At 37.0% G+C, this 72,089-nt stretch overlaps 4 protein-coding genes and 1 long non-coding RNA gene across 22 annotated transcripts in view; 2 read left to right on the forward strand and 3 right to left on the reverse strand.

Moving 5' to 3' along the window:
* Window positions 1-1,271: 1,271 nt before the first annotated feature.
* On the reverse strand, window positions 1,272-33,625 carry LOC103706092 (squamous cell carcinoma antigen recognized by T-cells 3). 3 transcript variants are annotated; one of them, XM_008790091.4, is made up of 17 exons: window positions 33,116-33,625; window positions 32,340-32,473; window positions 28,445-28,502; window positions 28,136-28,351; window positions 27,742-28,014; window positions 23,600-23,734; window positions 23,394-23,519; window positions 22,614-22,658; window positions 18,829-18,936; window positions 18,592-18,734; window positions 18,338-18,461; window positions 17,792-17,866; window positions 10,855-11,247; window positions 10,687-10,779; window positions 7,247-7,406; window positions 2,410-2,659; window positions 1,272-1,555 (listed from the first exon to the last, which is right to left on the reverse strand). In XM_008790091.4, the coding sequence occupies exons 1-16, from the start codon at window positions 33,383-33,385 to the stop codon at window positions 2,430-2,432; spliced, it is 2,583 nt and encodes an 860-aa protein (XP_008788313.2). In that variant the 5' UTR covers window positions 33,386-33,625; the 3' UTR covers window positions 1,272-1,555; window positions 2,410-2,429. The 3 variants fall into 3 exon arrangements, with proteins under 3 accessions (XP_008788313.2, XP_008788315.2, XP_008788314.2); XM_008790093.3 differs by lacking the exon at window positions 33,116-33,625 and adding an exon at window positions 31,171-31,341 and having other exon boundaries at window positions 28,136-28,278; XM_008790092.3 differs by lacking the exon at window positions 33,116-33,625 and adding an exon at window positions 31,171-31,341.
* Window positions 33,626-36,617: 2,992 nt separating this feature from the next.
* On the reverse strand, window positions 36,618-49,237 carry LOC103706091 (PHD finger protein ALFIN-LIKE 5-like). 2 transcript variants are annotated; one of them, XM_008790088.4, is made up of 5 exons: window positions 48,771-49,237; window positions 48,609-48,641; window positions 47,595-47,823; window positions 37,290-37,425; window positions 36,618-37,178 (listed from the first exon to the last, which is right to left on the reverse strand). In XM_008790088.4, exons 1-5 carry the CDS (start codon window positions 48,868-48,870, stop codon window positions 36,906-36,908), a joined length of 771 nt encoding a protein of 256 aa, XP_008788310.1. In that variant the 5' UTR covers window positions 48,871-49,237; the 3' UTR covers window positions 36,618-36,905. The 2 variants fall into 2 exon arrangements, with proteins under 2 accessions (XP_008788310.1, XP_008788309.1); XM_008790087.4 differs by having other exon boundaries at window positions 36,618-37,181.
* A 4,288-nt stretch (window positions 49,238-53,525) lies between these two features.
* LOC103706090 (E3 ubiquitin-protein ligase CHIP-like) lies at window positions 53,526-61,272 on the forward strand. Its single transcript, XM_008790086.3, has 8 exons — window positions 53,526-53,858; window positions 54,184-54,251; window positions 54,348-54,411; window positions 58,188-58,259; window positions 60,155-60,288; window positions 60,411-60,558; window positions 60,646-60,756; window positions 60,847-61,272. Exons 1-8 carry the CDS (start codon window positions 53,733-53,735, stop codon window positions 60,970-60,972), a joined length of 849 nt encoding a protein of 282 aa, XP_008788308.2. The 5' UTR covers window positions 53,526-53,732; the 3' UTR covers window positions 60,973-61,272.
* A 2,115-nt stretch (window positions 61,273-63,387) lies between these two features.
* The window catches only part of LOC103706087 (uncharacterized protein YacP), a 17,523-nt gene continuing 8,821 nt past the window's right edge, over window positions 63,388-72,089 (forward strand). The window contains exons 1-7 of one of the 15 annotated variants that reach the window (XM_026804289.2): window positions 63,388-64,063; window positions 64,918-64,989; window positions 65,296-65,420; window positions 65,549-65,709; window positions 66,790-66,859; window positions 67,734-67,790; window positions 68,793-68,847. In XM_026804289.2, coding sequence (XP_026660090.2) covers window positions 63,971-64,063; window positions 64,918-64,989; window positions 65,296-65,420; window positions 65,549-65,709; window positions 66,790-66,859; window positions 67,734-67,790; window positions 68,793-68,847 — 633 coding nt within the window. In that variant the 5' untranslated portion in view covers window positions 63,388-63,970. The remainder of the gene's footprint in view (window positions 64,064-64,917; window positions 64,990-65,295; window positions 65,421-65,548; window positions 65,710-66,789; window positions 66,860-67,733; window positions 67,791-68,792; window positions 68,848-72,089) is intronic. The other 14 variants (XM_026804291.2, XR_001879387.3, XR_003385480.2 and 11 more) reach the window with 14 other exon arrangements.
* The window catches only part of LOC120113298, a 4,474-nt gene continuing 1,734 nt past the window's right edge, over window positions 69,350-72,089 (reverse strand). The window contains exons 1-2 of the long non-coding RNA XR_005515199.1: window positions 71,972-72,089; window positions 69,350-71,840 (exon numbers count right to left, since the gene is read on the reverse strand). The exon at window positions 71,972-72,089 is cut by the window's right edge and continues 1,734 nt beyond it. This is a non-coding gene — a long non-coding RNA (uncharacterized LOC120113298). The remainder of the gene's footprint in view (window positions 71,841-71,971) is intronic.

The raw sequence follows: 72,089 nt of genomic DNA on the forward strand, positions 1-72,089 counted from the left end.
CGAGACATCCTCTTAAATATATGATCGAGAGATGATTAAACGAAGCCACTACGCTACCCAGTCGACTCAATTAGGAAGGCCACAGCCAGACAGAGAGGCAAGAAGAATAAGAAGGCGGCTGCCCACCAGACCAAAAAAATAAAAATAAAAGGCACATGCAGCCCCAATGGAGAGTATCGAGGAGTCTTGGAGCAGCAGCGATAACATTTTTAATGGTCATGAATTTGCTGGCCACGGAGGAAGGACAAGAAAAAGGTGTAGGATGATTTTCGATACACCAGTGATTCCCAATTTATGCATGCAACAAAATAAAGACTATGGTGGACGATATGGTAGAGCCCGCAAGAATACGATTGCATATAAAAGACGAGCTCCTCAAAGTCCTTCAGGAGGACACGATGCAACTGCAAATGACCTCGTACGTGGAATAAAATCTATAAACATATCAGATTCTGAGTCGTATATTGAATCTTATTATTTATACCCACAGACAGCCTATGACCCATATGAATAAGCATATAGATAAAATGTATATAAGGCATCTTTCAGTAGCTACTACCTTATGCAGCCCGAAGCATCTCATGGGTCGAATTTTGCTGCCGAAATATTCGAATGGCCCCCTCCACCAACATATTATCAGCCAGAGGACACCATCTCAGAGCCAAAGCTCCAGAGAAAGTACTTATAATCCGGCGCGCGTTCTTTATTAACATACAAGACTACAACGCCGCTTGGCTAGAGGAGTGGATTGATATACCTCCTCATTATACTGATGATCCGGATATTTACGAGAGGCTACGCTACTCAACCCGATTTTAGATAAACTTTAAAAATATGTAATTAATTGTATCTTAATTTAAAAATATTATATATTATTCATTTTATGATTTGTATCATTTTAAAGCAATAAAATGCATCATATAGGATAAATCGAGATCATAGAAATATTAAAAAACATCAAAAAAATATCAGAAAAACATCATATTAGCCTTAAATTCATAGAAAAACTTTGTGAAAAAAAAAAGAGCTACCTTTGAGACACTAGTTTGATGCTTTGATTACAATGAGGGCCAATTTTGGCAGTTAGTGAATAATTCTTTCAAAAATAAAAGAACAAAAGTTCATCATGTCACCTTATACCAGTTGACCAGTAGAATTTGCCAGCATGTAAGAGATGTGGTTTAGAAGTAAACAAGATTAGCAATAACACATGCAAAATTCAAACTAATTTAGCATATGGAGGACCAAGGTTCTGATCAGTTGGCAATGGCTGAAACAAAATGGCACTTTAGGACAAAAATGTAGACATTCATTTCCAAAGTTCTAAATTATATATAAACTAATGATTGCAATTAAGATAAGTAATGCTAGGTTTCTCTTGATCTTTTACATACTGTGTTCCTTTCCCTTCTCTTGATGTATCATTTTCATCTTTGCTAATAACATATACCCAAACGAGGAAAACTAGCATATGCCAACATTATATAGACCTTGAAAGAGAGACGAAGAAGGTTGCAAAACTTTCGCAATCATAACATCATTCCTAGCACTCACCCTGGAAAAAACAGGAAACAATTAGAACAAATACAATATGTAGAACCTCCTTGAACAAGAATGTTACATCCAACAATGTGATAGAAATTCATTTATACACACTATAAAAAGAGTAAGTGATTTGATCATTACCAATTGGCGGTATCCAGAATGTAAGACACAGAATCGATATCAATTTAGCAAATGGTCAGGAAAGAGAAGCATGCTTCAACTATGAGTTCAAAGAATATAAATGATCAGCACATAAGTGTCCTGTTCTAAATGGCATTATTAGATATTACAATCACAGACAAAATACTTCGAAGTGGAAAGTTCAAGTCAGCCCAGAAAAGTTGCTAATGCACCAATTTTTCATCATTTCAGAATACTACATATGATAGAAAGCACCCAATGTCCAAGAATAATCACCCTTTCTTATCCTGCAACCTTTTTATTGATTAAAAATGATCAACTAAGATCTCAAGGAATCACTTACTACAGATATACAGATATGAAAGATGATTAAAGATGTCACCCAATGTCCGGTCATTCCAGATCACATACTACAGATATACAGATATGGATATTTGGGCCATGAAAAGACAATTCAACCAGGAAAACAAAATTTGATTAACTTTTGGACATATAAGTGTTATAAATAAATGAGTTTCAAACTAAAAGATGAAGACATAAACTAAACTTCCTCCAGGATTGCTTAGAAAGATGCCAAAGATGGAACTATGTTAAAAAACATGCTCAAATTTGGACATGATAGAACATTTGAGAAGGCGATAACCAACCAAAACCAAGATAATTAGTTGCTTCTCAAAAGTTCTATAACTACTCCGAATTTCAACAAGCAGCCGAAAAACTCACCATTTGCAGAAATGAAATGTTCATTTCTTGAGTAACATCTTTCTGAATTCATCATTTGATTTGGGAATTTCAGTTTCTCCATCAATCTTTGCTTCCTTTTTACTCCACCCAAGGGGTCTTGCAACAGCTCTGGGTGCTGCAAAAGTATTCTTTCCCATGAGTTTCACAGTACTTCCACGCCTCTCCTCAACTGTCCCCTCAGACGACTCCACCAAGCGGCTATGGTCACTTTTAAATTGGGCTTCTTGGCCTGCAGAACCAATAAGCAGTTGAACAGGCCAGTAAAGTCAACAAGCATACTTTGGAAAGTCAACTGGCCATTTATTTTAAATTAAATATTTAATGATACATAATACACAGGAATGAACCTTAGGCAAAAAAAATAAAACAAAAGAAGTATAACCGATAGAAGACGATCAATTTTCGTTGGAGAAAAAAGGTTGCAAATAGCTTATGAAACTTTCCCTTGAACCTGCATGTCAATTCTTAGTAAAATTGTTAAAGCACAAGGAAAATTTCAATGAATAATCACAAGGTTGAAATAGTAACCTTCCTACCATGAATAACCTTAAAAGTGTTTGAGTAGTTCAAAATGTTTAATTTACTTCTTTTTTGTATATTTTTGAACATATTAAGATATCACGAGCAATAAGAAATATATAATACCACATATATAATGACAAGTTGACAACCATAGTTATAATATGACCACAACATGTAGCAGCATGCCAGGCTAATGAATCAAAGGACCAGTTTAGTTCTCTATCATGCAAACGTTGAGGGATTTCATATTTTACTAATTAGCCATATGCAGTAATGTAAAGTTGCTACAAACCTAAGAGACTACAGGCTCAAATAACATCTAAAAAAGTTGAAAACTATATATGAATAATTGGGAATATTCAAACTCATCTCAACTTCATCCACAAATTGACTCAAATTTAACAAGGTTGGAAATATCATTAATTAGACAAGAACTTGACTCGAAAGAATATTCTTAAACCAACTCCTTCAAGTCATAAAACGTTGTCTAACACCAGCCAAAACATCTTTTTTCCTTTTTTGTTTCTTAAGCTAGCAAATAAATGAAATTTTGACTAGCCTAAAAAAATAACCTGGATCAATTAAGTCACAAGTTGATTCAGATTTCAAACCTTGGTATAAACAAAGAAGGCAGCAAATAGTATGGGAATGTTAGGGGCATTTTTTGTTTCCTTGGTTGGTCTCCACTTATTGTTGAAGCAAATTTAAATCGCTTCAACAGCTCAAAGTAGGATCATTTACCATTTCTTTTTACTGCAAAAATGGATCATCCTAGAGGCTCCACTAATTCTGAATGCAGGTATTTGCCCGACACCGATCGTACTTCACATGCAACCATTAGAGTTGGCCAAAATCTTATTCATGCTAAATCCAATCTCAATATACAGCTTTCATGGAAACTAACTGCAAACAATAACACAATAGTGAACCCTCCTTCAACTCAAGGATAACAATGGCATGCTTTTCAAATGGCGAGACCTATGCCCTCAATTGAAGGCCTAGAATAGGCGAGGTGCACTAGATGACAGGGATTTCCTCCAGGAGAGTTCCAACCTAACACCTAATCAGCAACTGAAGGCTATAACTAGCAATTAGAAACTCTCCCTAATTTTACTGAACTCATTTACATCTAGCTAAATCTGTCATGAAGAATAGCATTGCTGGTACATGCAAAATTCTAAGGACAATCTAAACTGATTAAAATAGGTCCACTTTGCAGCATTAGTTTAAACAAAAAAATATGAAGAAATTATCTTTAGGTTTCTGAGTAAGCACAGAATCTTTCCATCTTTTCCATAGCTCTCAGGAAACAAATATCTACATTTTAAAACAAAAGCTCCACAATTAAGTAGATCATCCAATGCCCTCAAGTGCTCCATTCCCTTAAGCAATTACAAAATTCACTCTCTATTTTAATGCCATAATGGGTTACAGCTCCATAAAGCAAGATATAGCACGCTTAGACACAAGTTTGATTGCAACCAAGTAAAATTTCGAGCAGATAAAGGAAAACATGAGCATGTTCAGTTTTATTTAAAAAAATTGCAATATCTATATTTGGAAAGGGCTAAGCATGTGGAATGAATTTGATTTTTATCAGGTCATTCAATGTTTTAGAAGACTGTAGGCAGTAGACAAGGAGCAAAGGGCTTCCTAGCACCTATCGTTGGATCAAGGATCAGTTAGTATCATAAGATTTAGATTTATATTAACCAACATAGAAACCCTTGGATCATAATTATCAAGCTTATCATGCTATTTACGTAAACATAAATCCATTTTACATAATTTATTAGCTATCTCTTTAGAATTACTTGCTCATCTCTAATAGATTCAAGCCTGTAAAATTGGCAAACTTGTTATAAGTTCTAACTTCCAAAAAGCAAAACTAAAAGACAATTTGGAATTCATGGAATTAAGATCAAAAGGCACTTTTCATATTTTACAACCATTTGTTGAAATCTGATTCTTTATTTTCTAAATATTCTACCTAAAAGTATATTTGAATTGATAGGTTATATAGAAAAATGCTAAATAATTAGACATGACACATGTTCCATCAGACATGCTATAAATGGATTTATGAAGATGGAAACTAGACTATTTATATATCAAAAAATTTAAGATCCATGATCTAATCCACGATTCAATCCGATCTAACCTCCTCTAAGATTGATGACTCAATCTCAATCTTAACAACATTGACAACAAGTATAAAATGGTGGCCTAGTTCGGGGCTCCCACTAGTGAAAGGTCCACGGAGGATTAGAAGTATGCAGCCTTACCCCGGCGTGCGGAGAGGTTGTTTCCATGAGTCAAATGCATGACATGGAGCAACCTTACTGTTGCACCAAGGCTCATCTTTCACAACAAGCATAAACTATAGAATATTAATTTGTAGTGATCATCAATTGAGATATTCCAAACAAAATGACGGCATACTATGATCTTCAAACACAACTAGAACACTAGCAAAGATTATGGCAAAATATTCAAGATCAATGTCATGACATGTTGTCAACTATTAAGTGAAATGACTTAATTCACGGACATAAAAACATTAAATCGTACAAATTTCTATGGTAAGTTATATTTCCATGGAACCTTTCTTGCACGTAGTTCATCTTCCACAAAACAAATCAAGGAAAAAAGTCTCTCAAAAGATGAAACCTTTTGTCATTAAGATTGGGTTTCATCAAAAACATATATCATATCTACATACAAGGTGTCTAATGCCAATAAAGTAGACTAAAGAATCAACAATTTTATAAGGAATTATACTTAAAAGAGTTTTATTGTCACCTCACCGCAAGAATTGAAACAGGACTCTCCAAAAATTCCTTGAACTCATCAATGAGGCTTTATAATGAAAAGGGTATTGAGGTACAACATATTTCCACAAGCCAAAGAGGATTTTCACGTCTTCCTATGATATTAAGTCAACTAAATCAAAATGTTGGTATGCCAAGATAAGCTATTGAGCATTAATCATTAGGATTTATGCATACTTGGTCAGCAGAATGCATGGTTTGTAGTGAGGCATTTCATATGTAGTCTACATCTAATACCCACATCTTCTGTTTCTTGTTTTCCAATTATCTTCTCTAGCATTTTTAAGTCTTTTAGAAAAATATTCAAGGCTTAACTTTAGCCTTTAGGCTCACATATCACCTTGCTAGAAGCTTATCGAGACCCAAGAACATGCCATAATCATCAAGGACCTGCAACTTAGGGATTTTAATAGATCTAATTTTAGTTATCATAATGCTACAGTAACTGTGAACGGTACCATGCCTTTGATTAGTTTTGGGATTTTGAAATAAAGTTGAGTTAGATTTTCATATTTATAACATCTTGACTGATCTATCAACATTATTTTTTTTGAATGAAAAGAGTTTTGCAAAAATTAATGGCTCATGAAGTTGATACCCCATGTGAGGCATAGATCTAGTCTGTGATTCGTAAGTCACCAGAACAAACCCAGTCCTATTCCTTCCTATCCCTTGAATCTTTCTTGCGATCATTCATGTTCTCTTCTTTGTTTTCTTTATTTTCGTACATCAGAAAAAAAATTTCCTTTCATTTTCTCGTAGAGTATCACATCTTTAATTCTATTTCTATTAATCCTCAACCAGTTAGCCACCAAGCTTTGATCTTTGTTGCACATATCTATTATATGACAGCTATTCAAATCCCTAATTGTGTTATTTTGGAAGTAGTTCATCTCTAAACCCTAAACCCTATAACTTCAGGATGGATTCTCTTTAACTGATTCCTCTTCCTTACAGAATTTTTTTCTCGATGGTCCACTTAACATGAAAAAGTCCAATCTGCTTTCAGGATGAACAGCAAGCCGTTAGATCTATTCCTGATAACCTCCAAATTCTTTCTTTCCCTAACTAAGCCCTAGTCTAATATATTTTTAGATTCATCTCAGCATCCACTATTTTAATCAGAATTTGGGTCAATTTTAATCAGAACTTAGGTCTAAAAAGAATTTACCAGCAACCTATAGGTTTCAGCATTGCTTCCCTAGACCATATACACTCCCAACATAGATTTTCCGATGTCAGAGCCTGATTAGCTTGCAGGACATTTGTGCCTCTTAAACATCAAAAGTTCAAATGAAAGTCTTAATTTAGTAGCATCTGTTATTATGCCACATGGGCACTTCCACGGATTGCCCAATTTATGTAGTTTGTTGTTATTTTAAACTTCACTACTTGAGTTACTATTTGTCACATATACATTCCTAAAGAACAAGACTTGATAAAATTATAGCTAATTAGCATACCACGCCCCTTTGATGAACTACCACCAGTAGTTGATCTCTTCTGGCTTTGCTTTGGATCTGAGCGTGCAATACTTAATTTCTTGCCTAGCAACTTCTGCCTGTTCTTTGCAATGGCTGTTGCAAGATGTCCCTCATCTGAAAAGTCCACATATGCCAATCCCTGCAAAAATCCAAGAAGGAAAAAGATGAATTTAAATGTTTGTGTGCAAGAATAGCATATTAACCATAAATATTTCTCATTAAAAAAAGAAATTAAACATTAATTATGTATATTCCTTCAGTTTCAAACAACATAACCAATATAAAACAAAAATAAAACTGAAAATATATTTTTCACTGGCTATACATGTGTGCCCTGAAGAGGGAGCACCAAGGCTTCCTCCCCCACTTACAAGAGAAACATAGCATGTAGGTGAGGGTATACGTGCATACGCATGAAAACTTGCCAGTTGCAAGGCACATGTACATTCATGACGGCTCAAGTGGATCAGATTGAACTGTCTTCACAACTGACCTGAAAATGACCCACTATCTGAAGTCCTATAGTTCAGACTAGAACTGAAAATCTTGACCTAATTTAGACACCGATCAGATGTCCATCATGTGAAATCTGATCCAACCTCAAACCAATCCAAAATTTACAAAGTAAACTTTCCCCCACCAATCCCAGACCTTCTCAAATTCAAGATACCAATATTCTGTAGTATTAATTTCAATGTAGATAAATCAACAGTTACTGTTGTTTATGATAATATGCATGCGGATGTCATCTAATTTATGTGGAATCATCTCTTTGGTAATGTCTACATGTTATAAATATTGATCACTTACATAATATGTTAAGGATACAACCTAGCAACCATCCTAAAAAACCATATAAATCTTAAACCTGGTAGGACCTGATCGAATTGGATGTCAGATAGGTTTGGATTCAAAACTTTGACCTAATTTGGATGCAAATGAGAATTGTGACATGCTATTGCAAAATTTAACCGATATGCTTAATGACCAACATATTACGCACACGAACAGCATCAAAATTACAAAGAAAATCTCGTGAACTGCTTTTTAATGTCCCTGTATCAAAGAATATGCACATGCAAGTTCTGAAATTTCTCTTAAACCAAAAGGTAGCCACCCTATGCTTTCTCGGGGTTTCAAGCAATTGAGAAATTTATATCAGTTTTGTATGAAACTTACTAAAATGTTCTAATCAGTTACAACTAGTTGTCTTTAAATATATTTTTAGACAATGAAAATTAGGAATCCAATAAATAAGGAGCTTATATTAATGTATGAGAGGCTTGACAGCTGCATCAGGTATTGGCAAATTTTGGAGCATATTCAAAGATTAAAATATTGCATCTTTCAGATAATTGTTTCTTTTCTTTATCATAATCATATAAAATGTTTTAAAAGTTTCAAACGGTAACAATTGATATTGGAGCCTAGGCCCAGAAAAAAAATATAATATTTTGGAACCATGATGTGTATACAAAGATATAAAAATTTGTCATATATATCCATCTTGGCACAGACATGCGTTACATATATTTATACATATGTGTGTGTGTAGGTATATAGAGGCTTGACAGCTGCATCTAGAATGGAGATGGACAAATGTTTGAGCACATTCAAAGATTAAAATACTGCATCTTTCAGTGAATTGTTTCTTTTCTTTATCATAATCATATAAAATGTCTTAAATGTTTCAAATGGTAACAATTGATATTGGAGGCTAGGCCCAAAACAAAAGATACAATATTTTGGAAACATGACGTGTATGTATGAGAGGCTTGACGGCTGCATCTAGAATGGGCAATTTTTTGAGCATATTCGAAGATCAAAATATTGCTAGGCCCAGATCAAAATATCTTTCAGTTAATTGTTTCATTTCTTTATCATAATCACATAAAATGTTTTAAATGTTTCAAATGGTAACAATTGATATTGGAAGCTAGGCTCAGAACAAAAGATACAATATTTTGGAACCATGACATGTGTAGAGATATAAAATTTGTCATAGGTATCCATCTTGGCATGTATGTGTAGAGAGAGAGAGACAAAAAGTTGTCATAGGTATCCATCTTGGCACATGCATAAGGATACATACGCACATATATGTGCATGTACGTACGTACATATGTATGTATGTAGAGTAGTGCTATGGTGTGCCTTCCCACAAAATAACAATTGTGAGGTTGGTCCTGACAGGACAACAGGGCCAGCACCGATGATCCAAGACCTTGGATACGATCCACTACCTTTAAATTATTTACATTATCTGATGTAGGGACTCTAGCTTGTGCATCAAGTGGTCAAAAATGAATAGTTTAAATGACATGAAACAATGAATGCTTTTGACCATTGGATGCATAGGCTAGGAATCTCTATATCACATGATTTTTTGCAATAAACAATTTAGAGTTAATAGATCACATCCATAGGTTGATCCAAGGTCGGCAGAACCGATACCGGACACCGTACTTATTTTCCAGCGGCATGAATTGGTACGAACCCGCACCGTGCCGGGCTGGGCCTGTACTGACAAAGAGGGCGATGCAAATCGTAGGAGAGAGAAAAAGAGAGAAGGAGGAGAGAGTAAGGAAGAGAGGACGCCGATGGATGGTGGCGGAGGCCAACGCCTGAGCGGGAGGCAAGATCGCGGCATGTTTCTCTGTTTCAAACGAAACAAGAGTCCGGTCGCGACCTCGCCTCCCACCCATACGTCGGCCTCCGACAACCTCCGCCGGCCTTCCGCCAACATCCACATTCCTCCACCGGCCTTCCTCCCTCTCCCTCTCCCTCCCTCCCCCATTTGCTCTCTCTTTTCCTCTTTTTCCTTATCCTTCTCTGCCTCTAGCAACGGTTTTCGTTTTCTTTGCTGGAACCGTACTGGTGACCCTATGGTACGGCTCGGAACCGCCGGAACCGCCTAGTTCAGGATGGTTCTACCGACCCTGGGTTGACCATTAGTGCTAGCCCCCAGACAATAGCTCTAATCAGACACATTCATATGCTTGTGTATGTATTGATGTATATATGCATGTGCATCATATCTGTCTATACTTATATAATGTTATATCATGTTCCACAGCAGCTTCTTGATGTGTTTAGACACTTACTTTTTCCGTTCATATAATTGTGCATGATATAGTAAAAGCCAAACTAGCATAAGCATACACCCCTACAGTATAGTTGGGGGTATTTGGACAGTGTATCAGAAGAGACATTTATTTTTTCATCATATGACACAAATGTTAAATTATCAGATCCCCATACATACAACATATGTTTGTCGGTTAAATGAAGGCATCTTATAAGGAATATAATAATTTTGAGGAATGCTAGTGCTCCATGAATCAGTATAAGCATTTGCAATAATGTGTATGTGGATTTTTTTTGAAGAGAGAGAGAGAGAGAGAGAAAGAGAGAGAGACCCTTGATTTGCCAGTGAATTTGTCCCTTAACAATCTTATAGCAGTCACTCCACCACAGTCGCTGAAGAATCTCTGCAGATGCTTCTCATTTGCCTACACAAAAAAGTTGCCTCAGATGTTATATGTTATTTTAAAATAGGAAGAGTCAACAATAAAAGAATAACTTGCCTCAAGGCTGATGTTTGAAATAAATGCTGTGCACTGATCATTGTAAAACTTGGGCTTGGATTCCATGGATTTGGAATTTCCTACGGCTTGCTCATTGGTGGCAGTAGAGTCAGCAGTCCTCAGTGAAGTTGCTACTTCACCTTTATCAAGTGTGGTATCATTGGCATTCCCAGTTGCTTTATTTTGATCTACATCGGATGCTTCCATACATTTAGGTGCAGTATCTTTCTTTCTCTTTGCAGGAGGCTGCTTATCACTAGACGTTTTAGCCATTTTCCTCTTTTGCGGGGTGTTTGTTGAAACAGAACCATCTTTTTTAGAGGACAGCATCATGTCCATTTTGGATTCTTGTTGAGCCTTGAATATCTTGAGCTCCTGAAGGCGCGGTGTCACCTATGATAACAAATGAAAAAACCCAAGACAAATATAACAGATAAAACTTTCACAATGGAGAAATAACAAAAAATATTGACAGAATCCATGCCATCATAACAATGGCAAGGTATGCTTACTGTAACTTTACATGCACAATGTATGATAGGTCTATTCTCTCCCAACTTAATATGTCGTGTACTTTCTATTAATTTTAAATGTAGTTAATCTATTGTTGTGGCTACTAGCGTTATATTAAGTTAATTGTTCCGGTTGCCTCCATTAAGTTTAGAGAAGCAATGAGAGAGCAGGGTTTTGGTTTTTTCTTTTTTGTTTTTTTTGTTTTATGCATGCACACGCAGGAGGGTGGGGATTGGTCTCTCTGCAATTACATATAAGAGGTGGGCTAGAAGTCACCCTCATAAAAAGATTTTTTTGAGGCTTATATCAGTAAAAATTCAAAACAAGAACACACACCTCCCTCAAAATCCCTTATTTCTGTCATTTTACCCTAGTTCAGCTAAACTAAAAATTAAATAAGCTTCTGAAGTTGACTATTTACCCACAATTACATAAAATGTTTTCCAAGTTACGGCAAATGTATGCAACCATGTGCAGAAATTTTTATTACTTTTTTACATGTTCATTCGTAAATTAAGTAATCTAACACATTTTGAAGAGTACCTGTAAAGATCCTTCAAGGAATAAAATGGTAATATAGTATGTGTATGCAATATTTCCGATTGTAAAGAGGTATATATGTAAGTCTCAGATCATAGACGAGCATATATGCATGTTTCAAGCAAATATATATATAAGTTTAACCTTTTGAAAGTTAAATAGGTAAACAAGCACTTTTTGAAGGGTATGCATGCATAACAACCAAAAAACAAAACTGTGATACTTACATGCTCACCCAAATTGATAGAAACTAATTTTTGGCTAAACAAAAAAAACCATACAGATTAGAAACTGATGTTGAGTATTGCAATGTTTTAGAAATATATCTAATATCAGAAGTCAGACTTATTTTTAAGGGGGGAACAACCTAACTCTGATGAAGCACAAAATTTGCCACTACTATATGCACCTATAGCTGTACTTGCATCTCTTCACAGCCGCTACTGCCAAGGCTAAAATCAGCAAACCTAGCACTTGCAAAACCTTGCATCTTTTGATTCAGATGGCATGGATATGAAGTGGGATGCAGCTGGGAGCTCATTATGTGAAAAATGTACTGGCTCTTTGGCTGCACAAGGGCATGGGAAAACCACTAATTTGAAATAAAAGCAAAATCATTCAAGGGTTTAAAGGAAATGGAGTTGACAGGGATGTTTCTTTCCTTATTCTTTCTATTTGTGTTGGCAGATTGGTTTTAAGTCCATTTAGAATCAATTCTTCAGGTACAGATCTGCTTACTACAACTTGATCAGAATAAGGTCATGTTTTGGTTGATAGTTTTTTGAACCAATTAGAGTCCTACCTAGCCCATTGCCACCTTTCAAGTTCTGCATAACTAATTTTGGCATGCCTAATCCACTCACAGAAGTCATCATATGCTCATTGTTCTACCAAAATAGATGATAATTGTTGCTTAATCATATATCAAACAAAAGTACTATAGTGAACTTCTAGCATGTTCATGAAATTATTATCCTTCAAGCATTCTTTTAAAAGCTTCATCACATTTCGACACATTTACTCAAGCTACAACCTATACTTATCTTCTCTCTCGATAGTCTGTAGCATCAGCATGTCTATACCATAATATATTTACTCATTAGTTCTATTGTGCAATTCTATTCACATACAAACAATAGTTATCTCTTCTAACACCAACTTAGTGGCATTATCTAATCACAATCTAATCTATTCTGCATCAAAAATTTTGCAACCATTCACTACCTCAGATACAATATCACTTTTCCCCAACCACTTGCAATGTTGTTAGAATCAGGATCAAGTCATGGATCATTAAGAGGGTAGCATCAGATCATATCATGGATAGAATTGGAGGCAGAATTCTTTCTTGTTTCTTTCAAAAATTTAAAAACATAAAAGCATTTGGGAGAGTCAAATGTGAAGTAGACAAAAGCCATACATATATGAAGTCTAGAATCTACCATCGTAAGCCCATATATAGCATGTCTAGTAAATCAATGTTATTTCCAATCATCAAACATATTTATATACTCTGCTAGGTAGAAATTTTAGGAAAATAATCAGAATTAACGAATGGTCATGAAAAATAAAGAATTTCCTCAAGCTTTTACCTTGTGAGCTCCAATATTTCTTTTTTTTTATCTTTAACCTTTTAGAAGTTATAAACCCTAATGGACTTGTTCTTATATTCTCAAATCTCAACACTTTTTCGGGTTCAAGAATAAATAACTCCAATAGTCAGATTATAGAAAATGGACTTCCATGTAGTTTAATATGTAAAAAACGTGATCAAGTTGGATCTTATTGTTGAAATCGGAAAATGAACTGTGAGTCATACAAATGGCTTAACATGATTCCTATGAGCTATGACAACATCATGGTTTTGCATTATGGTTATTCTAAGTAGTAGTAGCTTGAATGTATTTCTTAAAATGCCTGGGTACATTGAAGTGGTTAATATTGGATTTATAAGACAATTTTTTGGTTCCAAGATAACAAGTTATCAGGGAAATATTTATAATCCAAATATGTCCATAGACATCATTATATGATGAAAGGAGGTAGAACCATAGTTTTATTGTTTGGAAGAGCTATGGAGCATGTATAAGAGTGGAGTACTGGAGTGAATCCTTTCTTTGCGAGAGCTGGTATTCAAATAGGGTGAGTCCCCAATTAATGAGTTTGTATCTTTACCTACCATGTTTAATCAACAAAATTCCCTCTTTTTTAGATATTCCCTTTTATTTTCGCTTGTTTTTTCTCATAAGATCGAAGTGATTACATATATGACCCACCTGAGCGCAATCCAAGCATCAGGTCCACATTCTTTAGGGCTATATTGATGTGGATCACAAGATCCACAAAGTGGATCATAGTTTTTTTAATTTGAAAAAAAAAAAAAGTGACTTTGCTCCTTTGAATTTGAACTCTTGTATGAGTCCATTTTAACTTTTAATTACATGGTACAAACCAATAAATTTTCATAATAAAGTACCCACAAATTATAGTTAAATATCCTTAAGGGGCTACCTTTGTTTCTCGCCAACATCCCAGCGATGTGGAATATGCTTTGTGATGTCCATTATGAGCTAGCACTCAATTTTTTTAAGGACATTCCAGGTCCATCACTTTCAAGGACACCTCATCTCATCCATGCACCTATTTATAACATGATTGAGTTGAATTGTGATCTGTCTATCGTAAAGGATACCGTCGCCAACTTGTAACAATTTCATAATAAGTTACTATGGAAAGGCATTTTTTAGTGCTGCATAACAAAAGAACTTCAATAACATTTTGAAATAAGAAAGCATTTCTGGGAAAGAAGTGTCTGCTAACAGTCAATACGAAGTGCTTCTTGCAAAAGGTTAACTTAAAAAGCTGAACTTGTGCAAGCTACAAAAACTATCATTTTGCTTATATTTATGTAAAATAACGACTTTATTTCCTTAAAAAAAATATGTTCGCTCACCTCACAGTGTATACATTAGAGTTGCACATGATATATGTAAATTTAAATTTAGTTGACTCATCATTGACCCAACACATATGAACACATGATTTTGTGGGTCATCTTCAGGCTATTAATTTAAATTGAAATCTCTTGAAGCTAAGTCTAAACTCATCTCTGCTGAAACCAAACATATTAGGAAAAAAAAAGGTTCCATTTTGTGTAACAAAACACCAAACAAGTGAAGAAATGCTGCTTTTCAAAGTACTTTAAATAGATTGCTTCAAAAAAAGCTCTGTTGGGAAAGCAGTATGATGAAGTGGAAATGTGCTTATAGACATTTTAGGATCAACAGATGTTAGTGAAGTGGCCCAAAATTAGCATGGAGAGAGATTTCATACATATGCAGGAAACAAATAACATTGAGGCATTAATCATTCTTTAGAATATTAAGCACTGATGCACTAATATTAAGCATCTCATACCTTTTAGCAAAGAAAAAAGTGTATTATATGACATATTGTCACATAAAACATTGGCACTAAGAAACACACGTTCAGAGATATATCACAAAAAGTAAAGAGTGGTAATTCGGAATGTAAGTATGCAAATCCATGCCATTAGGGCTTAAACCTGAAAGATTATTTGTTGAGCAAACCCATAAAAGAGAGAATCATCAAAGTTAAGCATTGAAATTTAGCGCAAACCAGTTACGAGGGCAGCCCTTAGAAAGTATTTGAGCTTCACTTGGAGTTCTTTATTTTCAAAATCATAAGTTTACCCTTTGGCTTGATTCAACATTTTAAGTTTCAGCATTCATATTTTTAAGGGCATGATTAGTAGTTAAACAAAGAAATTCAAAAAGGAAAACTTGGAAAATTTTAATGATACAAGATATTTCAAATCCATAATTGCAAGGTTTTATATATTTCAGTGCACATCCAAACACCTAGTTATTTAAAATCGTGAATTCAACTTTCATAAATATGCAGAACTGACAAAATGTCCTGATCTTGTAAATACAATTGAAAATTAGGTCGAGCTTGCTCGGGTTTTCTCGTTGCTCAGGTCCAAATTGATAAATAAAAATCAGGCTTTGGACCAGGCATGGACCCAGAAAAACTTTTTTCAAGCTTCAGCCTAAACTCAAACCTACCTGCTCCGAAGCCCAAATGGGCCAGACTGGATTGAGCTTGACTGGACTGAAAGGCTAAGCCGAACCAAATCCCAAACTGCAATCTCCTCTTATGCAACAACAAAATAAAAAGGCCAAGCCATCGCTACCATTGCATCTTCCGATCTCCTTCCCTCTAGCTTGCGCAAAACAAAGGGGAGAGAGAGAGGGCAGTGGAGGGAGAGAGAGCATGATATGCCATACCAGCCCGAACCGGATGGAGCATACCATGCCGTACCGGTTCGGTACCGACACTCGGTACGCCAAAAAAATCTCGTACTATATCGTACCTATACTGTACTAGTGTGATACTGGTACGGTCCGGTACCAAGACAGCGACCTTGAGAGAAAGAAGGAGAGAGGAGAGGAGAGATGGACCGATCAGGAAAGAGAAGAAATCTAAGAGCGAGAGAAGAGATTGAGAAAGCGGGTGGGGAAGAAGAGAGATCAAAAGAGTCAAGAGAGGACATAAAGAGAGAGATCATGGACTAGAAATTGGTGCTTGAGGGGGGAGAGGGGAGAGAGAATAGTAGAGAGATCGAGATGGATGGGGGGAGAGAGAGGGGCGACGATTTGGGGCTTGTTAGGGATGGTGGATTAATAAGTTTGGGGGCAGGTTAGGGCCGAAGTTGGGCCTTGAGTCAAGCTTCAGGCCATGCCTGCTTTTACTTAGGCTCTATAACCCAAGCTCAAATACTCTCAATTCAGTCTCAGAATTCAACCTAAAGCCTATTTGGCTCAACGTACCTCGGGCCAGCTCGACCCATTTCCAACCCTACATGTAGTAAACAAATGTTGCTTTGGTTTCAATAAGCAAAATAGAATTAAATTCATAAAGTCAAGATGAAAATTGATTTTGACCAACTCATTATTTACAATGGAACTAGTTTAAGTTACAACATGAAAACAAATAAAATATTTTAAAATCAAAGAAAAAATGGATGAAAAAGACAAAAAATTTTGTTCAACAAAAAAATATATCTTGGCTATTATAATGCGAACTCTGGGGTTTCGACTCCACCCTAGAGTTCGACTCTATTTTTATTTATTTCCCATTTGAAGCAAGAGTCCCAGTACCAAAATTTTATCCCCTTTTCTCAAAGCATTTATCATTTGATAGAAGTCCGTCAAAAGCCATGAATACCTATCTTCTTTAGTCTCCAAAAGCCACATCCCTCCTCTCCTTCCATTACAGGGCTCCAGTTCATAGCATATTCACAATGCTAGTGTCTGTCCGTGCATGTGTATATAACTATAAAACATAAAAGATTCTTCGTTCAAACTCCAAAAGTTTTCTACTGCTCCCTGCATTCCTCGTGTCTTTATGTTGGGAAAGGAAGCACTGACTTCTTTACTATTACAACTATTACACCAACAGACTGCCCTTAGGTTGTTTGCAATCTATTTGGTCAAAGCCACAAAATTTTGGAGATAGTCCTGTCCATTTTTCTTTAAACAATATGAGTAATCTGACATGAATGTCATCTGCAAATGAAGAAATAAATTTGCTTATTTAGAGAAGAACCATTCGCCATAATGTCACCAAAAAAAAAAGGCTTCAACTACAACTATCCTAATGAAACAACTAAATCGCACCACCAAAAGCCCTTTTAAACAATCAAACAATATGATTCATGTTTAATGGAAAGTACTTAACAGAAGAATAAATGGATTATTTAACAAAAGTAGCTAGACTCTTAACTACAGAGATCACACATCTTCAAGATAACTTGCCATAAATCAATATAAATTACGCAAATTTCTAGAAAAAGGTATACCTTTTTAACTGCAAGATCAAGATCATCTAAAGTGCCATACTCCCTTTCAAATTGTAGCCAAGAACGGCATATATCCTGAATTATTCAGAGCTTCAGGAAATTAATATTCCAAAAAAACAAAATAAACTGACAGGAAAATGTAAGGTCAAGCAACATGAATCAGATGCTCCATTATAGATACAACCATGGTCTGCCATACCGGTCGGTACGGATCGGTACCGGCCGATACATACCGGTACCGGATCCTACCAGTACGGTACAGCTGCATATTTCGGTACCGAACTGTACCGACCCGTACCGGCCTGTACCGACCGGTACCGATGCGTACCGATCCGGTACCGGACCGAAGTCCGTACCGGCTCCAAATTTTTTGTTGGCTTTTAGCCCCATCGGTACAGTACCGGTTCGGCTCGGTTTGCTTCGGTACAGTCGGTACCGCATACCTTGGATACAACAAATTAGTAGCATTCAAACTGCAAAAGAAAATGCAGAAAAAGAAAATGCACATAATAGGTTTTTGCTAGAGCATAAAAGCAAAAAGTTTACCTCTGAACCTGTTCCAGGAAATCTCTTACTATAGCATCTCTTATAAATGAATCTTGCTTCATTTATGTGACCCATTTCAATTTCCATCGCTATGTAGGATTGCCAAACTTCCAACAGCGATCCACTAAGAAGGAATCACATTAGTCAAATAGGAAAGATCAAGAGAGTGAACAATATGCAATAGTTCTAATTTTGCAAGATGAAAAGCAGGAAAATAGTGGGAAAGAAGTTCACCGAACAAGGTAGAATCAAACCTTTTCTTTAACAAGCTTTCCCACACCCCACGAGCTGCAACCATGTCTTTTCCAAGATTAGCCTCTAAACGAGCCCAGTATTTGTGCAGATGCAGTAAATCATCACAGCTTACAAGTTGTGGAGACAAGTACTCAACAGCACGCTGCAATTATGACAAATCATGGTGCATATCAAGCAACTGATATTTGATACAAATATTGTGGAGAAATTATGCATTAACTAATAGAAAAGAAGACCTGAAATGTTTCCCTTATTAGAGCATAGTCTAGCCCATCCTCTTTTGCACCAACTATAGACATCCTCCTTCTTAAGCCATCAACTCGTGTGAGAAACAGATCCAAATACTACAATCACCAAACAAAATGCATGTTCAAGAACTTTCAATATTTATCAAATAAGCACAACAAAATAAAATGAATATAAGTTTTTCAAATGCAAACAAATCACTTTATTGAAGGAAAAATGACTCAATATGATGCTTCGCTAAAAATTCTCTATTTCTTTTGATAAAGGATTGCCATATTCTTGTTCGTATACCTCATCATTAGCCATATTTTTCACTTCTCAAGCACTATTCATAAACATGTAACCACGTATTCATTCGTGTAGTTTTGGATGTTTGATTATGCTCACATTTCTAGAGGTATAATTTGCAAATTTCATCCCAAAACAAGATGCAGCATCTTTCTTATTGTTAGTTATTTAGGGACCTCAAGTAGTGATTCTTGCTTCTGAAAAAGTGGATGTTCATCTTCTAACATATTACTTTCTTGATGCTTAGTTCTTCTATCAGTCACAGTTGTTCAACCTTGCCTACCCAAGTAAAATCCCATTAGTTAATTTTATGTCAACCCAAATTCTGAAATTCTCCACTTCATCTCAAATTAGCACTAATCTTGGTTCAGCTTCATGCTCAAATGAAATAGTTGTATAGACCTTATTATACAACCACTTCTTGACTTCCATCAATTTTAGTCTTCTCAAAGCCTAAGGCCCTATTTGGGAATGCTTTTGGAGCAACCAAAAGTGCTTGAAGCCCAAAAGGCACTTATGGGTGATGTATGGATGTTTGATAAAAAAACCTGAAACAGCTTTCTGGTCCTCCTAGATGCTTAAAAACCTCTACTTGGCAAAAGCTCCAATTTGGAGTATCTCCTCAAAAGCGCTTTCTAAAGCTTGTTGCAAAGCTATTTGTATAAAAAAAATACCCCTAAACTTTGTAGTTATTACATTATTTAAAAAATAATTACATTGTTTATACAATATTTTGATTAAAATAAAATATATAAATTATACATTAACAATACTTTATACTATGTTATATTAAATATGAAAATAAAATTATAATATAATAATAGTATAATATTATACTGGAATAAATAATATCACATTCATATATTTAACTAATACTATATTTATGTAATAATATATTAATATACAGAAATAATAATTATCACATATTACTATAACAATATGTTAATATGTAATAACAATAATTCTATGATATTATATTATTATATTACTATATTGGAATGTAGATTGTTATATTACAATATATTATTAATATATTATGCTAATATTATGACAATATAATATAATATATTATATTATATTATTATACTAAGATGACAATACTATGTTATTATTGTTTTTATATCATAACCATCATAGTATAATAGTACAACAATATTATGCTCTCAAAATGTTACATTATTATATTACAATTTTATATTATTCTAATATTATACTATTTAAAATAAAAAATTTATAAATTAATATTATTTTATAATAAGATAGTACAAAGAGTTAAAAAACTGAAATTACTATGCAATATCTTTTATTATCATTTCTTACACTACAAGCACGTTGTCAGTTTGGTTACCAAACAGATGTCAAAGTTAGTATTATCACATCTATCAGTCAACAACTACCAAAGCACCTCTATCAGTCAACATAATTCACATCTTGTTGCAAAATGACCAAGGCACAAGACACTGATTAGAATTTCAGCCCCAGATAATGTGATGGCTCGAAGTTAGTATTATCACAGCCCTGGGTGTGAGAACTGAACTCTATCACAGAAGAATAATTAATAAGCTTTGTCTGGCATATTATGAAGTTATCCTGAGACGACCACTCAAGCACCCCAAAATGACTCTGCCACACTTCTTTGATAGTTGAAACATGCCTTGCATAGGTGAAACAGAAAAGCAGAGCATGTTTAAGAGAAATTCATTCAATTATTTATTGCAAATGGTTATCAGCAAAGCAAGACTGATCATTCACAATGCTTCCGAGTTTTGATATTTACTAGTGTCTCTCTTTATCCTCCATTTTCACTTGACATCAACAGTACCATAAAGATGCAGCTGAATTAAACCATTGTCTGGCCACATCTTCCTACCATATTTAATAAAAAAAGATTCCTGTACTTAAATACTTGTTTCAACTGAATTTATTCAAACAGCTGACATGATCTTTCAGATAAATCAACGCACACTCAAGCTTCCAAGCCACTCAGCAGCCGTGTTCTCTAACAAAAAGTTAATAATGAGGACGATCTCAAAAAAGATACACATGACAGCAACATGAATGGTGGCATCTAAAACAACCAGATCTGACTATGTTTACATGGTCCACAAGCATCTCATCTTCATGCAAGGGGGAAAAATCATTCCTATATCCATCAACTTCATATTGATTGGTTTTGTGATCCAAGGCCCAGACGATAAGCAATTGACAATTGCATCTTCCTAGTAGATTATCAAACTTTACATTTAGGAAATGAAGTGTATTAATTTGAAGATTATCAAACTTCACATTTAGGAAATAAAGTGTCTAAGTTTGATCCAATTTGAAGCAAGGCATCACTGTCTGCAATCTCTGTTGGTATAAAATAGTTACTCCACCTCCCTAAGTTAACGCCACATGTACCACTCTAGTTAGCAAACAAATCATCTCAGGAAAAATGACAAATCAGTAATAGATATGACAGTCCTACATAAAACCAAATTTCTGAATAGAAATCAAAAAGCCAATGCTCATATATGGGGCAACTTCTTGATCATGATTATGGTTTCATTAGCAAAATATGGCATGTTCTTGGTTGTTATGGTTTCATTAGCTGATATCCGTTATAATTACAATAACTACTAGTATGGAATGCCAAACCGACCCGAACCAGGCTGTTTGGCCCATATTGAACCAAACTGACGCCGTCCCGGGATGGTTTGGCCATGCTGGTTGATTCAGCCTATAAACTATCCACCTCCCCCGACGACTTCTCTCGAAGACTCCATAAAGTTCACCATTCCTTCTCGCGCTCAGCCTCAGCTCGAAGAAAGACCAATTTTGCCCTATATCAGCCGCTCTCTCTCCCTTTCGATGTTGATCACTGCCGATGAAGATTCCACAGAATCCTTCATTCCTTCTCATGCTCAACCTCAGCTTGAAGACCGATCATGCCCTAGCTCCGCTACTCTCTTTTGACACCAATTGCCGCTAACTAGGTAAATCCCCCCCCCCAATCCTCTATCTCTCTCCTCCCTCCCCACCCACCCCCCCCCCCAAATCCCCTCTATCTCTCTCCTCCCTCCCCCCCCCCTCCTTTGGCAGTGATCGTTGACCCCCTTCTCCCTCCCTCCCTCCCTCCCTCCATCCCTCTTCATTCCTCATCCTTCTCTCTCTAGCCCTCGTCGTGGGCCCCTCTCACCCTCCTCCCTGTCCCTTGCGCCCTCTCCCTCTCCCTAGTCCAATACGTGTTGGATCAGCACAGTACAAGACCGTGTCGTACCGAACCAGTCGCTGGCTAGTATGCCCCGCGATATCGGTTAGGCAAACCCTGACTAATATAAAACATGACACACCGCAATATCCTTTTTACTTATCTACAATAAATGTGATGTCCTTGATACTGGCAGATAGTTTCTGGACAGATAAAGATTAATGTTTGATTTTGCATCCACAAGTTAGTATGTCAAAGTGCTATAAGAGAGAGCCAAAGCCTTCAATTTTACATTACCTCTTTGAAGCTTGGGAATGCATTTTGCAGAGACTGCTCAAAGACCTGAAATAAAAATAAATTGTAAAAATGCAACTTTTCTTGTTAAAGACAAACATGATAATTATAACTTCAAATCCAACAACATTTTGCACAATTTCCCAATGTAGCACTTTCATGGAATCGGAATTCACAAGCACAACCCTCTCTGTATTCCGTCAGATCATATTCTGTGGCTAAATACCATTGTTGGCTAAAATGGTCTTTCTAGTGGTAAGGATTATGCAATTACTTTTGCTCAAAAAACTAATTTCATTCAAACAGAGCACAACATGATTTGAAGTAGCTTAGCAGTCATGTGAATTCAACACCATTACTTGCTAACTATTAGAACAACCGCTAGATCCACTTTTAAAATCAATCATGCAATAAGCATAATGAAAAACCAAAAAATTATAGTACAAGTTTGTCCGTGTAGAAAAAGATTTTATGCCTCAATATTCAAGCCTCCCATAAAAACATGAGCTGATTCATCAGTTTTAACTGAACAAATCACTGCATTTAACTGATAAAATAGTATACTGATGATAGAGAAAGATGAGCAGCGAGTTCAAAAGATGAGCAATCACAATTGTAGGTAACAAAACTGCAAACTAATAAAATCTGTTCATCTATCGTTAGTAAAAGAACTCATCAATAAAAAGTGACTGCTTCTATCCTCAAGAAAATACTAAACCCAAATTTTCAATCAATCAACATATTCTAATAAAATGCAAAAAATTGCAAAAGAATGAAACTTACTGCACTGAGCTCTTCCTCAGAAGCATGAATACGTTCCAAAGAAAGCAAATAGCGGACCCAAAGTTCACCAACCCATGTGCAGTTTCTTGTGGCTCTAGAATAAACACTTTTGAGAACATTAGGAACCTGCAAGAAAAGATACTCTTTTGTTTCAATGTAAAATATACCAATATCTAATCTAACTCAAGGCAGGTTGATTAGAAAACCTTCAAGGTTCTGTCCAAATAGGTGGTATATGCCAGCCACAGATCACTTGATATAGGAAATTCTGCAACAGCACGTTCATAGAGAATTTGAACACGAGCAGGGTCACCAGAAGACTCCTCAAACTTTAGGTAGTTCTGTTCTAAAAATGATCACATGAATTCCAGCTTACAAACAACTAAGAAGGTACTAATAAAGCATTTCCATGCAGAGACTTAAAAAAAAGAAGAATGCTGCAAGATAGTTAAATTATATATCAACGAAACATCACTACATGCACAGAGATCATGTGCCAGCAACTCAGCAGATCACTGAATAGTTGAAAAAGAGGTGTAAGCTGAAATAACCGAATTCTTTGTGCCTTAAACATACGCTAGTGTCCCTCTTTTCACCAGCTCTAGCTATTTTTTAACATATCCATCTAAATGTGTACTCTAGGACCTTATATGACATCTTCTGGTTCAACCAATTTTCATCTATTAGTTCCTAATTTTACATCCAAACCAGAATCAGCATCTTTGCTGATCTTATCTTATGATCTTGCTTCCATGATGCATAAGAAAAGCTGGTTTAATTGCAACATTTATGTAACATTATCCCATTAAGTCTGTTATTATATATCAATTGCATAGCTGCCATTACGTGTCTTTTGCATGTTACCCGAATAGTATGAATTCCTCTGCTCCTTATAATAAAAAACACAAAGAACAAGAAGAAGAGTGATGTAACCTGATGCAGCATTAACCAACTTCTAACCTAATCAACTGAAACTGCATCATCAACATTAACAATGTAACATAGCATGCAGAACTTCCTCATAAGGACCTAATGTCAAACATAAGAATACGAGAGCTTAGGAAATCCTTCAAGCAACCCAACAGTTCATGAAAATTTCATTGTGCATGTCAAAAACATTAGCAAACTAGTTTGAAATCCAAATTATCCATTGTGGTCAACTGATTTTCAACCCCTTCTCAAAAGTTTAACTCTGCAGCATTAATCAACTCCTAAACTAATTAAGCGAAACTACATCATCTTCATTAACGATTTAACATACCACACAGGACTTCTTCATAAACAATTATTCTCAAACACAAGAATACAAGCTTAGGAAATCCATGATGCAACCCAAGAGTCCATGAAAAAACATCACGCATGTCGGAAAAACATTAGCAAACTAGTTTCAGTTTGAGATACATCCTTCTGTGAAGTAAACCGAACAACCTCTAAAAGTACTCTGTTGAGTCTTGACACTTTCTCTTGAAGTAATAATAAAGTATATATGTGTGTTTTATGTCCCCATATTTTTAATCTATATCTTCTCGCAAATAGCTTGAGCAAGAATTTTCCTCCAACAGCCCACCTACATAGAATGAAAACACATTGGTTTGCTGATAGGTTCCTCATCCTAGTTTACCATTATTTGCTTTGTAATTAGAACAACAGCACTTTTCTAGCCATGAATCTCCTTTTCTTCAAAATAGAAGCTTCCAAAATTTCAACACCAAGTCATGTTCTTATCAATAACTCGGGTAACAATCTCTTCATCCATCATATGAGCTTACCTAATAAAATCTTGCTTGCCTCATATTCCTAGTATATATATGTATCTCTTTCTCCCTCTTTATGCCTAGTCTACTATACCGATTGCCAAATAACATCCTACTTAGCTCCATCATACCTATATAGCCTCTTGTAACAACTTTATAACTCTCAAATTTTGGAATTTACCTTCTTAGAGTTTTTTAAAAGCATATTCATGTTTTCTCGAATATTTCTACACCTTGTCATTTCACCATCAAATTCCCTTAAGGGAACCACATGTTCTCATGCCAGCCAAGCACCAACCTAGAAACCCTTCTATTATAAATTGCCATCTGGTGCACATCTCACTTCTGCCATTTCTATGATCCATTGTTCTATTCTTTATTCGTCATTCTTCAAAAGAAAAATCTTCTATCGACTTTTGTATTCCACCATCAAATCCTAGGGCTTCTTTGGACCGTCACCTCTTTCATCTTACTCCAAATGCAAGAATGCTTAAATCCATGCTGTGTAGTTGATCTTTCCCAGTGAATAATTCCATGAAACATGCAAGTCCATCAGATTTTCTGAACAATTTGGTTTCCTCTATCAGCAAGTTTAAGGACTAACTAGATGAATATCTGAATGGTTTTCGAATGAACTAAAGGAAATGATATATGAATTATTATTGCATGTATCATTGGATAAAACAAAGTGGTTAGCATGCAGCACATGAACAAAGTTAAGCTCATCTTTTGAAGGATGTAAAAGTTCAGCAGAACGACAAATTAACTGCGCTATTCCTCCAGCAGAAATTGTTGTTGGATGTCTTTTCACATGCCTGTAAGTTGTTTTGTGATTATCGTTGCTTTTTGACCCATGCTAGTAACAAAGAAAACAGAAGATACAACGAGACTCATTCTGATAGTCAGGTTTCATTCAAGTAGACAAAAGTTAGCAGTCGACAGATACCAGTTAAAAATTTAAGTGAATATGACAATAACCATTACCATAACCAGCAAAACTTGGCCCTCCTATTTTGGACACCATAACAAAAACTGATTTGCCAATCATCTCACTTATGGGCTCCTCTCACATATTTATTAGGCTCTCTTAATTGATAGACACTATTACTGTAGAAAAAAGCACATAAAACAATATATAAAGACAAAGAAGAAAGGAAACACTAACTATAGCCTTAACGCAACCACTGATGAGGGAAATAATACAAATTCATACTTTCCAGTTGATACTTTGATCATGTATATAACCTGACTAGACATACATGTGGCAATGTTCAGACCAGGCTGCATTCAGATAGGGTCAAATTTGAAAAATAATTGCAACCAAAGCATTGGGTTGGGACTCCTCAACCCAAACCTTCCAAAGGTCAATATCCAGCATGACCTAACACTAACCACATCCTACTCTACTTCTTAACCCAACAGTCCCAACCCATGTTGACCTGAAGCACCAAACACAAATTACGATAGTTCAATGTTTCCAAGGAGAAATAACTGCTCGATAACAAGTGATGGAAACCAAAAGTAAAAGCTCTATAAATTCAGCTTGACCCAAATAACCCGCTCCAATCCAACCTCATGAACCAAACTGGCACAAGTGCTCCAACTTATCCCTTCCCATGTAAAATTAAAGTCAAATTGTCTGAACCTGACATAATCCAGAACCAAAAAACCCACTGACACAAATCCAAAGCAATAAGGGTCAGATCAGCTTTTGCCACCCCTTAGAGGATAAGAAGTTCAAGGTATTGCTCTGTCAGCATAGAATCAATTGGTGTTAGATAGCTTAGCCCTCATAGAAGGTATAAACACTGTAAAACTTCTGGCTTTCCTTTATTCTGCAGAGCCCAAAAAGAGTTTTACTTAATAAGAGATACACACATTTTTATGTACTTTGAGTTGGTAGAGACAACATTTTATGGTGAGCAAGTACCTTTATTTAAACTATTGCAGCCAAATCCCTAACTAACAGAAGAGCTGTGAAATCAGGAAATATAAGTCAAAAGATTCAGCACTTGATCCTACAATCAGTGTTAGAGGCCATGAAAATGGGAGAATCATAGAATTCTGCAGTAAGAAGAAAAAGCAGGGTCTGTTATGATGTAAGGCAGCTGACTATGGCTGGTTTGCACGACATTGAACTAATAGCAAAATTAAGAAAACTAGTTAAGGCATGAAGTTCAGCAGGAACCTTTTGTAGATTGCATTAATTCCTTGGCAGAGAGAGCTGTATTTGACCTGTTTATTTACCTTTAAATAAATGCCAGCTTAAAACCCTGATATAAATGCCAGCTTATACACCCCTTCACTTTCCTTTAAATATTATATTATCACTGGTCCCTGATAAGGAACATCTAAATAAATGGCGCACAAAGGCAGGTGATATTATCAAGGTCAAATTCAATTATATGGTAGATAAAAGTTATCTGCATATCCAGAATACCAAAGGAAGTGCACAAAACAATATCAGAAATAGAAGAAAATAGAAGCCACTTTATAAATGTAAACAACAAATTGTGAGAAGAAAAAAAGAAAGAAATAGTGCAATATAAAAAAAAGTGCAGTTTATTGCGATATTATACAGAGCGTTACAATACCATAAACTGTTGAAGTTTATCAGCATCAGATGCGTCAGTATCAGACAATTGGTCTTCATACTGTTTACGAGCATTGTACATTTCAATAGCTTTTTGATAGGAAGTGATCACATTTGTGGGAATCCCATCAAAATCAGAGTCAATGTCATTGACATTCCCTTGTTCGCCCTCCCAAAGCTTGCAATCCATAAGTGTTGATCTTAAATCAACCAAAGGAACAGATAATTGGCGATGGAATAAAGCACGTATTCGCTGAACTTGTTTTGCTTTTTCCTGAAAAAAAGAAGAAAATAGACAGAAATGAAGGGCATGTGAAGGGAATATAATGCTCAGTTTCTCTAATATAACATATCAATAACATAGAAGCCGAAGTTCAAAGTGCATTGACTCAGACCTCATTGTCATTATCGTCAATTGTTAGAAGGATAGCTTGCTCAAATTCTCTAAATGCTTCCCAAATTTTATTGCCTTCGACAATATGTAACCCAGCAGCAGTAAGAGCACGCTCAAATAAATTTCTCATCTTTAAGATACCAGCTGGTGAGCAGTGAGACACTGATGGATCATGTTCTTGAAAAAAATTAATGTAATCTAACCACAAAGGGACAGACTGCATTTAAGAGTTAACCAAAACCAATCACCATGTATTCTTCTAGACTACTAAACAAAATTTTCCATGTTCTGTGTGGTAATTGAAACGTACCAAATATTCCTGCACGCCTCGGTCATACAGCTTCTCAATTTCAGTGAGTGCTTCCAAACTACAGGACCCAAAAAAAAAAAAAACAAATTTCTCTTCAGGGAAAAGGTATTAAGATATATGCAGATCCACAACAATATACATAGGCATGTGAGAAAACAGTGCTATAAATTGAGAAAATATTAAAAGAGCTATATCATTTGAAGCAAGTAGGCTTACAAGAACAAGATATTTTGTCAAATTCAACAGAAAAAAAATGAAGTTTGAACACTTCATTACTTAGAAAAAAACATGTATTCACTTTTTCCTTCGTTCTCTCAGCAATGCCACGTGGGTTCACCCTCTCTTTCCCTCACAGACACACACACACAGAGAGAATGTGACAGACTGCCAAAGAGCCTTCACATGGGTGCTCATGTCACAGGAAGAGAGAAGGAATGAGGACTGCCAGCTGACATTTGTATGTTGTGCTTATTAATATTGCTGGGAATTCAAAGATCTAAGAGAAGCCATAGAACTGTAAGCACAGCAACTATTGTTTCCAATTTTTGTGATTAATTAAAAATCATGATATTCAAATGAAAAGCATGGATAAACGTATGACTCATGTGAATAGGGGGGATCATTTAGTCAACATAAATTGCATACAATACTTCAATGAATTGATTATTTTATAGGATATATGAGAATATATTCAGTAGAATCATAGCACATATGAAAAATAACAGCTCCAGGGTGTTGCATGACTGCAGGTGACCAACACTATAATAGAAAATGAAAACATATGAGTAGATGAGATTTCAGCAAGATAATTAGAACAGCTATGCAAGAAAGATTAGTGTACTAAGCAACATGGGGGAGCATCTGCATGAAATGAAAGCAGCAATAAATATGGCTATAACATTCCATATTCCTTGTTGGCACATTAATAATGAAAGCAACAAGAATCAGTTGAGCACCCATTCATAATGAAAGCAACAAGAATCAGTTGAGCAAGTCAATGGCTGTCTAACAAGAGCTAGAAGAATTATGATCATGTTGAAAGAATAATCCATATTAGTAATTCTAACAAGAGCTAGAAGAATCAGTTGACCATCAGATATTTCTAACCTTGCCAATTTTTTCTCCCTCTTCCATGGGCATTTTTAATAAAAAAGTGTAATTTACTTCTTTTTAACTATATGTAATTTACTTCTTTTTAACTATAAAGATAAATACCAATCTGGATGATAACCACGTTCCAAAAAAGTAAAACAAAGTAATGAGAACCTCTCAAGTGCTATGTGAAACCCCCATGAAGCCAACCCACCACAATAACAATTCCAAGCTTTTTTTGGACACCAAGAATGTAGAAAAGCAATGCCATCTCAAACATAAGGTTGTCGTCAGAACACCAGGATGAAAATAGCATTTTTTGAGGCTGGCAGTGAAAGAATAACAAGTAACCATCTCAGCCTGCACCTCCTCAGTTCTTGCAATCAAACAGGAGTGCAAGTTGATGGTGACAATGAAATTACCCGATGTTATCAAACTTATGCAAGCTTTCCCCAAGGCAAAAGTTTCACAATAGTTCTGATGACCATGGCGCCCACCAAATAAACATGACAACAAAGGGCTATTTGGTTGCTTCTATGCACCGGGAAAAAGCCAAAAAGGTGATGTTGAGGAGTACTTATAGGTTCTATGAGAAAACAAGACTGGTCCTACTCTCCATCAAACTCATTCTTCATATTTTCTGACTTTCTTATAACAGTTTTATGAAAAGAAAGCAATGGAACCTTTACAGAATTCATTTTCCAGGTGCTGTGTTAATTTGGTGGAACTTTACACCCAAATAATCCACAAATGACTGCTACCTCACTAAATCTAAAAGAAAATAAGAAAAATTTCCCACTATATGGTGTCATGGCCACCTTAATGAGGTAAGAAGTGAAAGGATCACAGAAAAAAGATGACAGTTTGACCCACACTTGGGCCGAGCAAACACTTCTAGAGTTAAGCAAGCAGCACTGAATTACCTATAAGGTCAAATGGACATCATTGATCATGATAAATATAAGGATTGCCTGGTTGGTTCTACTTGTAACCTGATTCACCCTAGCTGACTCCTTGATTTGCCAATTACATAGACTTGGTAAGCACGAAGAAGAAACTACACTAGCATAGTGAAATATTTGCTTAAGGATACCCAATAACTTGAAAGTTGTAGCACACTAACATAAATTCTCAGCAGCCACTGACATGAATCTGTTAAACAGGCAAATATTGACTAAGCCACTGAAACATAACCACATATCTAAATTTTGCAAGAGAATGAATGTCATTAATCTGCTAGTCCATGCTTGCATTGGTAATAAATGAATATCTCTTTTTCTCATTAGCTAGAGGTCCCTAAGTTCATGTCAACTGAGGAAACGGAAAGAAGCCTGTTTGCCAAATGCTGAGGAAGCAAAAGGTTCTTTTCTTTAGTTTTTTTTTAACATTTTCTTCTTGTAATCAAATAAACCTTACCGTAGGTTAAATTGGCTTTACAACTAGGGATTGATAGGTTTTGAATAAGTAAAACTTACATATGGCTCATATCAACAAATTTTATCAAAAGAATTTTCTAGATAATACATTGCTAAGGTGATAAAGATGTTTCTAAGTGTCAATCGTCATAACTTAAACACAACTGAAAGTGAGACACACCATTCATATAAAAGCATATCAAACAGCATAAAATGTACCTTAGTCCATGACCAAAACAACAACCATCATGCCTTGCCCCAACTATCTAGCACGGGCTCTATAAGTTCGCATTCGCCAAGCACTCTTATTTAGGACCACTCCAGCTGTTATTTCAAGCTTTCTCCCCACTGCCAAGGTTAACTTAGGTCTTTCCATTCTCTTCCTAAATCCTAACACCATACAAATGTGTGGAACATAAAATATGATATTCACACTAACTATGATGCATAAAGTAAGCAAGCATTGATCAAGATATTCTAACTCTTAATGCAAGAATAAAAATAATAAGAGATTTTTTCCTTCTTAGGCAAATGTTACATTATACAGATAATGATATCACACATAAATAGAGAGGAAACCTGATATTTCAACATTATCTTCCTACATAATCTTCCTCCACAAAGTATACAGAATTGTTTTAGTAAATGAATATGTTAAGAGATCAAAAAGATCTCTACATCATAGCATATAATATATTTTTAATAATTACTTATTGAAGTATTCTAATCATATTATTTTCTTGTTTAATTTTTAGTTGTAGATGAAGAAATTTATGACAATCGATTCATTTTTTAATCAACCAAGACCATTAAACTCCTTAAAAGCTGTCCAGGTGATGTCCAAGTTTTCATCAAGTAGTGGCAAAATCAGAAGACTTGCTATGTATCATGGCAAGGAGGAGAAAAAAAAAATAGAGAGAGACAGTGCACGATTACTTAAAGTAGAAAGACGTGGACAAACACAGGAACAGCCTTACCAGAACCAAACATACCAAACATAAACAATGAATTATATACTTCAGACATGAAAGCCAAATATTGATTTCTAATAAAAGATCTAGATGGGTAAATCCGTAAATGACTGTTATGATCCATCTTGCACAATAAGAAACATGTTAACTATAAAGAACATCTCAGATCTGAATCAAGTGATCAAATATTTCATAATGAATATGATCTCTGAGACTCTGACACTGTTATTGTCACAGACTAGGTAAATTTATTTAACTGTGCATGACCATGTATGCACGTGTGAGAATGTAGATTATTTACATGAACCATATCCACATAAAAACATATACTGATGACAAGTAGCGATATTCAACAATGACACAAGAACAGGAAATTACTGCTTCGCGCATTTAAATTAAACAAACATAGACACATACCCTGCAGATAATGAAATCTCATCTTTCGTCCACTCTTGCCACATTTTCGGGCTTAGAGGAAAGCGCTCATTCATTGCATACCTTGCTTGTCTTAGCTTCTCAACATGTCCAGATTTCCTCAAGCATTGAATATACTGCCAAAAAGAAGGAAAGCAAAATGACTATAAATTCAATAACACAAAAAATGCATGCATGAACACATGCCAGTGAGCATGTGTTTCTGGATGCATTTGTAAGTGGTTCAACTAGAGGGTTCCTGATCCTTTGTTAGACAAAGCTTGTTCATCTAAACTAGTTACTTAACAACTTGCCTTTTCAAAAGGCCTGCATATTGTATCCCATTAAACTGACTACAAGAACAACCTCCAAGCAATATTGTTTCTGAGCAATTAATTTTCAAATTAAGTAACTGATTTAAGTAATATTGTTTCAAACTGACTACAAGAACGTCTACCTACATGCAACAATCGATGAATTCTGCTCCCAAACAAACCCTCCCAGTTATGTTTTCTCAGCAAATCCACCCAAGAAGCTTACAGACCCTCCAATACATTATAAATCTCAAAAGATGCACCCAAGTATCCTAACAGTGTAAAGATGGAAGAGAGAACAGAGCTCAAATTCCCCAAAACGAGCATAACACGCCCATCTGGGAGCTCGTTCCATCTACAAGTTAAAGAACCCCCCAAGAACCCTAACAGTGAAGGGTAGAAGAGAGAGCAGAGGTTAACTTCTCCAAAACGAGCACGATGGAGAAGAAGGTGTGGAAGGAGTACCTGGACGTGAGCTTCGTAGTTCATGGGATTCTGGGCGAGCGCGGTCTCTAGTGTTTCGATCTGAAGGCCCTCCGCCGCTTCGTCATCGGACTCGGAGTCGGAGGAGGAGCTAGGGTTCTTGTCCTCGAAGGCGGCTGCGCCTCCATCTCCGGCCCCGCCGGCGGATTCTTCCTCTAGGGTTTCCTCTTTTGCCGCCTCTCCGGCTTCCGCTCGGTCTTCTTCCATGGCTACGAGAAGAGGCGCTTCCGCCGCCGCCTCGTCCACCGGCATCTCTACCCCCTTCCGCCTAATGATCGGACCCAAGAAAAACAGAGCTTTTTCGGCGAAATCTTTTACAAAGAACAGGCGATAGGAAGGGTGAAAAAGAAGGCGTTCTTTTTAAGGAGAGAAAATGCCCCAAAAGAGTGCTTTTACTTAAACCCAACGACGAGGAGCAGAAGAAAAGAACGGGAGGAGAAAGGGAATAAGAGAAGCGGAGAGCTTAAAACCCAAGATAGGAATAGTTGCTGTTGTTAATAGAAGGAAGACGGCGACGAGGGTAACGAAATCCAGATCAATAGACCGGAGAATAAGCTACACATTCGCCTGTCAATTATAGGAGGGGTAAGTTGGCTGTGAATTAAGGAAAAAGAACAGGTAAATCATGGGAACCGTCTTGAATCAGGGCCGTCGGTTTCGGCCTTCTGATTTGTGCACGGTTGTCCGAACCAGCCGACGCCGGTTCTGGAACAAATAAGATGGCTCCCCAAATCCGTTTCAGCCGTTGGGTTCTAGAGACATGGCTGTCGAGGGGACGCGAAAGCCACGAGTCACATCCATTCAAGGATGAGGCCCCCAGCGAAGTGACTCAAGGGTTCGATGGGCACTACATTTTATCGGCACCGGAGGCGGGCGGCCCAAAATATGAACCTCCACAAATCTGCTAGCCTATCCTTTTCAGCCCAAAGCCCAAGCCTCAAATCAAGCGTGCCATCGATGATTCTTGAGGGATCGACGAACACAACAGACTTTGAAGCTATCTTGGCATGCCTATTACCGAGTGGAAGCTCCGAAATACTAAGTTCATGGAATAGAGCGATTCGAGACCGACTGGAGGGGTGGCAATACAAAGCTCTGTCTATGATGGGTAGGGTGACTTTGATTAGGTCGGTTCTTAGCTCTATGCCACTTAACCTCTTGTCTAACACTGTCTTGCTAAAAGCCCTACTCTTCAAGCTGGAGCAGATATTTAGAAGATTCTTGTGGAGGTCGCACATTGGTGGGAGAGGGGTGCATTTGGTGGTGTGGGACACTATCTGCCAGCCTCTCCGCGACAGGGGCCTAGGCATTCAGCCCCTCAAAAAGTGACGTGATGCTAGCCAAACATGCTACAAGATTCATCCTCAAGCTAGAGTGCCTTTGGAGCTCTATGATGAGGACCAAATATAGCCTATGGACCTATGGTGCTGAGATCTTAGCTAGCCGAAAATTCTCCTACTTGTGGAAGGCGATTTGCTCCCATGCCTCGGAGGTGATGGCCAGCATTAGATGACTGACTGGGACGGTTGATCCGGGGATGTGATAGAGGATGTGTGGGTAGTGGACCTCCTCTTGAGCCGATGGCCTACTACGATTAGTTCGGAGGCTGCAGCAGGCTTACGCGTCCGAAATCTTTTCTACCATGGGGACAGGAGGTTGAACAACGAGATGGTTACCTAGCTTTTCAGAGGGACATTGGTGGAGTTGATTTTCTCCCTTTTGATCCCAACTCATGACTGCTCTGACGTGCAAGTTTGATGATCCTCCTACAACCCAAAGGTGAGGGCGAGGGACCTCTATGGCTTGGCTAGGGGCGGCCTACCTGGAGGCTAGATGGCACTTGGATTTGAAGGTTGAGGATCCACCCTAGGGTCGGCCTCTTCATCTGGAAGGTGGTCGGGGGTCGCTTGCCCACAAGGGATGTGCTAAGCGGTTGGAGTTTAAGCATCCCCCGATCTGCCCTTTTTGCAATATGGAGGAGTCAGTGGATCATGCTTTATTTCAGTACTAGAGGGGGCGCATATATGGAGCCACGTCAATCTCTCCCCATCTTTCTTTTGGTCGACAACTCCCTCTCGAACCTTCCTAGAGTTCCTTCGGGAGAGCTCTAATAGCGAGTCGTCCATGCTATGAGGTATCAGGGCTGCTTATATTACCTACCACATCTGGCTAACCAGAAACACCCACATCTTCGAGGGAGAGACACGTGCGACAAGATTTGTTTTGGAGAGGGTGATGGTGCAGGCCATTGTGATCACTTCTCTCTCCACTACCTGTGAGACTAAGATAGCTTGAGATATATAGGACTCCCCTTCTGCTCATGCAACAACCCAAGTAGTTTATATCACCTAGAAGCCCCCACGCCCAAGTTTCCTCATCAACTTCAATGCTAATGTGATGGATGACGGCAGCAGAGCCAGTACGGGCTTTGTGATTCGGGGTTCAAATTCTAGACTAATTGTAGTAGATGGGTCGCCGATCTTCGATACCTCAGTCCCGAGGATCGAGCTGAGGGTGGCCTCGGTAGGGATCACCTATGTGAGGCAGATTTTGAGGACTGACCGCCTGATAATCAAGAGGGACTTAGCAATGGCGATTGGCTAGAATTGCAGTTAGACTGTGCTCGGTGTTGCCCACCTGCTCCTGCTTGACATCCAGAAGCGTGTGAAGGAGTATGTGTTCTAGATGGCCAGGCATATCTACTGTAAAGTAAACAGTGCGGCGGACTAAATTACCTTGTTTGTAGCAGAACATTCTAAAGGAGTTCTATGAACCAACACTTTAGATGTTTTAACCGTGTTGAGTGATATTTTGTTTTTTAATTTTATTAGATATATTCATACTACGCGTATATAAAACCACTAAGCATGCAAAAACTCTTTGCCGTGCGTCAAAATGCGACAACAGCAGTCTAGAAAAGACTGTCAAACATTGCCCAGGATCCGCTAAAGAGGTGTCAATGCCTCTGCGGAAGAAGTTGGTAGGGACCGATCTTTGGCCCTGCAGAAGGCGAGTTGGTAGGGACCAATCTTTCTTGACATCCTTTAAATCTCATATATAGCCGTTGTCAAGCAGAGATTACTCATCATTTCTATCGTTCTGGTGTTGAGTGCTTCCATATAGCAGTGCAATCATTCAATCAAATCTCCAACCTTCAGATTTGAGAGTGACAAGAAAGCATACTTCTTTCCACAACCAAAATCATCAGGAATTCAGGATTCTTGAATCGCTCTCCATAAAAGGAGAGAAGAAAAGTTGAACCATAAAACGTTACTCCATCATGATAGATAGATCAAACACGCTTCTAAAATTGCAAGGTATTTGGCAAAACATTAACCACAATGGCGTTGGTACTCAGATCTGCCGCACAGAAAAGCACTGAAATCAAATAGCTGGATTGCAAACATGATTGAGATCGGTATGCAATGAGCCAAGAAATAAGCAGAAGAAAAAGAGACTAATTGATACATCTAGTGCAATCAAATGCGTGAAAAGAAAAGGAGAAATATTAATTGTAAAGGTTCACTGCCACAACTCACACCTAATTCTGTTTCTTCTAGCAATTTAGTTTAGCACATAAGATATCACTCATGACAAATGAATTCTTACCCAAAGAGACACCAGTAATTAACAGTAACATACTGAATGTGAAATTAATTAAACTACGTCTAAAACCTGAAAGCCTGACTTGGGCGTGCAGGTCCATTGACTGTTGCATCCCAAAATGGTTTTCCTATTCTAATACATCTGCAATAACGCTTGTCTATGCTTTTCATGCTCTAGCCCTTTTGTTGCTGCATCCTGGGCATTTGTACTGCTTGATGTGCTCAGCCCTAGCAGGTGTGATCCTGACGCACTTCCCATGGAACCATCGCTCGCAAACGTCGCAGCATATCCAGAATTCATCATTTGCATAGTTGTCCCCACATGCACCACACAAAGTGTTTCCATGCTCCTCCTCATCCTCATCCTCATCCTCTTCTCCACTCTCTTCATCCTCTTTCGGGAGAGGCATCTTGGAGGCCTTTGACTCTGCCTGCCGTGACTGCTGGGAAGAGAGAAGATAAGACAGCGAGGGCAGCAAAAATTCGGCTTGAGTTCTCTAATGAGAAAGAAGAAAACAAGAGATGCAATGTAAGGAACTCATATATACTACCATGACCATCTTTGAGCTTGATTTGTTGCTCTTGCTACTGCTGTTAGGGGTTTTTTCTTTTGATTGCTTCTTTGCAGTTCCAGTCACAACCTCATATATGGTGGGGAGATTATTGATCATGTTGAAAAGTCGCCTCCTGTACGGTTATTCCACAAAGTAAACCATGTCAGGCATGAACATTTTTCATCTAGGAAGTCAAAACGGTTAAAATTTCAATAAAGAAAAGTGATTCCTCTGGGAAGGCTGCAAACTGGAATATCATATGCATGAGTAATGACAGAAGATATATTCAGCAGTCTACCAATTAAACAGGGAAAGTATCTCTTCGGAGACTTCCAATAAAATTGGAAACCAATTAAACAGGGAAAGTAAATACAACGTAATAACTGTAAATACAACCACAACATAGGACAGATATTTGTGCAAAGGTAAAAATCGTCAGATTTGAAAGCTGAAGTGCACAAAAACAAGAATATAGAATAGAAGGCACGAGCAGCTTTCAAGCTTGATCATCATTCAGCTATATATTAGCAGTTTCATCCATAAATAGGTGTTGTTTAGAAATAAGCAGTCTAGACAACACACACCCAAACCCCCTCCCCTGCACTCCCCCCCCCCCCCAAAAAAAAAAAAAACAACCAAAAAGAAAAAAAGGAAAACAGAAAAAAAAAAAGAAATGGGGAAAACACCATGCTCAGAATTTACTACAAGTGTACAAGCATGTCTGTTATCATTTTAAAGGAAAAACACAGAATCAAACAAGTTTCCATATATAAAATTAACCTAGTCTCTGATCCACTGATCGAGCATTAAACCTCATGATATAGATCCATAAAATAGGAGAAAATTAGACAAGGAGAAAAATTAAGCTACCCAAATAACACGAGAATTAAATATGCAAGAATTAATGATGGTTGTATATCTAATTGTTGAACTTGACTCATTTGTACTGAACTATGATCCTCCAGTGTAGATGCATAAAATAGGTCAAAATAATAGCTTTGTCTGCAAGTCCCTTGCAAACTAGGTCCTTGCACGCCAGCCATTCCCAGAACCATTTTGTAGACACAAGGAAGGAGATCACATTAGTATAGATTTTGTCCCAGGTATAGAACATTTTGCATCATTATAGTAAGAAACATAAAACTAGACACCATCGCAAATATTAACTGTGCAATTTGTTCTTTTTCTTTGCAGTATTATCAAGCAAGTCACCTTTGCAATTTATAATAGTTAATCTTCATGACATAGCCAAGTGACCTACAAACTCCAACGGCCTCTCCAAAAGCCCAACAAACACTATCTTACTCAGAAAACATAGATTGGTTCATGCATATTATTACTTAAGACAGGCAAGGAATAATCCTGGGAAATTATTGAGCATCTTTATGCAGTTAGGTCCACAATATGTTTAACAATTATCAGCGTCAAGACATTCAAAATGCTTCAAACGATTAGTCTCTGGGCGCAAATTTTGCCCCTAGTGCTTTCCACAAAAGCTACTTATCCATGTGTATCATGTGCTTTCAGATTTTAATAGTTTTCTAACAATCAAATATGTATGTATTCAGAGAAGTTTGTTTCACGTATTCCACATAATCAACTGTGTTTTGATAATGCAGTAACTGCACCCCTGTTCCCTCATTCTGTATGGAGGACGCTCCAAGTTCAAAACTAGTTAGTGTTTCCTCAAGTATTTGGACCTGGGCAATTCCATCAGCTGGATCATTCCTCCCTTTTTATCAAACAAGAATTACTCTACAAGTGTTTGCTGCTAAATCATTAGATAATTTTGAATCCTATAACAGCATCAATGAAAGGTTAAGGTGGCTTTTCATTGCAATTGAACAGAAAAAAGTGACATGAATTGCAACCAAGTACAGTAAGCATAACCATAACAAAAAGCATCATCATAATTATGTGGTTCTGGTTTAACAGTCCTTTTTCTAAAACCAATCCTACTAGAGGACCTTTGTCAACAACATCTGCTTTAAGAACTTTTCTCGCAAACGTCATTGAGATTTGAGATTTTTGTAGGTCCTCCCATCCTACCAGCACTTTTTTTTGTTAGACCAAAGTATCCACTCAACAGCCTCATCCGGTGAGTCTAGATCATATTTAGAATTGACATGCACCCAACTTTAAGGCTTTTCCACTATCAAAAAGAAAATTCCCTTTAATCTCTACCGTATAAAGTAATTGCAGAACACCCTATAAGTATTACCCACCACCCTTTCATCGATCTAAACATGTGAAAGATATTTGCTTCTAAATCTCCATTGTTTCATATAATAAATCTTGATAGCAAAATATAACATTGAGGTATTTTTGGGCCATAACATAAGCCTTCTTTTGACTTCATTGCCACTAAATTACATCCCACATGCCGAATTTTGGTTTGCATGATTAAATTGACCATTATCCTACAGAGTTTTCCTTCACCATTTTAAATTTCACACTCGCTCCTATTAGGTTTTAAACTGACACTATACATTTGCAGAAAATATACAAATGGCACATCTCTTCGATTAACTGCAAACAGTTTATCAACCATGGATTCACCATGCTTAAAAACCTCCCTCACCTCATCACACCAAATGCTAGTTCTCAGAAAGTGTTCCTTCCTATGCCCTTAATGATATCAACATAAATTTGGATTGGTTTCTTCCTTTAGAACCAACAAACCAGCTTATTGTAGTATTTTGTCATTTTTTAAAAAATTAATTAAAAACAATGTGTACGTTCATCCTTTTCATAACTCTTTCCATCAATGACCAAGAAAAAAAAATAGCAACCACCCAACTTACCTTCTTGGTGCAAAGTCAAATTAGATCGAATCATTTTTATGCAACATGGTGTTATCATTTTTACTAGTTCCTTCACAGCAAGGTTTGTCAGACCGACCATACCGACGTACCAGTAGGCACCGGTACTAGTACAGTACCGATTGACGCACGCAGGGATGCGACGCGCAGACGCAAAAAAAAAACTGCATGCGTCGCATCCACGAGAAAAAAAAACTACGCATTCATGCGCAGGGTACCGGTTCGCACCGGTTCAAGTATAGAACCGAATTTATATGTTGTACCGTACTGATGCCTGTCGGCACCAATTCAGTACAGGCTGAACCGATCGGTTCCGGTCGGTTCAGCATACCTTGCTTCACAGTGTGGCTCTTAAATCTACTTCCATGGAAATTGATGCAATTCGTCTCTCTATTTATTTTGATATCACCTCAATAATTCATCTTCCATTATATAGGATTTATCGTATCTTTATTAACTCAGATAGCTTTATATACCACATTTGGTATTCTAATCGGTCCAATGCTTAGCTCTCGTACATTATTTTCTTCCAAACTTGTAGCAAACAATTATATAAACTATAAATTATGCTATGGTCATCATGCATCCTCCCACCTCACCTACAAGACTTCCATCAACAAATTTGGAAACAACTTGTTGATCACCATTTGCACACTCAAAAGCATAGAGTTGCAAGGAGATGAGAGACCAAGCACAATTAAAAAAGAAAAGCTATTGTAGTAGCAAAAGTAACAGAAAAAAAGTGCCACCAAGTTATACTTTAGGTAAGTAATATAAGTATAACAACTCTAACATCAAGATACAAAGAGGAATACATTGACTAAAATGATGTGAATTTACTAATTACAAACTAAGTTCCACTCCATGATCAAATGAAATGGTGTATCAAACAAGCATCTCATCACTAATAGCATCGAGGGAAGAGGGTTGACAATTGTGCCACTTGCATAGAATTTATAATATGCGAGCTTAATTTTTCTATACAAAGTCATCTTTTATTGCTCGCTGCCTCCCCCACTGTCCCCTGGGAAAAAAGAAATCTAAACAAGATTTCTTTTTGGATAACACCTTTAAATGGGCATTTTTGTTACACGGCTATTTATTTTACCACTATAAAAGACTCCATAATGTTCATTATTGATACCAAACTGACTCTACATACCTTGAACTAATTTGGATCTCACTTAAAGATCAATTTTATATTTATCTGACAGATTCCTACCAGAGATATTTGTTTAAAAGGTTTCTATTATCAATTGGGACATTGTAGCCGAAAGAAAAGATAATGCATTAGTCCAGTCAGGAACAATAACTTCTTAAGTCCCACGCATAACATTGACATCAACTTTTCTTTGTTTCCCTCTCTGTGTTTTTAATGGTTAGATGCATAGCAGCTGAAGTTTACTAAGTTGGGTGCTAGAGATGATCCCGTTCAAATCAATTTTATAAACAAAACCCACACATGTCCATCAACTTTTTCACACCATCTCCCTCCATTTCAAGCATTGCTCCCTGAACCTCCTGCTTCATTCATCAACTCCTTTCCAAGCACCAGAACTGCACCACAGCTCCTTAATCTTTGCTAATGTATCTCAAGACGGAGTATTTGAGGTTGGATCAACGCAGCTCCATACTCATGTCAAAACATGGACAACAGTATAGATTTTTTTTCCCCATACTTGTATGCCTCAAACTGTTTTCCTTCAACAACAATAATTTTGTTGCAAATGGTCCTCTCTTAACAACTTGATGAAAGAACATCACATTGCACGAACACTTTGTATCAATGTTCTAAAAGACTATAGGCAGCAAACAGGCAACTGCTAACCTCCTAGCCCATAGATGCCTCCACTTGCAGCCTCCGACCTCCACTCCCCCCCCCCCCAAAAAAAAAAAAAGAAACCAAAAAAGAAAAAGAAAAAAGTGGGGAGGGCGGGGCGGGCAAAGTTTAGTACTTGTTGATAAATTGATTAACATCATACTAAGTAACAAAATTTAACTAATGACCTAATAATAATAATACTTTACTCCGATAAATATAATCTAAATGCTTATAAGACTTAAGCTAGTATCTACCAAATCCAAGTTCAAATCTTGCAAATAGAGTATTTGAGGCACACTTTCTACTAAATAGACCTCTCCTGCTCCTCCTTAAATTATCTTCCAGAAACCCCAAACAAGGGTCTTTTAAATCCACAAAATGTTACCTCTCTTTTGGATTTCTTGACATAAGTTACTAAAATGATTCCAGTTTTCTTGAATTCGCCAGAATTGATGCTTCATTTAAAGCAAATACTGATCATCAATTGCAATCCATGAGCAAATATTCCCTCTTTAACTCAAGAAAGAAAGAAAGACCGCCCAAAATTGACAATACAGACTATATACTTAAATAACTAATGAAACCATCCCAACATCATAATAAATGTTATAATAATGCTTAAAATTTTTTGCATAATTTTTGGGTAAAATTAGCTGAAACACCTGAAACCAGACTGGAATCTGTCAGTTTCAGTCGAACAAAATCAAGACAGCCAAAATTAAAGGAAACAAGTAAAGAGTCAAATTTGAATCAGGATCAACCAGAATTTAAAACCTCGATGTCACTTGACCCAAACCTACCTATAGCAAAGTCATTCCCAACTTTGAACACCAACAAATACTAATGCCAAGGACATTAACAACATGTAAGATCTATAAACATTAAATTCCTCCTTTGTCAAGTAATGGAATTGGTAATAAGAGCATATCCTTAAATGTTGATATTTTTTATGTCAACTATATTCTAAAAAAAACAACCAATACAGTTATCCCATACACGTATAGCCATGTTTATGAAAACATGGCCCTTTGGTTTACGAATTTTTTAGCAACTAACAGACTAAGTATGCGAGATTAAGTAACAGATATGCAACCAATAAAGAAAGAATCATGGTTTACAAATTTCCCCCAAAACAATTTGCTTCATAAAAACATTTTGTTACTTCAAGTGAAAGAAACAAAAGTGACCCAATCACTGAAAAATTGTTTCAGATGTTTCTATAAACCACATCAAATTCATCCAACCAACACTGTTTTAAGTGAAACAAGCAACCCATAACGATTTTAAAAAAAAAAAAACAAATCCAACCAATTCTAGCAATGGCAGAACCTTAATATTTGAGTTCAAAAATTCGCTGAAGCATAGACGAAAACTAAGAGTTTAATATTGGAAGGAGAAAAATCAAACTTGGTTGTTTACCATGCTTAACTGCATTACATAATGATTTGATCTAATCAACTAAAGACAATAAAAAGAACAGAGTATTAGTAACAGTAGCATTCTTATGTGAGAACTATAGTTTGGAGTCCACATGAATAACAGAGAAGAGAAAGATAAAGAGTACGGAAAGAAAGGCTTATTTACTGTATGCAAGAAAAAAATCTTGTTAGCCACCCTGGAAGAAAAAGAGACTTCTTTACCGTACGTCCTGCAAAGGCTACATGCTAGCCCATCTTGTCATGTTACTAAACCCAACAAATAGCAACCATATCAAAGTGCTAAAGTAAACTTCCTGATTTTATACCTTATTATATTCAACCATATAATGAAGATCAAAATTTTTCTTCCTAACAAATATTTACAACAAATAGCGAAGAAAAGTATGCCATAAGTATCGATTTTGTAATATCAATTTAAAAACTAAAACCAACAATTAAATTTCAAAAAAAATAGGTTTAAGAATTTAATTATAGCCATGACTTCAGAGAGCAAATGAAATATAATGGGCAAACATGACAAATGTGGTCCAAAAAATCCAACTAAGGTTAGCTAATATGTGGACTTAGTGCCAAATCAACAGCCTAACAGTAGGTTGTGGAAAATATATGATTTCCTATTCTACAAAGTTTTCATGCACAATGTAATGTCAAGAGGACAACTTCCAACTATCAAGTTCTTGGGCACAGATTTCTGTGTCTCATTTCTTAAAACCTTACTTACTCAAAACAAGCGGCGAGATTATGATAACTAGCTGAAAAGACGAACACAACTAATAACTTTGTTTCAAAAAATCTAAGGAAAAATTTGTGCTAAGGCAACTAAGAATCGCCAGGTATGTGCATATAACCAAACAGTCCATGACGTATGATTCAAAGTTTAGCCAAAAAAATCAAAAAATAAAGAAACTAAATCTCAGAATAGAAGCCACAAGCCAAAAATAGATGAGTTTGTTTATGAGCAGATAATAAAGAACGACTATGGTTCACATGTGTGATCATAAATCCACCAATCTGTAAAGTCATAAGCATCCAAGCCTTTTCAACAAACAAGCCTATTATACGTCCTGTTTGTAAACATGGCACTGTTCACATTCTTTAGTGTACTTAGAAGAAAGTAGTTCCTCAGCCTAATTTGTACCCATCCTGTGAGTAGGTCCCATAAAAATGGGATCATTCAGCACATGGTCCCCACCTGAGAGCACAATACATTTGCAACATTCAAATCCAAAAACCATTAATTTTATTTCGGGTATAGTCTTCATCTCCAAGACAACCTTCACAAAATTACTTGGACATATTAGGATTTTCAAGGGCAAGCTTCATTCTCTATGGAATACCTTAGTATATTACCAAGAAATAGTGTTTGAAAAAAAACAACAAACGTGTCAGATCACTATTAGAACACTTAAGCATTTGTTTCCAGTAATATTAAACTATCTACACTTAGTGATGAGTTTAACAATAGTCGTATTATGTCAAATACTGAAAGGAGAATTCTCCTTAAGAGAGAGAGAGAGTACAACTAGGAACTCAATACAATGCAATTACAAACTCAAGGTTCAAAAGAGAAAAAAGACTTAGCATGGTTATTCCCCAATTGAATGTCCTCTATAGATGAAGCATCCCTTGCCATTTTTGGCAAGCAAAAGACTTCTCTGACCTTCATGATTAGGGAGAGAGAGATGAAAGACAGAAGAAGCAACAAGCCTAAAAGAGCAAGAGGATAAAATAATAAATAATTCTCTTTTTGACCTGATGTTAGGCAAGGATAAGGTTCTGCTTTGCCATGGAAGGAGATACAGTTTTCAGTAAGTAATGAGAGGATACAAGCACAAAGGAGCAGATCTTGTGACAAAAGAGGTCATGATAAGAATTAACAAATCGACAATTATGTGAAGCAATTAATGCTCATCCGATTTATTTAACATAACTTCCAATCATAATCTTCTAAGGGGATCATTGAAAGAGAAAAATAACCTTTAGTTACAAGCTGAACATTACAAATTGGTAGGTCATTTGGCAATGCAAGAATTACAAGGGTCATGTAGAAACTACGACTTGTTCAAGGAGAACAGTCCTTTTTAACTTCTTTACATTCTGACAGATCAAGCCATAAAGATTTTTCTTAGATAACTAAAATTCACATTAGTGCAATTCTATAACTTTTCTACCTTTCAAAAATGAGGACTAAGATGGAGTTTAAAATTTTGCAAGCAATGTGGGAAAGGTCAATGTGATAGTATATCCAATTCCTAGAAGCAAAAAATACAAGTGAACACATAGAATTGCACCTGAAAATGACATGCCATGGTAACAATGAGAAGAAAAAAACTAATAGGTTAAGTATCAGCTACAAAAAGACTTTCAAAAGACCCGCATTCTTGAGTTGTGGTTAGAATAAGCTTGCAATCAAGTTGTTAGTGAGCCCAAAACTCTAAGTGAGATAGCATCCTCAATGCATCAAATCTGTAAAGACATCTAGTATGTATTATGGGGACTGCCAATATAATTGCTTCAAATGATTGTCCAACCTCACTTTGGCCTACTATTTGACAGAAGTAACTGATGTTATATACAAAGATCAGGATGCTTTCAATGTTACCATGCATAAGTAACTTGGATGTATCCTATGCCAGTAACATATGGTACACCATCCAAGTCGTTGGATCAACATTGTTCATCTAGTTCTGCATATCTTAAAACACATGAAGCGAAAATCAAATAAACTAGATTTTTAGGAGCTACCATTCCAGATAAATTTTGAGTTTTATTACTTAATTCTTTTTACTCAATAATCATCAGAAAAAGCCATTTAATATCCAAAATACCTGAAATTTTGGACATTCATGATCAACAATGTGGATGGTTGATTTCAATGTCCCGTCACATTCTTTTATGATACCCAAGATGAAGTGAGTATATACGTATATATAAAAATCCATTAGAAAGGAAAAAAATCAAAAGAAAGGCTAAACTATAATTTTTGACATGCTATGACCTACATCAGATGCAGAAGAGCAATGAGATGCCACCTTGCATTTTACATTGCCAACAATATCAGTACAAATTAGTGGAAAGATACTTGCATCAAATCAGTCTCACAGTTTGAGCAATTGTGCTACCTTATACCTTCTCAATCAGCCAAGACAAGATACTGCTGATAGAAAAAAAAATACATAATATTATCATGTAATAATACATATATACCATTTTTCAAATGTTTAATAGGTCATAGTATGTCAAGCCGCATATATGTGCCCAAAGCTGTGTTATGCAACTTTGCATGCATCACACTTTTTTTAGATTAAAAAAATGCATAACACCTTATAAATTTTAAAAGGATAATCAAAAGTCCAAAATCACTAATCAAGAAAATAAGATCATAACTGTGTTGAAGAGATGTAATTCTTTCAACCACCAATCCATGAACAAAAGCAAGCACTAACAACACAACCACATGCTTGACAAATCCAAAAGTTCTCAATGTCATGAATAACAAGAGCACCTTACCTTATTATCTTTACATATATAAATCAATTGCTGATGATAAATAGAAATAAAGAGAAGTTGCATGATGACATACTTTTCCCGGTAGAAAAGTATTTGAATGATGATCATAATTGCATCAATAACAGAAAGGGCTCGTTTGGTTCGCGGAAAAAGAAGGGGCGAAAGTGTGGTCAACGGAAAAGTAATGAGATGCCTCTTGTTTGGTTAGAGTTTTCAAAGGAGAAAAATGAAAAAGTTGTATTCTCATGGGAATATGATTCCCACATTTCATAGGAAAGTCTTTCCCATGAGAAACATGGAAAAGTTACTTTTCCATGAGCCAGGAATCACTCCATTTTTATTTTTTTCCAAAAAGGCCCTTCAACATTAAAAAGGCATTAAAGACCTAATTTTATTAAGGGTATAATAGAAATTACACATAACTTTTCTAGGAAAGTGGATAGTCAACCAAACATAAACACTCTGAAAATCTGTCATTTTTCCATGATCAACCAAACATGCCAATAGTACTTTCCCAGACATCCTCTTCCTAGGAATCTGCTTCCCATAAATCATATTCCTAGAAGGAAAAATGTTTTCCGCGAACCAAACGAGCCCAAAAGGTAATTATATAAGAAGTCCTGCTCTTAAGCACAAGGAACAGGACCAAGCATCACTAAGACATCAATTTTTGGTAATGTCATAGTCTCCATTCAAAAGAAAATTTTACCTGGACTCCTTGTCAAACCCAAAGCGAGCCCCAAAATAGAATGCAACAGCCAACAACCATGCATCACTGTGAACTGCAACTAGTGACAGCCAATCCTTTTCGTCCATCCCATCCCTGGCAAAATTAATTCCTAATGCTGGCTCAGGAAGCTCTGGAGGTACTTCCTCAGCAGGCAAATTTACTTCCCAGGTCTCATTGGGAAGTCCATAAAGACACAAGTTCTCCTTTTCTGCCAATGCAATCAAATGTTCAGTATGGAACATTCTCAATAAGTAAGACTCAAACTGCTGATAGAGTAGAGGCTTCTCCAATGACATAAATCACATAGCTTTCAAAACTCTGCGGAGAAATATGTAGTTGATTGAATTGCACAAATTGTAATTACAGAAAATGCATTAAATAGCCATTGAGTGCTTCCCAGAAAGAATTGCTGCTCAGTAAACAGCAGAGGTAATGTTTTCTTAAAAAGGTCATTACACATAAATTGGAGGAACAAATTATGACCTGCCTACATTTTAAATTTCGTACAAACTCAAACAATGAGCTTCAACAATAGTGGTAGTTATTCGGTTATCAATCACAAGAAAGGCGATTTAATCAAATATCACAAACCATAACCAACAATCTCTATCCATGATATAAGGCATTGCCTTAAAGCAACCTTCTTTCCCACTCAAAACTCCATCCATGATCTCCGGAAATGCAAAGGCATTCAGTATAAAGACTGAGGAAGAAAAAAGAAATATTTCAGTCCCAAACAGCTACATTTGATTTGACGAAACACATGAAATATTATCCATAGCTTTCACAAAATCACGTAGCATCTAAAGGGACGAAAACAACAAAATTTCATCTTTCAGCATCGGATCATCTGAGAAAACAAAGAAATCAAAAGAGGACCAGTTAAAGGAGGTGGAAATGTTCTAATACCACCAACGGGCCGAATCAAACAACAAAACCATAAATGGCGGAACCCTAACACCACCGGATCGAACAAAGAAAGGGATGACTCACCGGGATCACAAAGCTGGTAGAACTTTTCAACCTCTGCAACACCAGCAACAAAGAAAAAAAACTTTCTTTTCAGAAACCCACAGACAAACCAAAACGGAAAAAATACCTCAAAAGCTTAAAAAAACGAGCTCAAGAGTGGGAAAAAGGGAGAGCGGAAGAGACCGGTGGTGAGAGCTTTGATCATGCCGGCTCGCCGGCCTCTGAAATCCCTGAAGACCTCCTCCGCCGTGCGAGAATTGTACGCCCCCGCACCCCCCTCCATTTCCCACGCGACAGCAGACCAGGCCGGCGGACCTCGCGAGCTCCAATGGCGGAAGCGAGAAGGGATTTCCCCCTGGAATCGCAGAACACCAGATCAGACTTCAGAGAGCGACCGAGCAATAAATTAGGGTTCCCAATCTCCGTCGATAGATTAGGGTTTTCGAGAGCTTTTGGGGGGCGAAAGAGTTCAAATCCCAGCTCGATGAGAGGAAGAACAAAAGAAGCGAGCGAAGGGGAGAGAGAAAGAGGGGGATGAATGGAGGGAAGGTAGCGAGAGATGGAGGGGTTTTGTGGGTTTTTATTTGGTTGAGGAGGGCTCTTATTCGTTCTTCTTTTTCGTTTTCCGGCTTTTACCTCCTCGTGGTGGCGTACTGGCGGCGTCGGGGAATGTGCGGTCATCTTACCTGCCTTAAAACCGTGACCTTTTACTTTCGGAAAATGACTTCTATGTCCCGGTCAAACAGAAGTGGCACGCCTATCAATTTTTTTCCCCTCCATGGTCCCATCCCATTTGGATAGGGCACGTGAATGGCACATGAGAAAGTATTTTGTGGCATGATTTTCTTTTTTTTCTTTTTTTTGGCATGATTGGTACATGGTTTTGAAGCAAATTGGATGCAATACAAGATTGAATTGGTGATTGCTCATAGTCTTTGGAAGCAATCTAGATTTGTGGAGGATTGCTTATGCTGGCAAATTGAAGAATAAGGATAGGCTGGTGTTGCATTAAGATCCCTTAGAGAATGATTACATAATAAAAGAATAATTTCATTGAAAATAATAAGAAAATGAGAGGGAACCATGTAACTTCATTCAGTGATTTGTTCATGGGACACTTCTTGGAATGTTTGGAATCATTTCTTAGTCATCTACAACAATCATTTAGTCACAAAAACAGGAATTCATGCTTAATTTTGTATGTGCTATAGTAATACTCTAATTAATCACCAAAATCGCAATCTCTTGTACTGAATGCGAGGACCCGTGCGGGCGTATGTTTAGTCCTATATCGGTTATTCGCTGGGTGGATATTGGGTACTTATACAAGATAAAGGAACCCAAATAATACCTTCCGGCTAGACATTTTGGGTGAGGTCCTAAATTGTTACAAATAGTATCAAAGCAAACCCGGCCCATAATCTATGCAAAATATGGGACACTGCAGCACGGATCCATTGGGGCTAACCATGAGCCAATCGTGGTGTTTGTGATTAGATTTGAATGAATTTGAACCATTAGCCTGACGAGAATGTCAGAGCTTGAACGGGAGGAGTATGTGAGGACCCGTGCGGGTGTGTGTTTAGTCCCATATCGGTTATTCGCTGGGTAAATCTTGAATACTTATACAGTATCAAGAAACCCAAATAATACCTTCCGGCTAGTCATTTTGGGTAAGATCCTGGATTGTTATACTGAACCTAGAAGAAAATATTGTGGATATTTATAGTGCAACTACGGGCTCCACAACTTTATTGACAACCTTGATTATATTAAAAAATTATATTATTTTGAAACTTTTATTTTGCGTGACCGACAACTTGCTTTATATATTTATTGTTGCGGCAGTCATATGATACGCGTTGTTTAATTTAGCGAAGGCATGTTATGGTATGATTTTTGTTTGAATAGTTTTGAGAAAAGATAGAGACAATTTTATATAGTGTAAATTAACGAAACATCCTTTGTCGATATTTCAATCAAAATAAATGTGGGGATGGGTGTCTCAATCATTTAAGAAGCTTCAAAAATTAAAACTTTCTAGGAAGAATTAATACATCTGACGATATATATACCATAATGGCACATACTTCACTTGTTTAATTAAGATGACAATGCAAGCTAGAAGAAACTGTTAGACATGCATTAATGCTCAAGTGAAACGCCTCCTGCATGTAACGTGACTCAGCAGATATCCACTGGCTGCGGGTCCTTGCACCTAAGTCGCATCAAACCCGAATTATGAGCCACCAAAGTACTACTATCTTGATGGAACGGAGCTAAGATTCCATCAGAGTGACTCAAATTTGAAACATGTGGGTGTCGATTAAATGTGGGGACCGAATGCCCCCACCTGATTTGTCCGATAGAGTCATCATCTGTTCTGTCAGTACTGAGGTGGCGCTGGATGACGTACTCACAAGTGGGGTAATCCATAGGTCGAAGAGAGTATGTGTAAAGGATGGCCATCCTGTCTACCCGCATCGATCATTTCCGGATGGAGGGGAGGCCCAGTGAAGGCTACTACGCGGGTAAGATTTTCCTCCTCCCCATCCTTCTATTTTTTAGCCCAAAAAAAAAAAACCCAAATTATGAGAGAGGCAAGGGTTGACTCTTGCCTGCACATTATTCTACGTTGACTTGTTTAATTTCTTCTGAGCTATAAGGCAAATGCAACAAACCAAGCCTACCTTTTTCTTGTTGCCTTCAACCCCTTGCCCGCTTTGCCTTTTTTTTTTATATATACGCTTTCCCATTTTTTATAAAAATATTTGCATAACTGGACTCAAGACATAATATTTAATTTTTCTTGAAAAAATCTAAAATCCCATCCTACCTTTTTTTAAAAATTTATTTTTTAAAAAAAATTTAGCATATGCAAAATACTAATAAATATAAAAGAAAGTATATAAAGCTAAACATTAAAAGTAAAATCTTCAAACATAATGGTGATGAAGAGAAGAGGAGGTGGAGGAGAGGGTGATGGTAAAGGAGGAGAAGACGACGTGAAGCGGTCTCTCTCTCTCTCTTCACGATGGATCCAGTTCGTGGGTCAAGCTATGACACTATTTACGGGCTAAGTTAGGTCAAGGCTTTAAAATATCAAGTTGAATCATGTTTTGGGTCAAGTTGGGTTGACATTATACATACTGCAAAAGTTTCTTGCGCATGATCTAAGCCACGTGTCCCTATAAAGGTTGGTTTACATTTATTTTACACAGGACATATTTTATTACTAAAGAGTATGATTTGAACTGCAACAAATATACAATCTTTACCTACAACAATGTATAACTATAATAAGTCGTTTTTAGATGATGTCAATTCATTGTTTATTTTTTCAGTTATTATAATAAATATTTTTGGACTTTGAGATGTATGACTTCATGGGTCGTTGTCGACATTGTGCTATCTTTAAAACCTTACGCTACTTGCCGTGTCAACTGGAGACCTTATTTGGCTCATGAGGTATGTCATGCGGTCCTCAGGCACCATTGAGTGAGGCATTGTTGTTGTCTATTTGGCTTATCATAGTTGGCTGGATAGGAACGACAAAGTCATCAAGGACTGAAGGGCACCCTTGAGGGCCGTTGTGGAGACGGTTGTTCGGCAGGCGGTGGAGGTTACTGAGGCTTCCATGGCAATTTCATTTGGGATAGCTAGGGACATTTAGGATACCTTTTTCGCTACTACAACGTCCATGTATTTCTTATTTCTAGAAAGCTCCCATCCTCTAGCCATCTCAAGGTGAATTTCGACGGCAGCGTGCCTACTGGTGGAGACAGAGTCGAAGTGGCGTTTGTGATTAGGGACCAAGATTCTAGATTGATCGCTGTGGGGGGCGTCAATTCTTCAAGGTGTCAGTGTTTGGGGCGGAGCTCAGGGCAGCGTGGGAGGGACTCTCCTATGCAAGATGAGTGCTAGAGGTGGGCCAAATGGCTAAGTACCCTCTACTATGCGACATTTAGCGGTTGTTGAGGGAGTGTTGTGCCTTCCAGATTGTGCACATGTTTTGTAAGACGAACAAAGCTACTAACTGGATCCCTTCTTTTGCTGCCTACCATTCTAGAAAGATTCTTTGGACTAGGCATACCTCTACTCATCTGCCACTATGTTGTTTTCTTTTTAGTGATTCAGCTGGCTGTGCTCATGTGAAATTAGTGTGAGCAACCGATGTACCAAAAAATAAAAAAACTTGAGTGGAACAAATTTGGTTAATACATATTACGCTCTTTCCCATGTCCATATTCCCTTTTTCCTCTATGTCCAAGGCCTTTGGTGCCAATACATTAATTTGCTCCAACCCAAAGTGAAGTTATTTTTAGCTTCGCTCGAGTTCAAAAATATGATTTGTTTTTTTGAATATTAATTGAAATTTTGATCACTCAATTCTCAAAACCTAAACAGACTTAAACCAATCCCAATCTAGTGTAACATATATTCCAACTTTCGCATTGAATATAAGAACGTAGTTCCGTCATTACAACATAATTACATAACATGTTCATGGTATAATTAGATGATTAATTTATGTACCATTTCTTCATTTTTTTTCTAAGTTTTATTTTTCTATAAATTTATGGTACGATAAACGAACGTAACAAAATAAGTGGACTTTTCTTTAATTTTTTATTCCCCCCCGGTCTCAAGTGGAATACCCGTTGGCTTGTCCTCGTCCGCTGTCCGTAAATAATCGCTGCCGCACTAGAAAAAAAAAATCCAAATCAGATCCCTATTGTTTTCATTAATTACAAAACCTTGGAGAGAAAATAAATGCAAAGAGGGAGAAGTTACAAATATAAAGAATGGACGAGGTTCTCGTTGTTATAAAATAGATAATTGTCGTCTAGTCCTCCGCGAAATGAAGCGGTCTAACATTTCACACTTTCGTCCCTAACCTTCTCTCTATTAGTTTATAAATCATTACCATCCGCTTCGCTTTCTGCAGGAGGCCTCGGAAGTTTCTACATCGTGGAGGAAAAAGAGGGGCGGGTTCGAAATCCAAACGAGAGCATACAAGGACAACGATCCGTTCTTGTTCCCTTCGATTAGAGAGAGAAAGAAGGGAAGAGAGAGAGAGAGAGAGAGAGAGAGAGAGAGAGAGAGAGAGAGAGAGAGAGGTGAGAGAGAGGAGCGGCGTAGAGGATGGCGGCGATGGCTCCGCTGCCGGTGCCGGCGAGCGTCGTAAAGCAGGCGGAGCAACTGAAGCAAGACGGGAACAGCTACTTCAAGAAGGAACGCCTGGGGGCCGCCATCGACGCCTACACCGAGGTAGCCATTCCAAATTCCATTTATTTGGAGGCGAAAAACGAATTCGTTTACCTTATAGATTCTTTTTTGTTTTAATCCATTTCTTGCATCCGGTTTTGTTCTTTTGATTCCGTTCTCGTGGTTCTTGAAGCCAATATCGGCTGTTTGATCAAGTTTCTTGGCAAAATTACGGATTTTTCTCCCTCAAAACCATTTTTTCTTGATCAAAAGAAGAAACTTCTTGAAACCAAAGTCTGAAGTTCATGTCTTGGCATTGTTCTCCTCCTCTAATTGGCTTCTTTGCGGTGATCGTTATGCATATTTGTTGGATGAATTGGGTTTTCAGGCAATTACGTTGTGCCCGAATGTGGCGATTTATTGGACGAACCGAGCCTTGTGCTATCGGAAGCGGAAGTATGTATAAGCCATCGTTTTCACTTCTTGTTCTTTCTTGATTTGTTGGGATTGGTTGTCTCAATGGATGATGGGCTGTTGTACTTGTCGAGTTAGTGAATGGAACAAAGTCGAAGAGGATTGTAGGAGGGCAATTCAGCTCGACAGCAATTCTGTGAAGGTAAGCTTGCATCTTTAGTTTCCTCCTTCATATGCTCTCTTTCTTTGCAATGTTTTTCCTGTTGTTTGATATCTGCTGTTGAAATTCGAGCTTATGTACACGTTAATGTGCGGAAGGATATGACATTTTTGACAATTTCTGGTTATCATTAATTGTTTTTTTGGATTCCCTATTGATTTATGTCCATCTGATTACTTTTCATGTAATTTCTTGCTTTTCTTGAATCTGTATTTGTTTGATCTATTGTCGCTTGAACTCTGAGCAGGGCAATTGTAGGGCAATGTGGTCAAAGATTTTAGGTATGAGTTCTCTAAAAATGGATTTTTGGTCTTATCAGGCCTTTTGGCCAACTAACTATGATCCTATTACTAATTGGCAGTTTCTGCAGTGTATATATCATCTCATGGTAATTTAGTCTAGCTTTTGCCTTTGATCGCTGCTGATCATGTTAATGTGGCAGGCTAAGGCTTTTCCATTCAGGATGTCTCTGATTTCTTACTTTTCTAAGCTGGCTGCTGTGTTGTTTTGAGAAATTATGCCCATATTCCACATATGAACATGCCTTAATATGCTTATTAATGAGACATGCCGAGTGTCCCATCCACCATACACGGATGATTCACTAGATGCACATAGACAGGATTGGTTTTCTCTTGCAACGTATTCCATTGTGGTGGTTGTGTCATAGATTTTCGAATTCTAAAGCAATATCAGTCCAGTTAAGGAAACTAAATGAACTAGGGCCATGTTCTCACTTTAGTGAATCATTGATGTGTTTAGCGTTGGGGATAGGTGGAGAAATAAAAAAGTAGGATAAAGAAATAATGAGGGATGATCAGGGAAAGATTTACTGATTAAATTTCTTTTTTCATGAGAGTGATTTCCCATGGTAGATGTGTACAAGCTCGAGGAAATCCTATCTCTGGGATACAATGCCTTGCATGCTTGAAATCTCCAAGGGCTTCTCTCCAGGGACTTTGCTGACAAAAAAACTCAATATAGAAGAAGATGACTTGATTCTTGATTTCGAGAGGGAGAGAGAAGGTTTGATGTTGTAATGCAGCCGTTCACCTCCCTTAAAAAGAAAAGTGTAGCTCTTCATTTTTCATCTTTGTTTACAAATAAGAAGAACATTGTAAATGTAAGCCTTTTCCCAACTTCTGTGCACCCGAATGACATGTCACTTGGCCAAATCAAAATGTCAATCCGAACCTGCTTCAAGATTTAAACTGCTGAAGACCATTTGGCAGTATAGCTTGACCCCTTTGTCACTTGTTTTGGAGCTTGGGTTGGAAAAAGGGAGAGCCTCCCAGATAGGCAAAGCTGTGCCACCTCTCTCCATACCATCTCATGTGAAACTAATACAAAACTTTTACCATGGAAGCAAAACCAAAACCATGTGAAAACATCTTTGCTTTATTATCTTATTGTTATGAGGTAATAACTCCAGAATGAAAACATCTAGTGAATCTGCTTTATTTGTTGCTTGTTGGCATTTCATTGTGATTGCATGCATGGAATAATAGTCGGAGTTTCTTGATTTAGTCAAAACAACTACATGTTTTTATTAAAGGGAGTCATTCTTATCGAGTTTCATGAAGAGAGCCAGATAAGGATTTTGTTGTGTAGAACAAACATGATTTTAGTTGGTTTCACACTACCTCTACTAATGGCTGAAACTTGAGGAGTAGGTGTTGGAGTCAAATTGTGCTTGGCATCATTTGCGTGACCAACATTTTGAGTGCACCATATGCAAGGTACACATGTATGGACTCTTTGTCTGCAGAAGCTTGCATAGTAAAAAGGTGAATAAAAATGCATGATGGACAGCATATGGCTGCAATATATGTACAACTAAGCTAACTGGTTAAAATGCAGAGGTCCAAGAGGAAATTAATGAACTCTTGCTTTATAGAAGTCAGAAATTATGAGCGCTAATATGACTTTGAGAAGCTTGTTGGCAGAATATATTTTTACAAGTAAAGCTCATGAGTCCGCCAAAGAAAAAGGAGGCTTCAACCACATTGGATGCTTAAAGGTTGAAGATGTAAGAAAATTTGGATAGGTTACTGTTATGAAAGTTTTGGATGAGGATTTGCCTATATAGCAAAGTAAAAGGGCAGCTTAGTGTACATTGCTCCTCCCATTGTGCAGTTTGGGGAGGGACAGAGGTGAGCAGCCTCTTCATCCGTGTGTGGTGAGGTTTCTTTTCGTATTTTGAATCTGTGACATTTAGATTACAATGGAGCAACCTTACTATTGCGCCATACAAAATTCATCGTACCGGTCGGTATCGTATCATACTCGTACCATACCGATGCGCCGTCTCGTACTGTTTCGACTTCGGTATGCCTTGCCATCCCATATCGTATCGACATTTAGTATGCCTCGCCATCTCGTACCCTACCCATACAGACATTGTAATAGGATAGTACTAGTACATGTTCCGTCACCAAGACGGCGAACCTTGGCGCCAAGGCTCACCTTCTTGCTTATAGAGTATGATGGAGAAATCACATGTAGTATGGTTGGCATTGGAAGAAGCTTTAACAATCTATTTACTAGGATTTGAGGTCTCTAGCAAGGATTGTGTGTGGGAATCTTTAGGACCATATGAAATGTGGGTAGAAGTATGGGGACTATGGGAGATATTGCTTCATTATAGAGAAACCAAACAAAGCGTACATTGTTCATTTGGATTATGGGCATAAGCAGTTGATTTTTTAAGACCTCTGGAAATAAGCAGTTGATCTGTAAATGAGTAAGTGCTATCTGACCTTGAAAAGTTGTTTTCAGTAGTGCTCTTGCATTTTCTGAATTCTCAGTAAGCAGCACTATGCTGCTTGAGCATTATAACTTTGGTTCTCTTATATGTTCTACTATTGGGAGTTGCAAATAATCCTGTTCCTAGTTATGTTTTTACTGTTTAGAATTTTGTGATATTTGTTTCCTAAGGTTAGTGACCTTTTTTATGATTCTATTGAAGCAGTAACATTGTACTGGAAAACATTGCTAGATGTCTCAATTGTTTGTTGGCTTTTGCTTAGATGCATTCTGTATTATGGTTCTATTGTGCCCTGATATGTTGCAGCTTACCAAAAATATCATTTTCATGTATATGTATGTTTGTATGTATGTTATGCTGCTTGTGCATTAAACTCTGGTTCTCTTATATGTTCTACTATTGGGAGTTGCAAATAATCCTGTTCCTAGTTATATTTTTACTGTTTAGAATTTTGTGATAACTGTTTCCTAGGGTAATGACCTTTTTATGATTCGATTGAAGCAGTAACACTGTACTGGAAAACATTGCTAGATGCCTCAATTATTTATTGGCTTTTGCCTAGATGCATGCTGTATTATGGTTCTATTGTACCCTTATACATTGCAGCTTACCAAAAATATCGTTCTCATGTAACCTGTATGTTAATAGAATTCTTTTTACAGTAATTGTGGCATGCATCTATCTATTTAATATGGTATTTGTCATTTCCATGACTTAATGGATTTCTTTCATGGCATGGGGATTTCTTCACAGGCACATTATATGTTGGGGCTTGCATGCTATATTATGGTCCTATTGTACCCTGATACATTGCAGCTTTCCAAAAATATCATTCTCAATTTCTCATGTTTCTGTGTATGTGTGTGTATGTATGTATGTAACCTGTATGTTTATAGAATTCTTTTTACAGTAATTGTGGCGTGCATTTATCCAGTTAATATGGTATTTGTCATTTCCATGACTGAGTGGATTTCTTTCATGGCATCCACAGGCACACTATATGTTGGGGCTTGCATTGCTACAGAAACATGATTATTCTGGGGGAATCAAGGAATTGGAGAAGGTTAGTTATTCTATCTAATACTACGGGCATCTAAAATACATGAGGATGACAATGCATTGCCTTATGTTTGGTTAAACAGCTATTATCTTGCAATACAAATTCTGTTAACCAACTGAAAGCAAAAAATACCAATCAATTTGTCTACTAAAATCATTTCCATGCAGCAAACCCAGGGAGCTTAAAGATAGACTTCATACTTGATACTTATCGTGAGCAAGTTACACTTCTGTGGAGTTGCCACAGAAACATGTAACTTAAAAAAAATTGCACAATGTAGAAGTCATGGGGCACAAATTCTATGAATATATAATAAATAAAGCGGTTGAAAAGCAAAGTTAAATCTACTTACTATAGGATCTTTATGTAAGTTGCTTTGCATTGCGGAACATATGGCTTATTCTGTCAGAACAGAATATATATATATATATATATATATATATATATATATATATATATATTGATATTGGGTTGATATTATTCCTACTAGCATCGGGCATGTGCGATGCATGTGAATGGGAATGGATGGTTGTGTTAAAACTTTATTAAGAATGCACTACTTTTGGCTGGTGCACTTTCCTTGTTTTTCTCTCATAGAGATAGTGAGAACCAAAATAAGAGGGGTGTATGTATTAATTTTAGGATCACTGATAAACATGTTGGAAGTGGAGATGGTTGAACATCCAGTCCAACATCTATGCAGGAGGGAGTTTGCTTTATATCAGGTCTCATGCAGCAAAATAACATCAACTGGTGTATTTTGCCAGGTGAATGCGCAGGCAGCAGGAACCAATTTAATTATTGATAAGTATAATCTGAACTGTATATATAATATGAAAATAAAAGGGTTAAAAGTTGATCAATTGATATAAAAAATCACATCTGACTTGGTGAATCTAAGTAATTTTAATTTTACCAACCAAACTACTGCTTGCCTTGTTTAGTCATTGTATGACATTTGATCTTAACCCACTCTTGACTCTAATATTCAACAACCTGAAAACCCCCCAACCAGATTTCATCTTGCATGTTTGATACAGTTTTAATTGTATCTTTTCATATGGTTTCTGTCCTTTGAGCCTATAAGAATTGCCAAATCATGAAAATGGATTGATTTGGCTGAGACTTCTCCAATTTCTTGGTTCAGCTGGTGTTTTATTCGCAACTTTGTAATTAATATTAATATTTCAAATGTTGTTTTACTGTATCGTGATCTTGTATCATAAAGTACTGATGAATGCCATTTGAAGGTGGTCTTTATCACTCGACAGTTCTGGTTGATATCATTAAGCAATGTCAGAGTTGCAAATGAGATATCATGGTTCTGCAAGACCCAGAATCTATTGCACCTGACCTCCCCAAGGTACCACCGGAATGAGTTATTAGTTGCTTGCCTCCTGTATTCATTCACGCAGACACGCTCCTCCTTCCCCACTTTCCCTAGGGAGAAAAAAGGTTCCACTTTCTCCATGATGACTACCAAGGTTTTGCTATGATCTGGCCAGCTTAGATAAGTGATGTGATGCCTTGTGATAATGGTGAAACTGAAACTGCTAGTAAAACTGATTAAGTGACATAGAAATTTGCATGCAGAAATGCAGGTAGCTCTGATCCTTTGAAGGTCAACAGCTATAGAACTCAAGGGTCACGCTCGTCACCACTGTGAAATCCTTGCCTTAATTCTCTGCTTTTTCATTAGCAACAGAGTCTTCTGATTACCAATCTTGTTCTGCCTGTCATACATATAATGTTTAACGAGCTTTATCTTTCTTCTTGTTTTAGCAAGTCATGCAGATTTTTGTTAATATTCACATCTATCTGTTTAATCATTTTAAGCACCGCCTGGGTGTTTTTGTTAATTGCTTATGACTAAAGTCTGTAGAACTTATATGAGATAGGCTTTGGAACTTGGGAGAGGTGCTAACCCAGCAAGCTACATGGTCGAGGAGATTTGGCAGGTTCTTGCCAGAGCAAAGTACATGGAATGGGAAGATTCATCTAGCAAGCGGGCACCTAGGCTGCAGAATTTGAGGTATGTATATTTTTTTTTATAAGTTGCTGGAAAAGGTCCATATATTGATCTCTTTTACTGAATAATTAAAGAATGCAAGCATTTGCATCTATTAGACATGACAAACCTGTACTGTATTTCAGGGAAGTATGTGAAAAAGCATTTTTAAATTATTATTCTATCGATGCATCTGAAGCTGAAGATGGCCCCAAAGAAAATGACCATTCCCAGCAGTTGGAATGCCTCCACGAGGTGTTTAACAAAGCTGCACAGGCTGATACACCATCAGAAGTGAGCCAACTTCTAATTTTACTTAAGATGATGTTTTTTCCCCTTTCCTTTCTACCGATAACAGTTGTCGTAATCATTGATATTCAGGTGCCTGACCACTTGTGTTGTAAAATTACGCTTGATATCTTTCGTGACCCTGTGATTACTCCAAGTGGCATTACTTATGAAAGGGCAGTGCTTCTTGATCATCTTCAGAGGGTGATTCCTAGTCTCTTCCAATACTCAAGCTTCTTGCTTGTTTCTTTATGCCTATGTTTTAAGTTCTGACATATAATTTCTCAAATTTAGGTGGGCAGGTTCGATCCTGTCACAAGGGAGCCACTTGATCCACACCAACTGGTACCAAACCTTGCTATCAAGGAAGCTGTTCAAGCATTCCTCAGTGAGCATGCTTGGGCATACAAGATATCCTAAATGTTCTGATTCCTGTACCCTATAATCAAGGAGGTTACATGGCTCTAGTTGCGTGCAGGTACAACCATTAAGTGGGAAGGATTTTATGTTGTATTCATGTTGTTACATTTTCTTCAATGTTTCTCAGTCTTTTCACCAACTTGTGAGAAAACTTTGTTGAGCGTACATGTACAGATGGCCGATTTTATGCTTTGCAGTACAGTCTGATAGTGCTTGATGTAAAACCCATCCTTTTGGGTACCATTTATACAGATGGATAGAAAGCTTTGGATTGGCAATGAGCATATATAGTTTTGGGCATCTTTCTGTTTTTATTCACCATGAACTTTGCAAAGCCACTAACACTCAAAAGTTTGCACCAGTACTGCCGTTTCCTATGGTACTTGCATTTGTTCTCCTTTGTCCTGGATCATTACATACCAATGGTGGTGATGAATGGAACTGATATGCTGTTGAGGAAATTAGGCCGAAGGAACATAAAACAGACAAGCCACTGTAAACCCTCAGATGATAAAATGCATATAAGTAGAAAGGGGCCTCTTGGGAAGCATGAGTCAAATTGCTGGGAAACAATCATTGTTGTTAAATTGGTGAAGAACAGTAACTTTTGCGCCCATTTTGGTGTATTGCCTGGTGAACAGATGGTAGGAACTCATCCTTGTACCATGGAAGCCTCATGAGTTTGGTCTGATGATAACAGGATTTGTTGATGCTCTAGTAAAAGAAGAAATCTTTTCTTTTATTGGTGAGGTTCCTCTACACCCAGCAGGCATCTTGTATGCCTCCATGTGCCAAGTGCTAAAAGACTGCATTGCATTATTTACTCCTTGAAGTGCAAGAGAAGAATTTCTAGTCCCATGTCTTCAGAAATACTTTATTTTGCTAAGCCAACTTCAGAATTCCATTCAAATGTCAAATGGCAGTTGTAAATTAGCAAGTTTCTTTGAGAAAATCTCCAGGTTTGCGAATTCATTTTTGTTAATTTATGTCCAAGGGAAACCAAGGAAGCTCCTATGAAAGGATTAGTGCTTAATCCTTTGATTAGATATGGATGGATGGGATCATATCTAGTATGGAATTCATGAGTCAAGCAAAAAACCGGATTAGAAGGGGTTTATCCATCGAAGACAAATGTCAGGCATGTGCAATGTATGTGAGGGAAAGCATCCATGGCTCAAAAGGTGTAGACTATTGATGTGGGACTTACTAATGGTCTTTGTTTTTATTCATGGTTCTTCTTATCTGATTTTACAGGATAGCATCTCTTTTTGGCCAAATACTGTGATTTATCTTTTTAATCTTCCTGGAAGCTTGCAGAATGGAGCAGTCCATTTAACATCAAAATGAAGTGCATTCCCAATGCCTCTCATGCTGCTGCTTCACCCAAAACAAGAAAGACAGAGAAAAAAAAAAAATAAACGATTGTAGTTGTAGTCTATCACTTACTTAAAGGGAACAAAGGTCTTTTGGAAACGCATCTTGGTTGGCAAAGCCACCCTTATGTTCTAGTGGGGCCTTGAAAATGTTGCATGCCATCAATGTCCCCTACCTAAGTCACTATCTGAGAAAATTAAAGATACTAGCTACCCTGGTAAAGGTTTTTTTTTGGGGGGTCGTTTAGTTTGCGGGAAATGTTTTTCCTTCTAGGAATATGATTTCTAAGAAGTAGATTCTTAGGAAAAGAATGTCTGAGAAAGTACTTTTGGTATGTTTGGTTGATCATGAAAAAGTGACAGATTTTCAGAGTGCTTATGTTTGGTTGACCATTCACTTTTCTGAGAAAGTTATGTGTAATTCCTATTATACCCTTAATAAAAATTAGGTCTTTGATACATATTTAGTGCTAAAGGGCTTTTTTGGAAAAAAAATAAAAATAGAGTGATTCCTGGTTTATGGGAAAGTAACTTTTCTATGTTTTTCATGAAAATTTATAAAATGTGGGAATCATATTTCCATGGGAATACAACTTTTCCATCTCTCTCATTTGAAAACTCCAACCAAACAAGAGGCATCTCATTACTTTTCCGTTGACCATACTTTTCCTCCTTTTCTACGAACCAAACGATTTATGTAAGGGTATGTTTGAAAAATCTAGCTGAAATTAAACTGAATTTAGAGATATTGAAGGAGGCCCCGATAGATGCGGACATAAAATGCTATTTTCTTGCATCAATGTTTTTTACCTAAGTCACTAGCTGGGAAAATTAAAGGTACCAGCTATCCTAGTAAAGATTATATATATAGAGTTTGTTTGAGAAATCTAGCAGAACTAAATTGAATTTTCTATAAAAATTAAGTCAGTTGATATGTCCAACTAATATTTTTCAAAAAGGCCATCATAACCTTACCATAAATTTTCTCTGTTGGCTTGTAGGAAGAAGAAAAAGTCATGATTTTTTTTTTCTCCTATAAGATTTAGACGGATATGAGCCTATCTAATTTAATAGAAAATCTAGCTTAATCCCTCCGAATTTTTGATACAAGTTCTAAAAAGGGTTTAGAGGCATTGAAGGAGGAGTATCAACTATCGAGTTGATCAATGTGAGCGGGATTTAGAGGTATTGAAGGATACCTACCAACTATCGAGTGGCCCAAAATGATTCTATGTAACACATATATTAAAAAGAAGTTCTGGAAAAAAGAAAAAAAGAAAAGAGATGAGTGCTTCCTTGTCACTCGTGCATGGGTGACGGTGATGCCGCTGCTTCCTCTGAACACAAAAAACTATCCATTTATATTCGGGATATCATGTGGTGTTGGATTCCCGTCGCATGCAGACGCCGGCATACTGTTTTCTCTAAATCTCTCTCTTTTTTTCTATGGAAAAATTAGGTTCTACTGCTTTCTCTGAATCTCATCGCCGCATCCATCAGAAAGAGAGGAAAAGCTGTAAGCCGTCGCGGTAACCGACGCTGGGAAAATAAAGAATTAGGAGGCAAGCGAGACGAGCAGCGATTGCCGTTAGAGATGGATCGATGAGAGGGGTGGAGACGCGTCCATGAGAACCGCCTTCGCCTCTCCCTCGATCCCCTCTTCTTCTTCTTCTTCTCCCGTCGTCATGGTCAGAAGCAAGAAGTCCGAGCCCCAAAAGGTTTCTCTTTTAATCTCTTGTTTTTTGACTTCTCGGAATTTATCCCAGAAGATGTCAAAGTTCCTTTTTTTTGCCTGAAAAAACGCTTAGTATATGGTGAATTCCTGATGTGTTAACTTGAAAGAGGATAGCATGAGTTTAGTTATCAAATATGGGCTTGAATTGTCTCCGAATGAGTAGAATTCGGGCAAATTTCGCCCCCGTTATACCTATCGACATGACTGAACTGGTTCTGGATTCTAATGTAATCTGGAAATGGGCTAAATTTCACGCTTGGAGTTGGTGCTGGTGGTTGGGAACTTGGGACAACTCCAATCTGCCCTTATTCATTGAGTCTGTCTAAAATTACAGCTTGCCCTTCCTCATATCGCCCATACATTTTTGTAACCGTTCGCCTAGAAGAGATATCTTCATGTCTTTAAATTATTTTGTGTCCATGATAACCAAACCTCCAGTTATTTTAATAGTTTCAAGTTTTGCAATTGCATATGCTAGTGTGCTGCTATGGAGGCATGCCCTTGCGACCCTTTCGCAGAAAAGCAAAGTGAAATTTAGATGTCACACAGAATCTGTCAACATGCACCTTTGTCCAAAAGAAACTCATGTAATCTCTAATTAGTATGGCTTGAGTATTTACTTGAATTACTGATGCATTGACTGAATATCGAGATTCCAGTGCTGTACTATTAATGTTCTGGGGCACTACTATTGTTGTTCATAGCTTATGATGTCAAAAGAGTTCTCTTCAGATTATTTTTGTTAGAGATTGCCTTGTGAGATAGTAGATGATGTTTTTTTTTTTTGGTTAAATTTTTTTTCACATTACATCAAAATCTGGCACTCCATGCTTACAGGGTCCAGATCAAGTTCCTCCAAGGATTACATCAAATGTCAAGCAGAATTTGCAGTTTCTAAGGTTGTGGAGGGTAAGCATTTTAACTGTCACATTTCTTCTGTACAATCCAATTGGAGGGGCATCTCACAGCAGTGATGGTCTCCAACCTCTCCTTTTGGTGTGGATATCCTTAGTGCATTGTTGTTTTTTGACACCATCCATAAACGGGTTATTCATGGGTGGGCTAGGCATCTTTAACCATTGGCTTCTAGGATAGGTTCCATCAATTTTCTTTGTCAGTTGAAATTCCTTCTTGATTGGAGTCAAAGGTTAGCTTGTTTAGATTAATTTCACCATAAATGAATTTTCTTTTCACATCCCTTGTGCTGGATTGCAGGAGTTTCAAAAGCAGAAATCTAATACGCCTAAGCCTGCTACTAGTTACCGCAAAAAGAAGGCTGTGAAAGAAGTGCTTCCAGAAGATACAGATTTCTATAAAGACCCGACTACTAACCTTTATTAGTCAGCACTTAATTTTCTCATTTAATTTTCTATTTGTTTATATCGAATTCATCGGTGCTTTCTGATGAATATGCTACAAAGTAATTGCTGAAGAGTTTGGATTCTAAGGTTTATCGGTTTTTGTCTAGTACAAACCAGGGCTTGGATACTGCCATTCCAGTTCTGCTTGTTGATGGGTACAATGTCTGTGGCTATTGGGCAAAGTTAAAGAAGCATTTCATGAAGGGAAGGCTTGATATTGCTCGCCAAAAACTGATTGATGAGTTGATAGCATTCAGTGTACTGAAAGGTTTATCCTACTGTTATCTTTGAGTATTTGGTATCGTCTCTTCTTTGTTGTTCAGGCCGTTCTTTGTTACACACTATCCTAGTGCTTGCCCCTTGCTTGATTTGCAGGCGATAAGATTCTCTTCCATCACCTGCAAAAGAAACCTAGCTATTCCTGCTTTGGCTATCTGAAATTATAAACATGTAAAAGAAGCTGGTCTAGTTGTCCTTAACCCTCTAGGTCATATAACCCTATGGATTTTTCCAAAAACACCAGTTGAGTGAGCTTATCTTTGAACCCTTTTAGCTGAGCACCAATCTTGCAAACTAATGGAGAAAATTTCACCAATGGGAACCAAGGTCCATGAGTCAAATCTAGATCTCCACATATCATGGTTGTGCTTCAATGGCCTCTAGCTTTGTTTAACACACATGCTTGTCTGTGTGTCCTTACATGCACAGAGAGAGAGAGAGAGAGAGAGAGAGAGAGAGAGAGAGAGAGAGAGAGAGATCTAACTATTTGTATCAATTATGTGAGCTTAGTTAGATTCTTTTATACTTAGCAGCTACTGTTGGTCCACTGCAGCAATTTTAGGGGTTGACTAACTTATTCTAAATAGCCGCTACTGCCAGTTTCATATCTTGGTTTATAGTTTTATTTGGTTGGGTCTAATCATTAGTATGTGGGTTAGGCTCTGGGTATGAGATTAGAGCCTGAATTTGGCCTAAGCTTGGTTTATGATTCGCAGTATGTTCTTGGTTTAGGCTTATCTATATTAAACCATGCTTGATCTGCTGACATCACTTGATTTTGTGTCCCTTAAAATATGTTTAATATGGTGGCAAATGGAAACTTTAGAAATGTACATGCATTTCTTGTTTTCTCAATCAACTCTATGTTATCTAGACCAGCACTTAATGCTAAGCATAATGGATTGCAGCAATCCAAATTCAAGAGGATAAAACCTTATTATTTATTCATATACTATAATACCGTTGGCCATGAATTATTAGGATAAATTTCCAAGCTTTGCAAACATTTTTCAAATATTTACATGTGTATACTTTGCCAATTTATGCTGTTGCTTTTGCAAGCTTACAGAGGTAAAGGTTGTGGTGGTATTTGATGCTATGATGTCTGGACTCCGAAGTCACAAGGAAAGTTTTGCTGGGTATGGCTATTCCTTTCATCGATCATTAACATTTTACCTTTTTTTGAGAACTAGGATAGGAGAAATTTTGGCCGAAATCAGGGTGAGGGCAGGACTCGAACCAAGGTCCCTAGAACCAACCCCCCAAAGACTTACCAATTTCTCTACTTGACACCCTCCATTACCATTTTACTATTATCCTATCAATTTTTTCTTTGTAATTTTAGAACCAAGCTGTAGGGTGGATGTTGTTATAAAATATTACCAATCTTTTTGTAGCTTTAATTAATTTTTCCTTATTTAATTGTCATTATACATATTGAAGCTGTCTTACTATATTTAGCCTCATGGTCTAATGAAATTGTGAATTTGCTACAATACTTGCTGAACGTCTCAGAACATCATGTATAGAATGATGGAGGATTTGTATGGCCACCATATCATAGTCGGGATAAGGCCTTTTGGTTATACTTGTTAAAAATAACTGATTTAGCACTTAACTGGAAATATGGGACTTAAAACACAATAGCTATGCTAGGCGTGCAAAGATGTTAAGCTAGTTTTGTTAGAAATTCATCACATACCTGTGACACATCTAGTGGGACACTTGAAACTAGGATAAGGTCTTCTAAGTGCGAAACTCCAAGTCACGATGCTAGATGCCAACGTTTCAAGCCGACAACATCTTGGTTTCACATTTTGGGTTGCGGTCTCTGTATTGTTTTTGGTGTCCACAAATGGTGGAACTTAAAAGGTTCTTAAAAAATCACTGTCCATTTTATGTTACCAAATTTATGATGTGTAGTTTTATTTTAGGATGTTATAAACTTATGTCTATTCACGATAGAATGCTTCTTGTGAGGCTGATATTTGAGTACCTTAATTATAATGGCAGATTCCTCCATCAAGTGCCTGTATTCTCTCCTTTTTCTGTCAAGAGGCTCTCTACATGGTTACGTGAGTTTAAACCCTGTAATCAAAGAAGTAACCCTATATGTGAATTGACCTATAGACTTAATGGTGGTGTCTGCACTTGCCAAATTTTCTTCTTGGCTAACTAGTTTAGCTGTAAGCACTGATTGTTGGAGGGTAGACTTTAGGTTGACAAGGAACTGGCCTATCAAATCCCACCTTCATCATTTTCTTCTGTTTTTCTGAGTACTGGTTGTTTTGGAGGTGAGTTGGGGTTTAGCTACTGGAGGAGGGCTACCTTCTTAAGCATGATATACATTAAGCTTAAGTTTTTGGGTCAAGTGGTTAATTGTTATAGCATCAGAAAGTTTGATGCAGGTCATGGATTCAATTTCCCTCCACATTAATTATTTATTTAACTCATCTGATTCTATTTGACTCGTCTCACTTGTTGTCTTGACTCATTTAAATGTCAGTGTGAATAGTCTAGGTCACATGTGAGGAGGGGCTAAGGCTGACATGTATTGTTGACCAACTCCAAATAGCTTAAGCTTCCGGGTTCAAGAGGTTACTTAGCCTCTCATTATGTAGCCTACAATTGTCATAAAATGTTTTATTAAGAAAGTGACTTTATGTTTGGAGTTATCCTTATAACCCTTGCAAATTGTCCACTTAATCTATAATTGTGAGCTCTCAAAGATCACATAAGGTTTATTTCATGGGTTGAATACATCACAATGCATATAATATGCATATGCCACAATAATGCGGCTGCTATGTTGATTTCAACTTTAGAATTATACAGGTCTGAAGTGACAACTTATAATGCATAAGAGATGTAAAACCAAAAGTAGTTCGACTCATTGAAAAGTAAGAATAGGCCCATAGCTCCACCTTGCTTGCGTTTCCAGCTATTGGTGTAATTTCACGAAGTGGAAATTAAACATTCGTAGACAATTTCCATCTTTATCTGCTCGATGGTGGTTATTCTTGTTGCCAAAATTGTGTTTTTAAGTTTTTTTCTTGTTTTTTAATGGGACAGGATTGATGTAATTTTCTCGTGTGACACGTGTGCGGATACTTGGATTGAAAAGGAGGTATTTAACTGTTCCCAATATAAAGTAAAATCTGAGCACTTTTTTTTTGTATTGCCTGCAAGTTAGGTTGATGCTAGTAGGCATGGCACATAACAACTATGATTTCAGCTTCTTTCATGATTGGATAATACACGGCACAAGGAAATACTACTACATGCATACATTTTTCTCTCATCAATGCTACATCGAGTAACAATTTGTGTTACATTCTTTCTAATTCCACCATGCCTACATTGAGATGTATATCTTGATTCATATATCAAAGGCACAATACGGGTCTTAGATACGAACGAGGGTATTTTTATCGATGTTGCCTACAGCATATGTAAAATGTTGTGCCCCAAATCAAGAAATTAGAGTGTGACTAGTAGGTTGCAACTAAAGTTGTTTTCTCCACCTTCAACAATTAACTTGCAAATTATTTACATTCATGTATTTGACTTATTATTGTACCTCTTTATTTTACATAAAAAATACAGGTCTAATGATATCTGAGTATTGGATGGGAACAAAGGTCCATGCTTTACCTTTTTAGAATAATATATGAACTTTTACTTATCATGATCACTTAAACAATATAGGATATGTGTCATACATCGGTTGTAGAGTCCGAAAAGAGTCCATGAGTACCCCAGGGAAATTATCCAAGTGGTTAGAGAAAGGTCCGCAATCTTGATACTAGGTATCATGCTGGTATGTTGCTGGTTCGGTACAGTATGGTTGGTATCATACGGTTTCAGACCCTTTTTTCTCACTTTTGTCATGACACTGCTTGAAATCATGCAAAATGGGTTGGTACTGTATGGTATTCATCTTAATTTGGAGCGGTACCAAGTAGTATGTAGGGATGTCAACAACGCAAATTTAATGCGATTAGTGAAAAAAACCGAACTGAATCCAAAATCCACCATTGCTCCTCGAAACCGAACCAAAGCCAGACAATTTTTGAAGTAAAATATCATAACCACCACAAAAAATGGCAATATCAAAACTAAAATCGAAAAACAAAACATCTTTTAGTTTTTGTAGTCATTTCAAAATTTTCACATATAAATAACCAAATTAAAGGCATCGTCCATAATTTTCATAATATAATTTATTACCAACTCAAGTAATAAATATATCCAAAACTAATAATACCACCATCAAACAAACTCAATAATCCAAAAATAATAATACAACCATCCAACAAACATAATAGTCTAAGTTAAAAACAAGTCCAACTACATAAAGAAAATATAATGATAAATTTTTCAATGCGAAAAATTTTTGGTGAACAATCCAATCCTTCATTTTGCCTTCACTAATCCACGAATATATTATGCCTCAAAGAAGAAAAAAAATACAAGAAAAACAGGCTCATCTAATAAGATAATTTATAATATAATTGAGAACCATTTATTCAAAGACTGCAATTTTATTAATACCAAAAAATGTTCTATAGATTATCTTATTGACCTAAAAGTCATCTTCACTACTATTTCATAGAGTTCCTAACTTGGATTTACACTAAATACAAAAGGTAACAAGGGCATTAATTATCAGGTATGTCTGGTTTTGGGTTTGGTGTCGAGTCGGATTTGGGTTGGAAAATTCACCAAAATCGGAACCGAAACCAAAACCGAAATTCAATGATTTTTTATTTTTAAAACCATCGTTGAAACCATCCTTAATTAATTTCGGTTAAAATAGCTCTGTTTAGTTTGGCGACGGGTAAAATATTTGGGTATTTGTTTCCATTGACATCAATAGCAGTATATGATAATTTTGCTCGATTTAGGCTCGTATGGACTAGTATCGTACTGTATTATACCGTACTAGTACCTTCAAGGTTTGCCGTATCGATTGATACTGATGCGTATTGACCGTATTGTATCAATACCAAATCGGTATGCAATACGGAGGGTGTATCAATACTTGATATGCTGAATTGACCTGCATACCGGATGTACCGATACCATAATAGGATGCTACCCGTACGGGGTCTGGTACCGAAATGGCGAACCTTGGGTATCTTAATGGTACGGTACGATACGATCAATATGGGTTGGTATGATAGACCTTAGGTCAATGTATTTACTATAGGAAGGATTGGTGCTTCCTAAGTACTTGGATGTTCATAGTTATATATGAGGTTGGACATCGTACATATAAGGTTGTTGAGGTGTACGGTGACTACATAGAGTTCCTCCTCCACCAAGGTGGTGACCTGACGCTGATACTTGGGTGTGCTATCATGTTGACTATTCTTGAAAATCATTGTCAAGAGTTGAGGTGTGAACTAGACTATATAGCTTGCAAGTGGTCCTTTGACCAGAAGAGTAGGACAATTTACTGAATTCTGGTTGTTAGTAAATTTGCGGCTAAACTCATGTATCGACAGTGATGTCTTGGACTATGTCCTTGATAGAGAGCACAATGATTTACTGGAGTTGGATGTGAGAGAGGGTTTAGCTATCCTACATAGATACCATTATATGGCCTAGTGTCCATATTATCATATGGCACAATGTCCAAATTATCATATAGCATAGTATCCATATTAGAATAGAGATATGGTCAAATATGTAAGACCTAGGATCCAAACAGTTACTTAAGTTTTGAAAATAATTGTTTTGACAAAATAATTATTATAAGTAAAGTTAAGTATTTTTGAAAGGTTTGGTGCGAAAAGATTTTACTCAGTGGTATATATATATATATATATATATATATACACACACACACACATACATGATCCGTAGTTCTAATGGGCCTTGATATAGTATGACTAAGTTTTGACAATGTATGAGCTTTCAATGGTCATACAAGGACACTAAAATGATAAGGAGTTGAATTGCAACATAAAGCTTGTGCAGGGACAAGGAGACCAACTAGTTTCATCTTAACTCACCAGGAGCCTGGTAATGCAGTATGGGCTCCCTATCCTTATGCTAGATCAAGCTGCTACAGTGTGACTATCCTATAGAGGTAGGTTATTGGTGAGCAGGAACCTAATTTCTATTACCAGGAGCCTTAACTCACCAGGAGCCTGGTAATGCAGTATGGGCTCCCTATCCTTATGCTAGATCAAGCTGCTACAGTGTGACTATCCTATAGAGGTAGGTTATTGGTGAGCAGGAACCTAATTTCTATTACCATTGTAACACGTCTAGCATGTGCCATCTATCTTAAGGTTAATTGGAATAAGATTCTAATTAGTTATTCTCTCTGTAAATAATCTTTAATTGAATCAAGAAAGG

This window comes from Phoenix dactylifera, chromosome 1 (assembly GCF_009389715.1).
Source record: "Phoenix dactylifera cultivar Barhee BC4 chromosome 1, palm_55x_up_171113_PBpolish2nd_filt_p, whole genome shotgun sequence".
Taxonomy (NCBI): Eukaryota; Viridiplantae; Streptophyta; class Magnoliopsida; order Arecales; family Arecaceae; genus Phoenix; species Phoenix dactylifera.

Coding starts and splice junctions, on each gene's coding strand:
- LOC103706090 (XM_008790086.3), top strand. CDS start 53,733: ATGGCGGCGATGGCTCCGCTGCCGGTGCCGGCGAGCGTCGTAAAGCAG. Junction 54,252..54,347: donor TTGTGCTATCGGAAGCGGAA/GTATGTATAAGC, acceptor TTGTCGAGTTAG/TGAATGGAACAAAGTCGAAG. Junction 58,260..60,154: donor GAATCAAGGAATTGGAGAAG/GTTAGTTATTCT, acceptor TATATGAGATAG/GCTTTGGAACTTGGGAGAGG.
- LOC103706091 (XM_008790087.4), bottom strand. CDS start 48,870: ATGGAGGGGGGTGCGGGGGCGTACAATTCTCGCACGGCGGAGGAGGTC. Junction 48,642..48,770: donor GATCAAAGCTCTCACCACCG/GTCTCTTCCGCT, acceptor CTGGTGTTGCAG/AGGTTGAAAAGTTCTACCAG. Junction 47,824..48,608: donor CTACCAGCTTTGTGATCCCG/GTGAGTCATCCC, acceptor TTGCATTGGCAG/AAAAGGAGAACTTGTGTCTT.
- LOC103706092 (XM_008790091.4), bottom strand. CDS start 33,385: ATGCCGGTGGACGAGGCGGCGGCGGAAGCGCCTCTTCTCGTAGCCATG. Junction 32,474..33,115: donor ACTACGAAGCTCACGTCCAG/GTACTCCTTCCA, acceptor TCTTTTTGGCAG/TATATTCAATGCTTGAGGAA. Junction 11,248..17,791: donor TTGATCTTGCAGTTAAAAAG/GTATACCTTTTT, acceptor TTGTTATCATAG/GTGACACCGCGCCTTCAGGA.